Source organism: Rutidosis leptorrhynchoides, chromosome 1 (assembly GCF_046630445.1).
Source record: "Rutidosis leptorrhynchoides isolate AG116_Rl617_1_P2 chromosome 1, CSIRO_AGI_Rlap_v1, whole genome shotgun sequence".
Taxonomy (NCBI): domain Eukaryota; kingdom Viridiplantae; phylum Streptophyta; class Magnoliopsida; order Asterales; family Asteraceae; genus Rutidosis; species Rutidosis leptorrhynchoides.
This window is the reverse complement of record NC_092333.1, coordinates 169123051-169195139: the sequence shown is the minus strand read 5'-3', so window position 1 is coordinate 169195139 and position 72089 is coordinate 169123051.

Here is a 72089-nt window from a genome sequence, read left to right as displayed (position 1 = left end):
GAAGATGTCTCTAAAACCGCTTTCCGGACTCGTTATGGTAGTTATGAATTTCTTGTAATGCCATTTGGTCTCACTAACGCACCGGCGGTGTTCATGGATCTTATGAACCTCGTGTACAAACCGTATCTTGACAAATTCGTTATCGTGTTCATCGCTGATATTTTGGTTTATTCTAAAAGCGAAGAAGAACACGAGGAACACCTCCGTCTTGTGCTTGAACTTTTAAGACAATAACGACTCTATGCCAAATTCTCCAAGTGTGAATTTTGGTTGAAGGAAGTTCAATTTCTTGGTAATGTTATAAGTGATCAAGGTATTAAAGTCGATCCATCGAAAATCGAAGCCATTAGTAAATGGGAGACTCCTACTACTCCTACTCACATTCGTCAATTCTTGGGTCTCGTCGGATACTATCGTAGATTCATCAAAGATTTTTCTTTGGTTGCTCGTCCTCTAACCGCGTTAACTCACAAGGGAAGAAAATTCATTTGGGCAACCGAACATGAATCCGCATTTCAAATCTTGAAAACGAAGCTAACCACCGCTCGTATCTTGTCACTTCCCGAAGGCAATGACGATTTTGTTGTATATTGCGATGCCTCGAAACATGGTTTTGGGTGTGTATTGATGCAACGAAAGAAAGTCATTGCTTATGCTTCTCGACAACTCAAAATTCATGAACGAAACTACACGACACATGATCTCGAACTCGGAGCCGTTGTCTTCGCACTTAAAATGTGGAGACATTATCTTTATGGAACCAAAAGTACCATCTTCACCGACCACAAAAGCCTTCAACACATCTTCGATCAAAAGCAACTAAACATGAGACAACGACGGTGGATTGAAACTTTAAACGATTATGATTGTGAGCTTCGTTACCATCCCGGGAAGGCAAACGTAGTAGCCGATGCCTTAAGTGGAAAGGAGAGATCGGTGCCCCTTCGTGTCCGAGCTTTAAACATCACCATCCACACCAACCTTAATAGCCAAATTCGTGTAGCCCAAGATGAGGCTCGCAAGGATGAAAACGTTTCACACGAGCTCTTGAACATTCTCATCTCTCGATTCGAAGTTAGGGAGACCGGACTTCGATATTTCGCCGGAAAGATTTGGGTGCCTAGATATGGGGGCCTACGAAGCCTTATTTTAGATAAAGCCCATAAGTCACAATACTCGATTCACCCCGGTGCCAATAAGATGTACCACGACCTTAAAGAACAATATTGGTGGCCGAACATCAAAAGGGACGTAGCTACTTATGTTTCCAAGTGTTTGACATGTTCCAAAGTCAAAGCCGAACACCAAAGACCGTCCGGATTACTTCAACAACCCGAAATCCCGCAATGGAAGTGGGAAAGAATAACAATGGATTTTATCACCAAACTACCAAAAATGACGGGCGGTTATGATACCATTTGGGTTATTGTTGACCGCCTCACCAAATCCGCACACTTTCTCTCCATGAAGGAGACCGACAAAATGGAAAAACTTGCACAACTTTACATCAAGGAGATCGTAGCCCAACACGGTGTACCTTTATCGATTATCTCCGACCGAGATGGCTGTTTTGTTTCTAGAGTTTGGCGTACCTTGCAAGAAGCGTTGGGAACGCGTTTAGACCTGAGCACCGCATATCATCCCCAAACCGATGGGTAAAGCAAACGCACAATTCAAACCTTAGAGGACATGTTACGGGCTTGTGTTGTCAATTTTGGAAAAGCTTGGGACAAGCACTTACCCCTCGCCGAGTTCTCTCCTACAATAATAGTTATCACGCGAGTATTAACGCCGCACCATTCAAAGCTTTATATGGCCGAAAATGTCGTTCACCTCTTTGTTGGGCCGAAGTAGGCGACACGCAAATCACCTGACCCGAACTCATTCATGAAACAACCGAGAAAATCGTTCAAATTCGAGATAGGCTTCGGACGGCCCGGAGTCGTCAAAAGTGCTACACCGACAAAAGACGCAACAACCTCGAATTTCAAGTCGGTGACCGAGTAATGTTAAAAGTCGCACCTTGGAAAGGTGTAATCCATTTTGGGAAACGCGGGAAGCTAAATCCGCGGTATATTGGTCCTTTCGAAATCTTGGAGCGTATTGGAACCGTTGCTTATTGTTTAGATCTTCCGCCTCAATTGAACTCCGTTCATCCTACCTTCCATGTATCTAACTTGAAAAAGTGCTTTGCCGAACCCGATATCATCATTCCTCTCGAGGAGCTTACTATTGATGACAAACTTCATTTCGTGGAGGAACCGGTTGAAATTGTGGACACCTCCGTCAAGACATTGAAACAAAGCCGAATTCCAATTGTCAAGGTCCGTTGGAACGCCAAAAAGGGACCCAAGTTTACTTGGGAAAGACAAGATCAAATGCAATGGAAGTATCCTCATCTATTCGCAAATTCGGAAATGAAACATCTCGAGGAAGAAACAACGACTACTACGCCTACTTAAATTTCGGGACGAAATTTCTTTTAAGGAGTAGGTAATGTAACATCCTGCCTTTTTCCGTTTACTTTTCCGTTATACTATTTTAAACTCCGTTATATGTTTATAACATCTTCCGTTAATACACGTTTTAAATTATCTCGTTTAGTTAATTCACGCACCCGAATGAAACTAGAGGGACCATTGTTGCAAAGTGATCAAAGGTGTGACTAGGTCAACTAGTCAACACCCTTTCTCCACCATTCATTAATTTCCATTTTCATTTTCCCTTTTCTTTCAATACTTCTCAAATTCCTCTCAATCTCCATTACAAAGAACTCATCATCCACTCATGATCTAGCAAGTGTTTGACAAAACAAATTATATATTTGGAATCCTTGCAACTTCCTCTTCGATTCCATACCGATTTCATCAAGTTTGGGTAACTTTCTAAAATCACTAGATTTTGTGTTCTTGATGTTTTTAACTTATAAAGTTGTTAATTAGTGTCTATGGCTCAAGTCTAACATGAATATATGATTTATATGTTCGATTTTGTTATTTGAAGTAACTAGCATGAACATAAACTTTGGTGTGTTTGATTTGGTGATTTGGTGATTTGAATGATGTTAAATGTTATAAATGCATGTATTAAATGTGTCCCTAACATCACTAGCTTCAATTTGATGTGTAGGTTGCTTGAGAAAGCGCCATAAACTTGATTAGTGATTTTTGTGAATTTGGGTTAGGGTTTGATAAGCTTGAAATGAATATTTGATGCATTGAATGCCATGAATAATTGTTAGTAAGTAGTTAGTTGTATTGTATGCTTTATTATCTACAAAACAGCGTGTTTTATGTATGCATTAAATGCCCGAATCATAAATGTGCACTTGTAAAATTTGAAGCATTAAATGTGTGCATTGATTGATCATTTAACTTGGAAATTCGATTGTTGCAAATGATGTCTTTGGTTGGTGAAATGTATTTAGTTGTGTTCTTTGTCAAATTACCTTTCTAACGATATAAGATACGAGTTCTAAGTGTTAGCGGTTTGTGATTTATGCTTAAAAGAGTTTTGATTTGAGACTTGGACATTTGAGACTGACCAGGTACCAGCACACGTTATATGCCGCGGCGCGGCAGTCTTGGGTCGAGGCGCGACCTAAGGCGTGTTCAGCCTCTGACCTACTTGTCAATTATATGAAAAATGTTTGGCATGCTATGGACTTCCGATTCACATGAGACTTGTTCTAACATGCTTATATATGAATAACTAGCATAGAAAAATAGTTCGAGACCCGACCCGAACGCGTTGACTTTTTCGTTGACTTTGACCGACCAAAGTTTGACTTTTTGTCAAACTTAACCAAATGATTATGCAATATTTCTAACATGATTCTATACTTGTATCTTGCATGAAACTTGACAATTTGATTCACATGCTACATAATCGAGTCGTATTGAGCCATAGGACTAATTGAACATCTTTGACCAATCGTGACTATCGTTATTGATACAACCTATTTGTTTAGGTCGAGACTAGCAATGTTCTTGCACACGTTACTTGTTGGAGTAAATTTACATTCATACACTCAAGGTGAGATCATAGCCCCACTTTTCAAATACTTTTATACTTTTAAAATCGTGGGATGAGAAAACATATACATTACATACTTACATATACTTTTCACATGTATATATATACTTTTCATACTTTGATACTTTGAATACTATACGAAAGCAAAGATACATACGAGTCAGAACTAAAATCCTCAAGTCCAATTATCATTAGTTACACTAGTAGAGTGTAAGCGAGAAATTATGTTGTGTGGCCATGCGGGTTTGACGAACCCTCATTCAGATGAATGAAACGTACTTTTGATGTATAGTGTAGGTTCTAACACTATTATGCAGCGGTAAGATTCAGTTAAGCTTGATAATTGGGTGCTCGTGATACAAACACATCTTTTGAGATGTATACGCTTGATAAATGATTTATACTAAACCTTGCGATACAATTATACTTTATGCATACAACTATGATTTCATCAACGTTTTCGTTGACAGATTCTTTTATGTTTTCTCAGGTCCTTGAATGCTTAATGATACATGCTTCCGCTCATTCTTTTTGATACTTGCATTGGATGTCGAGTATACTTGCATACGTGGAGCGTCTTTTGACCACTTTCAAATTGTGTCGCATATGTTTCATTGTACTTTAAACTTTTTTATGTAACTAGTTGTCGAGCTACTTTATAAACCTTGAAACATCCATACTTATGAAATGAATGCGACATGTTTTCGGTCAAATGTTGTCTTAAAGACTTATGACCATGTAATGGGACCTACGTAGACGGCGCCGTCAAATGATGATTTTGTCGGGTCGCTACACATCTTTCGGATCATGCATATGTAAACAAACTTGTTGAACCGCGTAAGAAATATCCGGTCTCGTAAAAGTAAGATACTGTAATGCACCTGCTAAACTTCGATATTGAGTAATGTTGGCATACGGGCGACCATTCTTGGAACCTATTTTGCCGATGGTGTCAATTGGTGTGGAAACCGGATTGCACTTTGTAAGACCTGAACGAGTAATGATGGCATTAGCATACGCCTGTTGCGTTAAGAATAGACCTTGTGTGGTTCGAACCACCGAAATACCCAAGAAGGAATGTAAAGGCCCTAAATCTTTCATAGCAAATTCATGCGACAATAAACTCATAAGCTGCTTACGCAATTTATCACTAGACGTTGTGAGTACGATGTCGTCAACATATAATAACAAATAAGCGATGTCTTGGCCATGGTGATATATGAATAGGGAATGATCACATTTGCAATGAATGAACCCGATGGTTGATGCAAAATCCGCAAAACGTTGATACCACGCCCGAGTAGCTTGTTTTAAACCATATAATGATCGCTTCAAAAGGCAAACATGATCCGGATATCTCGTGTCTCTAAAACCCATAGGCTGGTACATGTACACAGTTTCGTTAAGATTGCCATGTAAAAATGCATTTTTCATGTCGAGCTGATGAATAGGCCATGGCTTGGAAACCGCAATACTAAGAACCATGCATATAGTAGATGGTTTAATAACGGGACTAAACATTTCGTGACAATCGATACCTAGATGTTGAGGCCTCCCGTCACCAACGAGACGAGCTTTGTATCTTTCAAATGTTCCATCCGACTTGGTTTTGTGCCTGAAAATCAACATAGATCTAATAATTTGCATTTTAGGTAAATACGGTACAAGAACCCATGTGTAGCGACCCGACAAAATCGTCATTGACGGCGCCATCTCCTTAGGTCCCGTTACCGGGTTATAAGTCTTTAAAATGACGTTTGACCAAAAATATGTCGCATTCATTTCAAATGTAAAGATGTTTCAAGTTTACAAAAGTAGTTCGACAACTAGTTACGTTACAATGTTTTAAGTACAAATGAAACCTATGCGACACAATTTAATGTAAAGCCAAAAGACGCTCCATGTATGCATGTATACTCGACATCCAAGCAAGTATCAAAATAGTGAGCGGAAGCATGTAACACATATCGTTCAAGGACCTGAGAAAAACATAGGAAATCTGTCAACGAAAATGTTAGTGAAATCATAGGTTTAGTAAGTGAGTACGTAAGTAAGTAAGTTGAACCACAAGATTTATAATGTTGAAATAATAGTAAACCATTCCAAAATTTGTTATCACGAGCACCCAATTATCAAGGCTTAACTAACGTTACCCCATACACATAGTGTTAGAACCTACACTTATTCTCGAAAATATATTTCATCCGCATAATGGTAGCGAACCGTCCGAATGAGGGTTTGTCAATTCCATATGGCCATACAACATAAGTTCTCACTTACGCCCGGCAAGTGTAACTAATGATAATCGAATTGAGGCATTTTTGTTCTAACTCGTACGTAGAATGTTTGTTTTCATACTTGTGTTCACTTTGTAAAACAAAACGTTTATGTTTTCTCATCCCAATGTAAGTATAAAAGAGTAAAAGTGGGACTATGATCTCACCTTGAGTGCACGAATGTAAATGTACTTCACAAAGTAAACGTGTGCAAGAAAGAAAGCTAGTCTCGACCTAAACAATAGGTTGTATCAATATCGGTAAGCATGAAGTTGGTCAAAGTGTTCAATTAGTCCTATGGCTCATTACGACTCGATTATATAGCATGTGAATCACGTTGTCAAGTTTCATGCAAGATACAAGTATAAAAGCAAGCTAGAATGATTGCATAAGTATTTGGTTAGGTTTGACTAAAAGTCAAAATTGGTCAAAGTCAAAGTCAACGTGGTCAGGTCGGGTATCCGACAATTTTTCCATGATGAGAAATTATATATGAGCATGTTAGCCAAATTTCATGTTAATCGGAGTTGCGGTTAAGCGGGAAAGAATTTGTGAAAAACAAAACACAAAGTAAAATTGGCCTAGGGGAAATGCGCGGTGCGCATTGGAGTGCGCGACGTGCATTATAGCGTGGAATCAGGTCAGGAAACATTACAGGGGCTAAACATCTGTGCCTTTACATTTGCGAGGCGCGCTAAAGATTGCGCGATGCGCTTTACTAGAAAAAGTGCTGTTTGCTGCATTTTTGTTAAGTCTCGAACCAAACTTCAATTTAACATAACTCATGAACCGAAAACATTCAAAACGCATGCCATACATCGTTAGAAAGGTAATTTAACGTGGAATACAACTAAATAAATTTCATCAACCAAAATCATTATTTACAATAATCAAATTCAAGTTGAAAGTTCATTAAATGTTCACCATAAATGCTTTCAAGTTCATAAATACACTTTGAAGATTCGGGAATTAAATACACACATATGATACGCCGTTTCGTAGGTAATTATGCATACAATACAACTAAACACTTACAAACAACATTTCAAAGTATTCAATGCATAAAATGTTCATTTTACTTATATCAAACCCTAACTCAAAATCACAAATTTAGCAATTAAGTTTATGGAGTCTTTCTAAGTCAACCTACACATCAAATTGAAGCTAGTGATGCTAGTAACACATTTAATACATGCACTTTTAACATCTAACAACATTTAAGCAACCAAATCTCAAGATCAAACACATCCATTTGTCAAGTTCATGCTAGTTACTCAAAACAACAAGATCGAGCATATAAATCACATATTCATGTTAGACTTGAGCCATAGACACTAATTAACACACTTTTAAGTTTTAAAGATTAAGAACAAGAAATTTAGTGTTTTTAGAAAGTTACCCAAACGAGATGAAGTTGGTATGGATTCGAAGAGGAAGATGCAAGGATTCTAAATATGTAATTTGTTTGAGTTGATGCTTGCTAGATCTTGAATAGATGATGAATCTTTGTTTGAGAGTTGAGAGGATTTGGAAGTATCAAAAGAAGAAATAGGAGATAAATGAGTGAGTGGAGGAGAAAGGGTTTGACTAGTAGACCTAGTCACTACTTTGACCCTTTGGCGACTTTAGTCCCTCGAGTTTAAAAGCGGGTGCGTGAATTACTTAAACGAAATATTTTAAAAACGCGTATTAACGGAAGATGTTATAATTATTTAACGGACTTTAAAATAATTAAACAGAAAGTAAACGGAAAAAGACGGGATGTTACACCATGTATTATTATTCATTAAAGCCATATATTCGTCGGTCATGGCACGTTTTCAATTAGGATCGGATAAGGCTTCTTTAGGATTGGAAGGTAGAGGTGAAAGAGATGTAGTGGTAGATAAGTTAAAGGGAACTTTAGGCTTCACAATACCTGACATACTACGTGCGTGGATAGTACGGATAGGAGTTGGAGGAGACATAATGGATTGTGGGGTTGATGTATTAGAAGTTGAAGTTGGAGAAGTAGAGGAGGAGCTAGAATTATTAGAATTATCAGAGGTGAGACTTGTAGGTGGTGGCACAACAGTAGGACTTGATAAAGGTGTATTATGGAAAGATGGACTAGGCTGATTCGAATTAGTAATTGTATGAGGAGTAGTTGGTGGGCTAGTGTGGGTGGAAGAGGAAGATGTGGTGTTTTGTGTAAGTGGGCTAGTGGCATTTGGGCCTGTGATCGATGGCCCTTCATTAGATGCAGGTGAAATATTTTGAGAGTGGATGTGAGGATTAAGAATGATAGGGTGTGTGTCATCAGTACAGAAGGTGTAAGTAGAATTCGTTGTGGGTTGTATATTTGAGAAAGGGAAGGTAGTTTCATCAAAAATGACATGCCTAGAAATAATTATTTTGTGTGTTGATAAGTCGTAACATTTGTATCCTCGATGATTAGAAGGATTGCCCAAAAAGACACACGGAGTGGATCGAGCTTCAAGTTTATTTATTTTTGTAGGCGGAAAAAGTGGATAGCATAAGCAACCAAAGACTCGTACGTGAGAGTATGAGGGAATACGATTGTATAATTTTTGAGTGGGGGATATGTTGTGAAGGATTTTTCTTGGAAGAATGTAAATGAGATAAGTGGCCATTTCAAGCGCATGATGCCAAAAATGTGGAGGAACGGAAGAATGAGATAGAAGAGTGCGCATTACATTATTAATAACACGAATTTTTCTTTCGGCTTTGTCGTTTTGAGAGGAGGTGTAGGGACAAGAAAAACGGAATGTCATACCATTTGTTTTACAAAAATTATGAAATAATGTATTATTATATTCTGTCTCATTATCACATTGAAGTTGTTTAATTTGAGCTCCAAATTGAGTTTTTATGTAAGAGTGAAATGTTTTAAAAATGGAAAAGACTTGCGACTTGTGTCCAATGGGGTATGTCCATAGGAAATTCGTATAATTATCATGAAAAAGAAGATAATATTGATGATCACTACTACTAACATTAGGAGAGGTCCATAAATCACTATGCACTATTTCAAAAGGAGAAAAAGTAGAAGAGTGTGATGCATAAAATGGTAATCGATTCTGCTTGCCAAAAATACATGATTGCCAAACTTTATTACTAGAGTTCAAAGCACAAGTGATTGAACATTTATTTCTAAGAGATTTCAAAATATCACCACCCAGATGACCTAGACGATGATGCCACAAATCTTGAGACAAAGCAATAAAAGTGGAGGGGGTGTTGAGTTGTTGCAGTATGGAAGAGTGGAGTGGACACAAATCTTGAACGTTTATATCATGTATGTTTTATTACTTTCGTTTGGCAGCAATTTTGTTACTCATGAATTTTTGGTTTTTTACAATTTATAGAAGATTGATATTCACACAAAACAGCTTCAATTCAGTGTTTGATTGTGTATTTGGATCGAAACAATGTTTATGATGATGAATATGAAAGTGTCCTATTGAATAATTGAAACTCGTACTATTGAATTTGTAATTGTACAATGAAAGCTTAATCCAATGGAATTAGTCAACAAGATTAATCCATGGCTTTCTTCAACTATTAACTCAATAGGATCAAGCTAATGTCATAAGGTAAGATCAAGTCTCTCAATAATGTGTTGAGAAAGTTTGGGATGAACACAATTTTTTATGTGTGTAATTTTTTAGTAATTAATTTAATATCTTAAATCATGAACTTGGGGTCCAAGTTGTATTTGGAGTCTGTGTTGGACTTCAAGACCAAGTTGTATCTTAGAGACTGTGCTTTGTCCATGAAGACCAAGTTAAACTTGGAGACCAAGTTGAAGTTAATTATAAAAGATGGTCAATCTTTCATTCCCAACTCGACACTCACAAACAATACGCTTTAAGATTTAGTGAGAGTCTTTATAATAGCGTATTGGATTTAACAGAGATTTGTTAGATAGTGATATATCTCATTGTAACAATTTGTGATATAGTTAGCTATTGGGTCTGTGTAACTGTAGAAATTTGTGTTATAGTGTATTTTCTCCCTTTGGAGGTCGTGGTTTTTATCCTGTTTTAGAGTTTTCACATTAAATCTTGTGTTGTGTATTGTTTTTATTTCTTTACTATTTATCATTGGGCTGGGTGGTAGGAATTGTTGATGTCGTAAGTTCCCAACAACTGGTATCAGAGCATCAGGTTTGGTGGAGGTCTCAATTATAGAAGTTGTTCTAACCCTAAGAAGAACCAAGAGCAGAGCTGTGCTGGGTTTGCGGTTGACATCACGGTTGTGCCTTGAATCGACCATAGTTAGTCCGCAAAAATTTGCGATCGACTCTACGCTTTTACCATACATCGACCACAGTTTTGTCTGATAGTGTGAAGAACCAACAACAATTTCAATTGATCTTACATAGTATTTTGTCTTAAGATACGGGTTTGATGTCGAATTTCAGTCTAATGAAGTCTGAGGTAAATAAATTTGATGGAAGAATCAATTTTGTCTTGTGGCAATTTCATGTCAAGGATATATTGATTCGGTTCGTTTACCCAACGCGTTGAAAGGTAAACCCTCCTTTCTGTGCGACATTGATTCTAGCGGAGCCAATAAGTTCGATCAGGAAGAATGGGATGATATGGATTTGAGGGCAGCGAGTGAGATTAGTTTTTCTCTTGCATAGAACGTACTTGATAATGTGCACAGGTTGCCAATCGCTAAGGAGCTTTGGATAAGATGGAGCAGTTGTACCAGGGTAAGAGCATCTCAAATCGGTTGTGTCTTAGAGAATAATTTCATACTTTGCGTATGGATGGAGGTTCGAAGATTTTAAATCATCGGAGCATTTTCAATGGCATCGCTTCGGAACTGGGGGCTATTGGAGTTAAAGTGGATGATGAAGATAATGCATTGGAGCTAATATTATCTTTGTCATTGTCCTCTGATCACATGAAACATATTTTGATGTATGAGAAATAAACTTTGACGTTTGAAGACGTTACTAGCAAGTTCTTGTATGAGGAGAAAAGACTCGGAGGTAACAGGTCTCGTCATCAAAAAGTAAAGCACTGTTGTGTTCAGATAGGCAGAAGAGCAACTCCAGGAAGAATCTGGTATGTTGGGGGTGTGGGAGGCCTGGACATGTAAGGGTTAATTGTCCAGGCAGAGCTAATCCGACAAAGGGCTCCAAAAGCGCTAACGATGCTTGCGTAACTGTTGTTACGGAGAATGACGAGTTCCTCTAAAGTCATGTCATCCTCATAGTGTGTCCGCGCCACCATCAAAAGGGATGTACGTTAGCAGTTTCATGAAACGACCCCAACCTGATATTAAAAATGATACACCATTTTATCACTTATATATATATATATATATAGTGGACACTCGTGACGCGACATCCCACTGTCGCGACGCGATTCCTAGCATAGTTTTAATGTCGAGCTGTTTAACCACAACTGGGCATCTGGTTCAGCATTCAGTCGCGATACGGTTGTACCAGTCGCGACGCGACCTCTACCTGATTCAGACTCCCAGACCACAAAAAATATCGTCGACATTACAAATTCACTATGAGTCGCGACACGATAATGATTGGTCGCAACACGATACCAGGCGGAAACACATTCTGATGTCTTGTGAAAATTTTGACATCCCAAGCTCGACACCGATAACAACTCAACCAAGGTTAACATGATCCAAACATTAAATAAACGGGTTGTAAATAACAAAACGAGTATTTCGTCCCTAGGGACTCCAATGACCCATTAACACAACAACATGACAATTTCGACCCATTGTAGTTTAGTTACACAAAAGACCGAGCATGGTGATTAAAAGACCGAGCATGCTGATTGGGATTGCACTACCCAATCCTAAGTCAAATCTACAAGTAATAACTTCTAAGCAACATGCAGTAGTCCTCTAGTCCCCGTACTTACCCTTGCCACCTCCACTTCGCGAATCTATAAAAGTGTAAACAACGAGAGGGTAAGCAATCCTTAGTGAATGTAAACGTACTATATACATACATATGCATAGAATGAATACGCATCATCAACAATATATAATAAACACATACCATGCCTAAGTATAACAAATCAATCTATAAGCAAAATGCCTCAATGGCAAGTCGACAAGAATAACTACAAACACATCAATATATATATATATATATATATATATATATATATATATATATATATATATATATATATATATATATATATATATATATATATATATATATATATATATACGCTTACACACAAACACCAAGGTTAACTCTTAACCTTAAACACACGAGGGATGGCCGAAAACTCACGCTCCCTAGTGAATCCGAAACTCATGCGATTCACTACCTCCATCATAACGACAATGGGGTTGGCCGAACACTCACGCGCCATAGTGAATCCGAATACTCACGCGATTCACCGCCCTAATCCAAGACAACCTCAGAGATGACCAAAAACTCACAAGTCATTGTGAATCAGAAAACTCACACGATTCACTCCCCCAAACCATCACAAAAACAACGGGGTCGGCCGAACATTAATGCCCCATAGTGAATCCGAATACTCACACGAATCACTACCCCAAGGGTGGTCACCGAAACACACACACACACACACACATGCAAAGTTAACACGAAACACATGAGGTTTACTCTACCACACCCGTACCTACCCTACGCATACATATGCATATAATACATTTACACTCACCTTAGCACCTTGAAGAGTGCAATTTACCAAATTCGCAACCCGTCAATGGAATGTACCTATTCCATTTATCACGCAATCAATTAACACAATTAAGGTGGATTATCACCAACCCAAATCGACATCTAGTGCAATTATGACCCAATTGCATTTTCGAGCACAACCTATGCCCAAACTCACCAATAATCACTAATACTAGTGATTATGGTTTTAAAACACCATCTAGGCCAAATTTTAAGCTCCAAGTACTTGTCTTATCCAAGACCACTCACAAACTCTAATTTTGACCCATTTCAAATTAAGCTTCCAACACACCCCCACACAAGTTCAAACACCAACATAATCACTAATACACTACATCCTGGTAATTATGCCCACTTTACAAGCCCTACATGGCCAAAACATTTTCTAACCCAAAATCCACCAATCATGGGTCAACAACTCCAATAACTAGCTTCAATCACCCATTTGTGAGCTAAATGAGTTTTCTCAAGAACATGCAAGCTCAAACATAACCACAATTGAATTTTGAAATTCAGAGTTAGGACTTTCCACCACTACCATATCGTAGCTAAGAGCAAGATGAACAAATTTGATACTTGGACGTTGTTGAGAATCAACCTCCTTTTTCAAGGTTCCAAGCTTTCTCTCTCTAGACCCTTCTCCTCTCTCTCTCTATCTCTCTATCTCTCTCTCTTTCAGTGAAAGTGTGTGAGAATGGAGAAAATGAGGATAAGGATGAGGTTGAATCAGTTTTGAGGACTAGAACCCGACACCTAAGTGAAAAGACCAATTTGCCCTCTTTAATTAAAAAGGATAACAAAACAGTATCAGACCGCCTACTGTGGTGTCGCGACATACCCTGGTCGCGTCGCAACCCTTCAGTGATAGAGAAATCGGGATGTTATATTCCACAATTGCACATGGGTATAGGTTTGGCTTTGGTGCAGGTTGTGTGGTGGAAACTGATGTTGTAGCTGATGATACTTCCAAGGAAAGCCAAACGGAAAGTTGCACCATAAAAGTTCAGCTGGTTATATATTTTTTTTTTAAAAGCAAGAAGATTTTATTAATCACGAATTATAAGTTCAGCTGGTTATATAACATGTGCCGAGGTGAAATTCTTAGAATGTGATATTTTAAATGCGATACTTTTTATGATGGAGTATGATAATTCTCTTAAGAAATATGCTTATATGTGATGACAATGATTGTCGGTCCGACAATGTTCGATGGGGTTGCAAGTTTTATCTCTTGGGAGATAATCTCAACAACATGGAGATGCGGATCTTGTAGTTGTCACCGAGGAAGCATCTACATCGGTGATTAAAGTTTAGGGATTTTGTAAATGGAGGATTTGTTAATTGTAATTCAATATTTTAATCATGAACTTAGGACCAAATTGTACTTGAAAACCGTGTTGGACTTGAGGATCAAGTTGTATCTTGGATACTGTGTTTTGTCCATGAAAACCAAGTTGTGCTTAGTGACCAGGTTAAACTTGGTGAACAAGTTGGAGTTGATAATAAAAGATGGTCATGCTTTCATTCTCAACTCGCCACATACAAACAAAACTCTTTAAAATTTAGTAAGAGTCTTTGTAATTGTGTATTGGTTTAAAGAGAGAATGGTTAGATAGTGATCTATGTCATTATAACAATTTGTGATATAGTTAACTATCGTGGCCGTGTCACTATACAAATTGTGATATAGTGTATTATCTCTCTTTGGAGGCCTATGGCTATTTTCATGTTTTGAAATTTTCACGTTAAATTTTGTGTTGTGATATTCTTATTTCTTTACTGTTTATCATTGAGCTGTGTGGTAGGAATTAATGAGGCCATAATTTCCCAACGTGTTGTAACTTGTGAGCTAAGTTGTGAAGGTTTATGAAAATTAAGGAGAATGATGGTATTTATACATTATACCATCATCCTTATAAATTTGCTTAGTTAGTAAATAAATTACTGCAAAAAGAGGAGTATGTAAGTAAGTCAACGAACGGCTTCCTAAACCACAGAAAGCATCAAAACGTAAATACTTTGAGTCATCCTTGGCTAGTAAGAAAAACGGCTCGTCTCTTCCCTTCATGTAAGACATCTTCTTATTTTATTTTTTTAGATTTCAATTCTTTAATCATACGTACACATTCAGTATAAGCCTATAATATATAGACAGTGGACAATGTTGGAAACTCAATTGCGAATCTGCTTCTCATAATCATTCTTTCCATCATTATTAATTTCTTATCCAAGTAGTGACATACATTATATATTTCCATATATGGAAAGAATTTTCATATATTCACTTTCTAGATTTGCAATTTTCAAGCATATTTAAAAGGTCCCAAAATAGTGTGTATATCAATATGTATCATCTATACCATTAATAAGGTCAATATGATTGAGATGGAATTAAGGGAGAAGGAGAATGTTTTTCAATTATAATGCATAAACATGAATATAATATTGACTCGGATTCTGCAACTTGTGGATTCTAACGAGCGAAGAGCTTTTCATTAGTTCATTTAGTTGTACCTAAATTTACATAAAAAGTAACTTTACAATCACCATTTTAGGCTTGAATTCATATAACTATTTTGTTTATCCACTTATGACCTCTCAGTTCTAATCGACATAATAGATTCATTTCAAATTGACGTAAGACCAATTTAAAAATGCTATGGTGCAGAATTATTCCCAAGTATTCCTATGCAAATACATGATCAAATGGCGTGATCTTAAAGTGCGCAAGAATCACAATGAATCGAAGCATAAAATCTGAAAAAGATTTGTGTCAAATGGGTACTGTAATATGTTAGAGATGCCAAATGAAGTCAAAATGTCACTTTTAAATGTTTTATAATTCTTTAATTATTGAGAATATAAGATTAGTTTTATGTTTGAATTGATACTATTAGGATAAGGAGATATATTTTGTATAAGAATTCAAAATTCTATAGATTGTAACAGGTTTCACAGATGGTAACAGGTTTCACAGTCGTAATTGATCAATAGCTCAACCCAACGTCGTTCCCTCATGTTGTGTTGCTTTTGGTTCAAGACGCGTTGTAGGTTCTTGTGGTTGGTGTATATTGTTCATTTCGTTCTATACATGTTTTCAGTGCAAATACAACAGCTCCAAATTCCAAATCATGAGTTGTGTAGTTTTGCTCATAAATCTCCAATTGGCGTGATGCGTAAGCAATGACCTTCTGTCGTTGCATCCAAACACAACTACGTCCTTGGCGTAAAACATCACAATACATGATGAAGTCATCATTCCTGTAACAACCCTCACTTTTCGACTTCTAAATTTACTGAATTAACCCTAGGGTTATCTGCCTGACTATATGTATTAAGGGTTGTTATATACAATTAAATATTGACCGAATAGTAATTTTTAGTCAACAATGTACGCTTAAATAAATAATATACTATTAATTTATATAATTTGACATAATTTAACTAAGTATATAAACTTTGTATCACTTTTATTATTTAGTTAATGTATTATATATTTAACTATATAATAAATCCAATTATATATAAATGTAATAATATTCACAAACTTACTAAAACTATAGTTTAATAATTAAAATCATAATTATTATTAAAAATACAAAATACCGAATTATTTATTATTTTTATGCAAAATTTGTATTTATTAATTAAATAAAAAAAATATTGACAAATATTCTTGGAAAAACACTAAATCAATTTGTTTATTTATATTAAAAAAATCCTTAAAATAAATGAATTTAAAAAAAAGATAAATAAATATATAAATAAAATACTTTTTAATTAAAAAAATTATAATGGAAAAACTACTTTTATTATTTTATTTTGTGCATTATCCCATGACCTAACATTTAATACTTTTGAATTTTAAAATCCCATTAAAAATTAAAATATTTCTTTTTCTTTTAATTATTTTATTCTTTTTACCTAATTTTTTCAAGTATAAATACCCCTCATTTCTCATTCAAACTCACACCAAAATTTCTCTCATTCTCTCTTTGAAGAATTACTACTAGTAAGTATTCTTTTCTTACTTTTTACTTTTTACTTTTTACTTTTTACTTCAGTTTATTATTTTATTTTTTTACCAAAACATGTAAATAATGTTATAAATTATATGCAATTACAAATAAAATAAATAACATGTTATAATTAGTAATATATGTTACTAAAAATTATAAAATTATTTTTATGAATTAATATATAGGAATTATAATTAAAATCGAATTAATGAATATATATGTATATACGCACCTAACGTGAAGGTTATAATTAAAGATAACGTACAAAGACTACAAACATCACCGCTACTTGTGGCCTAGGGTGATCCTTGTTACCATTATGGGACGCTTGTGGATCTCGAATGCCAAGACTTAGATTCTGGTCAAGAGATCCTGGGCCACTCGGTAACAATAGATCATTCGAGTGACTTGCATGTTAGCAACGAAGTTTGGGCGAGATTTTACAACATCTTTGTTAAAAATTATAACCCAAACATTTTTTAAACTAGAAACTTACTATAAGTGGAAGCTTTCCATAAATAGTAAGTTTCCAAAAATAGAAACTTTTGAGAAATAGGAACTTTTCTCGAAAACCGTCACTGTCAATATAGTTGCTATATTAATAAACATACTTTATGTTAGTTAGACATTAACTAATCAAACGTTATACCTTTAGGTTGATATCCAGATCACTTACTTGCTTTACTTTCCTTCTTGTGTGGAATACTTCAACTGCTATTTAAGGTGAATTCATAGCCCCTCTTTATTGCTAGCAAACTTACTTACTTTACTTGGGGTGAGACACATGCTGTTTTTACTTTTTACATTTTAGACACAAGTACCAAACTGTTAAACTATGCTATACCCGGCTATGTCCGACTAAGTCCCTACAGTGATATTTTTAATTGCTGCTGCATGCTTAATTATTGGGGGTAGGCCTATCGGGAGTAACGTTCCCGATACATTTGACTAAGTCTTTGTATTACTTGATAATGAAATTAAACCGACAAGGACAGACACAACTTGTCATGGGGCAAACTTGAACGTTTAGTCTAAATATCACGCTTTGGCATAACTTTTTGATTCTGCGGGAGATCAACTTTACAAACTAAATCTTGTGGTCTAAAACAACGGTCAAACTTTTGTTAAACCTATGAACTTCACTCAACTTTTTGGTTGACACTTTAGCATGTTTTGTCTCAGGTGCTGTTTGATTCAAGCTTACTTATCTACTGCTTATGTGATGCTACTTGGACATAGGATCAAGAGATTATCGCATTTATTACTATTGCATTTAAACATTTACTTTACTTCTTTGTAATGACATTTCATTTTCCGTTGCGTACTCCATAAATTTTAACTTTCTCATTTAGTATTGTTCTCGTTATTATAATATGTTGGTATATTTTGATATTAAGTCACATTTCGCCCAGGCCCTAACTGGGGGTGTGATAGATTGGTATCAGAGCTGGTTTAACTGCGTCCAAAGCAACGACCGGTTAACGTTCCCAACATTCGGGTTCGGTTAACGGCAACGACTTTGGGTGAGTTAGTCGTAGAGGGGGTTCTCACAGTGTTACCTGTGACGAAGCATTGGCTCTTACTCCTTGCGATCCTTTTATGGTTGACCAAATAACAGCGGTAACGCGGGCTGTAAAATCAGAGTCTGAGGTACGCTCAGTGGTCACCCTATTCGTAGGAACGGCACTGTTTGGGAATAAATCCCCAATCTGTCATGACAGATTAGTATCAGAGCATAACCAGGCTGTTATAGAGAACCAGGATTGCATTTTTGTGTGTGCCTTATGTGTTAGCTAGGGTGCCTTAGCAATCTAGGAAACTATAACCTTTCCTGCCTTAGACTTAAAGCACTTAGGATTACCTTATAATCTTAACAACCTTGCTTTGATAATCTTGGCTTAAAATGCTAATCAAAGTCTCTTTCCTAATGTTAGAATGTCTAATTTTCATCAAGCGAACAAAATGACTCTTTTCAAGCCGACCGAAGAAGATACTAAATAGTCTTCCACTAAAAGACCAGCCCAAAGTCCACCTTATGGCTTTGGTGGTCCTTGTTCACAAAACTTTAGTCCAGATACTTTACCTAGTTCTCCCGATCACTACCCGACCCCGAAAACTGAAGACAAGGGGAAACGTCCTGAGGAAACTGGTCCATCAAGGAAGAGAGCCCGGACTCCTTCTTATAATGATGCTGCTAAGTATGAGGGTTTGCTTCACCACATGGCAAGAGTGGAGGTCCGTATGGATGAGAAGGACCGCGAAATTTAGAAGTTGGTGGAGGAAAATGTTGAACTAAGAAAAGAATTAAGGCTCCTAAAATACGAGGAAGAACGCAACACTCGTTGGGGAAAGAAATCACTTGCTCATCTCCAGGAGGATGTTAACTTCCGAATGAAAATGGAGAGAAGCCGAGTCGACAAGCAACTTGCCCTAAGAGAATACGACATCAATGCCGTTAACAGTCGTGTTACCAACCTTTATGACAATCTCGAATATCTCTACGAAAAGCAAAAAGGGAAGAACGAGCGATATGATAAGTTTATCAAAGAGTGTCTCGACTCTCAAACTGAAAGGTTAGAGAAACTTGTGAAGAATAACATGGAAAAAGTGATGAAGCAGTTTGAGGACGAAAAGAAGAGATATGAAGATTATTTCAATCTTAATAATCTTTAGTTATCTTTCCTATTTTTTCATCTATGTAAAGGTTATGCCTTAAAACTATTTCTAATTCCGAATCTTGTATTAAGGCTTATTTAATGCCTAGTTCCTTAATAAAATAAAGTGTTTTATTTATATCATGTGTTACGATAAAACTGTTCATGTTCCATTAGAAAATGGAGAGACTCTCATCATCCAAGGTGAAAAGAGTGGTTCCAATCTCAACATCATCTGCTGTATTAAAACTCACAAATACCTTAAGAAAGGTTATCCAGCTATTCTAGCTCACGTTAAGATGATTGAATCGAAAGAGAATCGTATTGAAGATGTACCAGTGTTTAAAGACTTTCCCGATGGGTTTCCCAAAGATCTTCCTAGTCTTCAACCTCCTCGATAAGTTGAATTTCAAATTGATTTAACTCCTGGTGCTGCTCCTATTGCTAAAGCGCCATATCGTTTGGCACCCTCTGAGATGAAGGGACTTTCCAACCAGCTCCAAGAACTATTGGATAAAGGTTTCATTCGTCCAAGCTCGTCCCCATGGAGAGCTCCTATTCTATTTATTAAAAAGAAGGATGGTACGTTAAGGATGTGCATTGATTACCGCGAACTTAACAAGCTTACTATCAAAACCGTTATCCGTTGCCACGTATTGATGATCTATTTGACCAACTTCAAGGGTCAAGTGTTTATTTAAAGATTGATTTGAGGTCCGGATATCACCAACTTAGAGTCAAGAAATCCGATATTCCTAAGACTGCTTTTCGCACTCGTTATGGGCACTATGAATTCTGTGTCATGCCTTTTGGTTTGACCAATGCTCCTGCTGTGTTCATGGATCTTATGAACCGTGTTTTCAAACCCTATCTCGATAAATTCGTCATTGTATTCATTGATGACATCTTAATCTATTCCAAGAGTGAGAAAGAACATGAGCAACATTTGCGTATGATTCTTGAACTCTTACGACAGGAACAACTTTATGCTAAATTCTCTAAGTGCGAGTTTTGGCTCAAAACTGTACAATTCCTTGGACATGTTGTTGATAGAAGAGGAATACATGTTGATCCTGCTAAAATCACTGCTATTTAGAACTGGGAGATACCAAAGACTGCGAAGCATATTCGCCAATTTTTGGGACTTGCCGGTTACTATCGGAGATTTATAAAGGATTTTTCACTTCTTGCTAAACCTCTTACGAAGCTAACACAAAAAGGGAAGAAATTTGAGTGGTCCGAAGAATAGGAATCTGCTTTCAAGATTCTGAAGGAGAAATTGACCACAGCCCCGATTCTATCTTTACCTGAAGGTACTGACGATTTTGTTGTTTACTGAGATGCCTCAAAGCAAGGCTTTGGTTGGGTTTTAATGCAACGTGAAAAGGTTATTGCCTACGCATCTAGATATTTGAAGAAACACGAGGAGAACTATACCACACACGACCTTGAGTTAGGTGCCGTGGTATTTTCATTAAAGATATGGAGACATTATCTATATGGTACCCAGTTTACAGTGTACACTGACCATAAAAGTCTTCGACACATCTTTGATCAAAAAAAGCTGAATATGAGGCAAAGTCGATGGCTCGAGTTATTGAACGATTATGACTGTAAGATGGAATATCATCCTGGCAAGGCAAATGTAGTTACCGATGCCTTTAGTCGAAAAGAAGATGTTAAATGTATTCGTGCCTTAAACCTAAAAATCAAATCAAATCTTATATCACGAATTTGCGAACCTCAACTGGAAGCTATTAAACCAACACTTATCGAAGGTGAAGGACCTATCGGTTTCAAGAACCAACTCCAAGTGAAAGCTAATGATACACGGTACTTTGGCAACAGAATTTGGGTTCCTCGCTTCGGTAATCTCCGTGAACTAGTCTTGGATGAAGCGCATAAGACTAGGTATTCTATTCATCCGGGTTCCAGTAAGATGTACTACGATGTGAAGGAATTCTACTGGTGGCCTAACATGAAAACCGACATTGCTACTTATGTTAGTAAGTGTCTCACTTGTTTGAAAGTCAAGGCTGAACATCAAAAGCCTTCTGGTCTGTTGACACAACCTGATATTCCACAGTGGAAGTGAGAATGTATCGCTATGGACTTTATTACTAAATTGCCCAAGACTTCTAGTGGAAATGATACTATATGGGTCATAGTAGATCATTTCTTACCGATCAAGGAGACCGACAAGATGGAGGGATTGTCACAACTGTATATCAAAGAAATTGTCTCTCGTCATGGTGTTCCTATATCAATCATATCCGATCGCGACAGTAGATTCACTTCCAGATTCTGGAAATCCTTACAAACTGCTCTTGGAACTCAACTCGACATGAGTACTGCTTATCATCCACAAACCGATGGTCAAGGTGAACGAACCATTCAAACATTGGAAGATATGCTTCGCGCTTGTGTTATCGACTTCGGCAAAGGCTGGGATAGACATCTGCCTTTGGTTGAATTTTCTTATAACAACAGTTATCACTCTAGCATTAAAGTTGCATCTTTTGAAGCTCTATATGGATGGAAGTGTAGATCCCCTCTGTGTTGAGATGAACTTGAGGACAGACATTTAACTGGTCTTGAAATTATTCACGAAACTACCGAAAAGATCGTTCAAATCAAGCAACGTTTAGAAACTGCCCGTAGCCGACAGAAGAGTTATGCCGATAAGAAACGAAAGGACATCGAATACCAAGGTGGAGATAAAGTCATGTTGAAAGTATTCCCTTGGAAAGGTGTTGTCCGTTTCGGTAAACGAAGTAAACTCAGTCCACGATATGTTGGACCTTTCACAATCACTGAAAGAATTGGTCCCGTGGCATATCGATTAGAACTACCAACCGAACTCAGTCAAGTACATGATGTGTTTCATGTCTCAAATCTTAAACGGTGTATTGCTGATGACACTCTCGTTATTCCTTTGGATGACATTCGCATTGATGATAAAATGCACTTCATAGAGGAACCCGCAGAAGTCATGGACTTGTTAAACGCTTAAAACAAAGCACCATACCTATTGTTAAGATCCGTTGGAATTCACGACGTGGCCCCGAGTATACCTGGGAACGTGAAGACCAAATGAAACAGAAATATCCCCATCTCTTCTCAACCGCTGATGCATCCGAGAAGTCTACCTAAAACTTCGGGACGAAGTTTTTATTAACGGGGAGGTACTGTAACAACCCTCACTTTTCGACTTCTAAATTTACTGAATTAACCCTAGGGTTATCTGCCTGACTATATGTATTAAGGGTTGTTATATACAATTAAATATTGACCGAATAGTAATTTTTAGTCAACAATGTACGCTTAAATAAATAATATATTATTAATTTATATAATTTGACATAATTTAACTAAGTATATAAACTTTGTATCACTTTTATTATTTAGTTAACGTATTATATATTTAACTATATAATAAATCCAATTATATATAAATGTAATAATATTTACAAACTTACTAAAACTATAGTTTAATAATTAAAATCATAATTATTATTAAAAATACAAAATACAAAATTATTTATTATTTTTATGAAAATTTGTATTTATTAATTAAATAAAAAAATATTGACAAATATTCTTGGAAAAACACTAAATCAATTTGTTTATTTATATAAAAAAAATCCTTAAAATAAATGAATTTAAAAAATAATTAAATAAATAATTAAATAATAAAATAAAATACTTTTTAATTAAAAAATTATAAAGGAAAAACTACTTTTATTATTTTATTTTGAGCATTATCCCATGACCTAACATTTAATACTTTTGAATTTTAAAATCCCATTAAAAATTAAAATATTTCTTTTTCTTTTAATTATTTTATTCTTTTTACCTAATTTTTTCAAGTATAAATACCCCTCATTTCTCATTCAAACTCACACCAAAATTTCTCTCATTCTCTCTTTGAAGAATTACTACTAGTAAGTATTCTTTTCTTACTTTTTACTTTTTACTTTTTACTTTTTACTTTTTACTTCGGTTTATTATTTTATTTTTTATCAAAACATGTAAATAATGTTATAAATTATATGCAATTAAAAATAAAATAAATAACATGTTATAATTAGTAATATATGTTACTAAAAATTATAAAATTATTTTTATGAATTAATATATAGGAATTATAATTAAAATCGAATTAATTAATATATATGTATATACGCACTAACGTGAAGGTTATAATTAAAGATAGCGTACAAAGACTACAAACATCACCGCTACTTGTGGCCTAGGATGATCCTTGTTACCATTATGGGACGCTTGTGGATCTCGAATTCCAAGACTTAGATTCTGGTCAAGAGATCATGGGCCACTCGGTAACAATAGATCATTCGAGTGACTTGCATGTTAGCAACGAAGTTTGGGCGAGATTGTACAACATCTTTGTTAAAAATTATAACCCGAACATTTTTTAAACTAGAAACTTACTATAAGTGGAAGCTTTCCATAAATAGTAAGTTTCCAAAAATAGAAACTTTTGAGAAATAGGAACTTTTCTCGAAAACCGTCACTGTCAATATAATTGCTATATTAATAAACATACTTTATGTCAGTTAGACATTAACTAATCAAACGTTATACCTCTAGGTTGATATCCAGATCACTTACCTGCTTTACTTTCCTTCTTGTGTGGAATACTTCAACTGCTATTTAAGGTGAATTCATAGCCCTTCTTTATTGCTAGCAAACTTACTTACTTTACTTGGGGTGAGACACATGCTGTTTTTACTTTTTACAATTTAGACACAAGTACCAAACTGTTAAACTATGCTATACCCGGCTATGTCCGACTAAGACACTACAGTGATATTTTTAATTGCTGCTGCATGCTTAATTATTGGGGGTAGGCCTATCGGGAGTAACGTCCCCGATACATTTGACTAAGTCTTTGTATTACTTGATAATGAAATTAAACCGACAAGGATAGACACAACTTGTCATGGGGCAAACTTGAACGTTTAGTCTCAATATCACGCTTTGGCATAACTTTTTGATCCTGCGGGAGATCAACTTTACAAACTAAATCTTGTGGCCTAAAACAACGGTCAAACTTTTGTTAAACCTATGAACTTCACTCAACCTTTTGGTTGACACTTTAGCATGTTTTGTCTCAGGTGCTGTTTGATTCAAGCTTACTTATCTACTGCTTATGTGATGCTACTTGGACATAGGATCAAGAGATTATCGCATTTATTACTATTGCATTTAAACATTTACTTTACTCCTTTGTAACGACATTTCATTTTTCGCTGCGTACTCCATAAATTTTAACTTTCTCATTTAGTATTGTTCTCGTTATTATAATATGTTGGTATATTTTGATATTAAATCACATTTCTCCTAGGCCCTAACTGGAGGTGTGATAATTCCCTCGGGCAATGATAGGGTAGTTGCGAAGGTTAATTTTTGCTTCAATAGTTGATAAGCAGTTTCTTGCTCATTTGACCACACATACTTCTTGCCGTTGTGAGTTAGTGCAGTCAATGGCCGAGCAATTCTTGAGAAGTCTTCAATAAATCTTCTAAAATAACCAGCAAGTCATATGAATAGGCATACTTGCTTTGGTGTTTGGGCACTTCTCAATTCTTAACATCTTCAATCTTCGTCGGGTCTACTTGAATTCCTTAAATACTAACAACGTGACTAGGAAATTGCACTTTTGATATCCAAAACTCACACTTAGAGCTTTTAGCATACAATTTCTCTTTCTCCAATAACTCTAGTAGTAACCTCAAATGTTGTTCATGCTCTTCTCTCTTATTCGAGTACACCAAGATGTCATCTATGAATATGATAACAAACTTTTCTAGGTAGGGTTTGCATACTCGATTCACGAGATCCATGAACACATCAGGTGTATTTGTTAATCCGAATGGCATTATTAGAAACTCGTAATGACCTTAACGTGTTCTAAATGCAGTCTTTGAAAATATCTTCCTTTTTCACACTTAATTGATGATATCCGGACCTTAAGTCAATCTTCGAATACACCGATAATCCTTGCAGTTGATCGAATAGATCATCAATCCTCGGTAACGGGTATCCATTCTTGAGTGTCAACTTGTTCAGCTCTTTGTGGTTGGTTTGAAAATTCCTTTAGTTCCGACGGCGCTAATCTATAGGGTAGCTTAGCAATAGGTGCGACTCTAGATACCAAATCAATTTGAAATCCTACCGATCTATGAGGTGGTAGACCAGGTAGTTCTTCAGGGAAAACGTTCAAAAATTCCCTAATACTTGATATATCTTCTTTTCATCGAGGTCAATCTGATAGCATGATATCATTTCTTCAAGTACTTGCAGGTCTTCATGTACGAAATAATATTCATTTTTGCACTAATTCTATCTCTACAAACCACTAATGTTTCTTCGTCTTCAAATGGGCTTCTCACGATATTAATGTTATACTAGGGCAACCAGTCCATTACAATTACTGCTTCCTCTTCCAAGTTCTTATTGGTGTGAGGTCATCTTCAAATGACCTACCCGTTAACTTTAAGGTACAACCTCCAATCATCCATCTTCGTCGGTATGCCATTGGTTTTGTTTTATAGGATTTTTAACGTCTAGGGTGGTTGGTGGATTATTAATCACAACACCAAATTTCTTAGATATAAGGCTTCTACCATACTAGTATTAACAATTCCAATATCTTACATTTTACTATTTGAGCATTTGTTCCCTAAGTGCCTATGATGTCTGAATCTATAAAACTTCTTGGGTTTAACGAATCTGCAATCAAGTTCTTCCTGTTCAGTCCTTGGCTACATGGCCGTTCTTTTTCCAACTCTTGCAGACCACAATTTAAATACACAGGAGGTGCCTATTTCAATTTCTATGATTCACATTCTATTCCTCATGTAGCAATATTGGAATTTCTATATGAGTCATTGTAATATAATCACGTTGGCCAGACGCCATTATATTATGGTAATTCATACTTCCATTTCAACATCACTTCATAAGGTCAAGATATGGTGATCAACTTCAAGTATCTACTCAGTTTCATCTAACCGATACTCTATTCATGCTAAAGACTAAATGTCTCGGTGCATTTTTTTCTTTCAAAATTCCCGTGTCCGAGTGATGTTTCCATGCCCTTTTCCATAAGTACAATCAGGTTAAGTTGCGCGTATAACAAGAAGTTAAAATGGTATGTTTTGTGGTGGCTCCCAAATCATTGGGTGTACCCGAGCATCAATGGGAAGATACTCTAACCCCAAGGAATAGGATGCTCTCTCTAATGTCTTAAAGTGTTAGGGACCTAAGTCCAGCTACTTCATTGGATCATTAATGGGTGATGAAAGGTGAAGTTAAAAAGTGAATGTCAGTAAAGCATATAACTCCTCTTTCCAAGAGTTGCGGGTTTCGATGGATATACTTCCTCGGGTGCTTCTTCGGAAGACCAATATTCCTCCACATGGTATTCCTCATATGAGTCACTTTCATATTCCGAATGATTTCCCCCTTCAGAGAAACTCATGGGATGCTACACAGGTGAGTGAGCAGGACTTTCCTTCTTAGTGTTCGATATGATAATTGGGTTAAGTTTCATCATCCTTATCTAAGGAAAATATTTAAAGTTGAAAAATATAAGCAATAACAAATAGGTAGGCAATTTTCTAAGTACTTAGTTATAGATTAGGTTTTCTAATGCATCCTATAGGTAGACACACTAATGCAACCTAATTCCCTATAACTAGAGCTCTGATACCAACTGTAATACCCCGTCAAAATGAAGCTATGATGTGCTGTATTACCAGAGGTCAAAGTCCAGTCTTCGTACTCTATATGATTTAATCCTTAGTTTCCATGCTTGACCTCTAACATTTCTTTTATTGTGGAAGCGTAGCTAAAGTAGATTACCTGAGAATAACATGCTAAAAACGTCAACACAATGGTTGAGTGAATCATATGTTTAAGTAGTATGAAGTGTAGACCACAAGATTTGTTTGCATGCTCACAAGCATCGTTAAAAATATAAAAAGATTCTCTAAGTTTGAGCACCCGGTAACTAAGCTTAACGTTTGTTTAGTACCCCTGTTTTTAAATACACTTAACCAATGTGTACTACCTCCAATAGTATACGCCAGTTTTGTACTAGCCCGACTAGCCCGGACGGGGATGTCAAGCCCTATGGATCCATATACATCTATTCGCGCCCACCAGTTCATAAACTGGCAGTTACTAGTTACCAAAGCTAAGGGATTTTCGGTTATAACTCAGCATAGAATGTAAGTTTAGTGTTTATGTCTACGTTGTAAAACAGAAAAAGACATGTATTCTCACCCCAAAAATAGTTTATAAAACAATTAAAAAGTTGGGGCTATGACTCACCTTATGAGCATAGTAACAGTGTGATAACAAATAGCAGCGGTGGTCCAAAGTTGTCAACCTATCATAATTAGGTTTAAGTTAGTTGGATCATCATGGTCATCATCATCATTATAGTTATGTGTTTGATATATATGTTCATATATATTACCGGTGTTCCTTTTAAGAGTTTTCAATGTTAACTATTATCACAGTTTAGATGTTGCATAACGCAAACGATCCTCGTTGCTATCAAGTAAGTCAATGGACATCTAGATGTAACCGGGGGCCGGGACTCTTGATCCGACTTTAAGTCGTGACATTCAAGATCCACAACCATATCCCAAATTGATAACCTTGACAGCATCCATGACCGTAAGTAGCGGTGAGACTCGTGAAAGTCATACGTTATCCGTTTGTGATTATAGTTCATTATATACTTATATAATTCATATGTTTTAAATCTTTTAAATGTGTGTATAGGTGTACAACACGATATGCTATATTATAAGTATATAATATTATGATATTATCACCTCTTTAGTAATATTATATCATTAAGTAAGTTTTTATTCACTTTTAAGTTATTCAACTTTATCCTATCTCTAAATGATAATCCATTAATTTAAATTCATTATTATCATCATATAATACTTATCGTGTTACTTTCATTCTTTAAATGAGGTTTTATATTATCATAATCATAATCTTATCATCTTAGTATTCACTTGTTCATACTTATCACAAGATCATCTTCATTATTATGTTTATTAGAACAATCGTGTTTATCAAAATTTCATAATTATACACTTTATATTATTATCTATAATCATATTCGTTATCATGATGTAAGTATTATCATTAAAGTTTACCAAATTCAAAACAATATCATTATTTATCCATGATCTTTATTCATGTTCCTATTCATCATATTACTATTAACTTCATATATCCATTAATTCATATTCATAATCTTCATAATATTAATAATAATATGCATATTAATAATACTTTTAATAATATTAAATTTTATATATATATATATATATATATATATATATATATATATATATATATGTATATATATATATATATATGTATATATATATATATATATGTATATATATATATATATATATATATATATACATCACAACATGTTTATAAACATAACTTATATACTTATTTCTTCATATTAACAATCATATTCATTCTCATATTCAAGTGTTCATTCTCATACTTAACTCATATTAATATGCATTATTAATCATGATCATAAATATATAACTTAAAGAATTCAAACAAATAAAAAAGTACTAATAGTTTATGGCTTTAGGGATACCTTAAGAGGTTTTAAACAAGAAAAAGTGGCGTTTGTTGGGGATAGCAAAACCGAACAGCTGCAGTAGCAAAACAGGAGCAATTCGGGACCCAAAAGGTGGCGGTTTGGTGGTGTTTTTGCGGCGGACAGCAGCAGCAAAACAGGCGGCTGCATGTGGTGTTTTGTGGGCTATTTTGGGCGAGTTTGGTGGTCGAAAAATAGCAGCAAATAGCTGCAGATGGTGGCGGACAGGCTGCTCAAAAAGTAGCAGCAGATGGCGGTTTATAGGCTGCAGAAAAAAAAGCAAAATTAGCGGCAAAGGGTGGCGGTTGTGGGTGGCGGTCAACAGCAGCAAAAAGAGGCTGTTTTGGGGATGTTTTCCAGCTGCAAAACGCATCTACAAAGGTGGTGATGGTGGCGGTTTATGGCTGTCCTACAGCAGCCCAAACAGTGGCGGTTTATGGCTGTCCTACATCAGCCCAAACAGTGGCGGTTTAAGGTGGTAATACAAGGTGGTTATGGTTGTCGATGGTAGTGATTGTGAAGGCGGTGGTGGCTGCAGAAAATAAGAGGGTAAGAGGAGAGAATTGTGAGGTTTTGATGAATGAATTTGTGAAGGTTTAAGGGTCCTTTTATAGGCCAACTAGTTAGAGTTTGATCACAATCCAAATTATTCAAGGAATGGTCTAGAAATTTGATTTGGATTAGGATGAGATCAAATGTGATGGAGTAAGTTTAGGATATGATAGTGATAATGTTAGGATAAGTGTTTATCTAGGATTTAAATTCTTATCTTATCTTTTATTTTATTTATTATATTTTTTTAGCCGATTATTTATTTATTTATATATTATTATTATTTTTATTATATATATATATATATATATATATATATATATATATATATATATATATATATATTAATTTTTACTAATTTAATTAATGTGCAATTTAGTCCCTGAACATTTTTTTCTCGTTAGTCCTTCGTTAATTATTAATATATATTTCGATGATGATAACCCATGATAGTTTGTTCTGGTAACCTCGTTACCCACTTCGTTACTTTCAATAGTTTGGGTTTTCTAACCGAACATATTTGCGTTGGACCACCTAAGTTTCAAGTTCGTTTGTTAAGTATAAAGATGATCGAAAAAGTTGCGTTGTTATACCTAATACTACAAACATATTGTTAGACATATTAGTAAAGCCCAAGCCATATATTAGACTTGGGCTTTACTAATATGTCTAACAAGAAATGTTAGTAAAGCCCAAGTCCAATATGTGGCTTTGGGTTTACTAATATGTCTAATACATATAACATCGAATCAAATGAATTTATATACGACGAGAGGTTCATACATGAAGAGAAGAGTGTTCTTATTATGTAGCCAAGGATGAGTTGCCTAATGAAAACTGATAAAAATGTTTGAAACATAAATCAATCCTTGGCAAGTTCAGTTTATTAGGTAGACCATCTTTTGATTACTTAATTGCCTCTTCTGTTTCATGTTAGACCTTCTCATCATTTGATATGCTGCGTATTTATCTATCTCAAGTGCATATAATTTAAGATGCCGAAGATGTCTACTTGACATTCAAAATTAACCGTGTGCTGTTTTTAGACTACTTTAATTCTGTACGTGTTTTCTACATATTTTTAAATTATTTTACCTAGGGTTAAAACTAGGAGTTTTCCTCGATAAGCCTCAATAGCTTTTTAAAGGATCTCAGTCGGAACATGTATCTTCATATTTATTTATTTATACCATTTTAATAAGATATATCCAATCTTTTAAACATGGGGGTTGTGAAACACTCGCACTCTATTTAGGTAGGGAAGGGGACAAAAACCGTTTAGTACTCTAACATATCATATCCAAATTTTTGGTTGAGTCTTCTAACTATGTTAAGTTGCTGTATGTAAATGACCTTTAATTTGTAAACAATTTCGTATAATGTTGTTTTCTCTGAAGCGTGTGCGAAGCACTTTGAGTGCTTTGGTCCTATATTAAAACGTGTAATCAGACTTGTTTAATATAGATGTAAGCTGATTTATTAAGATATGCTTATATTTGATAGAAGATGTAGTGTTGGGTTGTATTTTTAAACCAACATCGATGCCCATAGCATTCAAGATTGTAGGATCCTTTTTACTAGTCCAATTAACCACCAAGTATCACAATCATATAAGCTAATGAGGTTTCACTCTAAAACCAATTGGTGATAGAGGGAGTAGCCCACTAACTTGTATATTGCCCTTGGAATTTATCTCCCTCCTATGTCGGATTGGGTTTGCACCACAACAATCCTCCCCTCAAACCGAAGACCACATCACCGAGCCTCCCTTCAACAATACTCCTGCCATCTTATATCGCCGGTCTCTTTTTCTTTCACTTTTCTTTCACTACCGGAACACGCCTCTTATACCGCCGATCTCTTTCTTTCACTTTTCTTTCATCATCGGGACACGCCGCCCTTCCACGCCTTGGGAAGGAAGACTATCGATATAAGGCACCATGGCTCCATTATCGTTGGCAAACTGAGGGACCAAAGATTTATCTTCCACATTATAATTGGGCTCACCATAGCTCTGATACCAGTTTGTAGGATCCTTTTACTAGCTCAATTAACCACCAAGTATCATAATCATATAAACTAATGAGGTTCCACTCTAAAACCAATTGATGATAGAGAGAGTAGCCGACTAACGTATATATTGCCCTTGGAATTTGTAACAACCCAACCCGTTATCCAACCGAAATACGCGAAACAAATTTTTTTTTATTACAGGTAGGGAGCGCGGCGCGCAGCCCCTTGTGTGCGCGGCGCACACAAAGTCTGGCAGCTCGCTGTCCAAAATATCTAATTTTCGTTAAATGATCACCCACTTCCCGACACTTTTAGACTAAACGCTTTTCACAACATTTTATAATATGTAAAACTAACACGTTTCAATAATAAAACAAGTTTTACGACACCAGGCCCACATCGGCCGTTTTACGACTTTCGTACAAAATACAAGTTTTCGACTACATGAGTTTAAGTTCCAAACACAACTACGAGCATGATGTTTGGAGATAAACTACCCAATCCTAAGTCGAAACCAAAAGTAATCCATGCAAGCATCAAAAGGGGAAATCATCTAAATCCCGAGCATACCCTTGCCAAATCCGCTTCCGTACCTAAAAATGTAAACATTGAGAGGGTAAGCTAACGCTTAGTGAATGCAATACTTATACATATACATATATAGTTTAACTACGCGCATCCACATACAAATACCAAGCAAACAAACGTATAAACGACCTAGCATCACCAGAAATACGACTAACAACAACATTGGTATATAAACCGCCACAATAATATACAAAACGTAAACAAGGCATAAACATACTAACCCTTCCCTCGCTTTGGTGCTACCGGCTTGTAGTCGACCAATAACTTCGAGTCTCACTCGTATGATGTCACCGACTTGTAACTCATCATAAGGTGTCACTGTGACGCCCCGTACTAAATCATCATGTACGGACCATCAACAACAGGATCATTACAAGGTCAAACACTATATGCGTTTTCAAAACAAGTTGCATTCATAACCAAAGGAGACATCATAACTAACGTCAATTGTTTTACATCAAAAGTATGCTTCAATGAACAGAAGCAAAGGTAATAGCACGTGACCCTTAGGTCGTTACAATTCTTAGTTCAAAAGTAATTAAGTTTGAATGCAAGATAAAGTAATTCATGCGGAGATAACTCTAGAGCAGCGGGTGTCTACAGCAAGACTAGTACACAGAGGAAGCTAACCTTAAGCACCTGAGAAAAACATGCTTAAAAATGTCAACACAAAGGTTGGTGAGCTATAGTTTAAGTATAACAGTAATGTAAGTAGGCCACGAGATTTCAGTGCTACAGAGAGCGTTTCAAATAGTAATCCAAATCAGTATGTTTAAGTATATGCTCAACCGTGAGCACTCGGTAACTAACTTAACGTTTAATAATATAATACCCCCTGAAAGTACACTTGGCAAGTGTGTATGTTTACGAAGTATTAAACACTCGTTGACTGCTAGCGCGACTAGCCCGAGTGGGGATGTCATACCCTATGGATCCATATCTAAGATTCGCGTTCACCGGTTCATAAACCAATGATTAAACGTTACCGAGCTAAAGGGAATATTTCTGCCGTTATATAACCCACACATATATAAAGTTTAAGTACTCGTGCCTAGTATGTAAAACATAAAATCCGCATGTATTCTCAGTTCTCAAAATAAGTTAAAGTAAAAAGGGAATGCTATAACTCACAATGATAAGTAGCGGTTAAGTTGAGTCGGGAAAGGTGTGCAAGTAATCGGTCCGAAAGTCCTCAACCTTAGTCAAATAGTACTAAGTCAGTAAATCGTCTCAAAAGGTTTATAAGTATATAAATAAGGTCTTAAAGGTCATCATCATTCATCATCAAACAAAAGGTAACAAATAAGTTTCGTTTATGAAAGTAGTTTAAAACAAAGGCTGACTTTGATCAGTCACCACGGCCTCTACACAAATCGAACAGAGGTGGGACCAGTGGCCATGGCTCCGTATATGAGTCATTTAAGTGTGGTAAATATTTCAGAAGCAAAATCGTCTTAGTTTGACCGTGGCGACGGTCTAAGTGCGAGTAGGTCAGAATTTTCTGCACAACGTTAATGGACATAGCGACGATCGGAGGGCCATAAATCCTAAACCGTAACTCGGATTAAGACGAGTCTTATATGAAAAATTATCTACACGAACTGAGCTATCTGAAAACCAAGGTTACAGTAGCCCAGGTATATTGGTCTGGTACAGAAACCAGAAAACAGAAACTGTAAACAGGAAACAGAAAAATAAATGGACATAGTGACGTTCGGAGGGCCATAGACTCTAAACCGTAACTCGGATTAAGACGAGTCTTATATGAAAAGTTATATACTTGAAAAGATCTATTTGAAAATCATAATCATAACAGCCCAGGTCTATTGATCTGTTACAGAAACAGCAAAACAGTAAGCAGGAGACAGAAAACAGGAAAATAATGGATTCCGGTGAGTTTGGTGCTTGATGTTCATCATGGTTCTCATCCTTGATGCCTATAGCTTCAAGTGTACAACTCATTGATGTGTTTACATCATCTTGACCATGGTTTGACCATCATAATCCAAGTGCAAGTCTAAGTAAAGTTATTAAGTTAAATCATAAGTACTAACACTTAAATCTTTACTTTAGTGAAACCATAAGTTACAAAACTTTGATTATCAACTAGTAAAGTGTATGTAAGCTTTAAAGCTCTTGTTTATGACAAAAATAAGAAGACCATAAGCTATATAACTTAGATCTTACAAAAGTATTTGAAGTTATAACTAGTAAGTTAAACTTCTATGTTGTTGAAACTTATAAAGTTAACCTTAAGTTCAAGAAGTATGAGATCAAGACTAACTTGTAGTACTTGACCATTTAACAACAAGCATGAATTTAAATGTACAAGAAATGAAGTAATAAACTAAATAAGTAAGTAACTAGTTCATTGTTGATCATACTTTAAAGATTCAAATCAAAGTTTGATCTTTAGAAAGTAAACTTTAGTTTACTCCATGAACTTCAAGTATGAGTTACAACTATGAACTTTAATCTTTTGATACATTAAGTGTAGAACATAAACTAGTAAGTTAAGTTCTTGAGGGTTCTTGTAAATACAAGATAAATGGAGAATGAAACTAATGAGTTTGATTCTTGTACATGAAAGTAAGTAACAATAACAACAACTAGTAATTATTTAAACACTAAACAAGATCAAGTGATGATGATGATGGGGTGTATTGTATTCGGTTTTATCAAAGAAAAGAAGGAGAAAATAAACTTGTAACTTACAAGGTTAGAGAGAAAAGAAAGATGAAAGATAGAGTGCAAGTTTGTGTGTGTGAAATGAATGAGGTTTACAAGTTGATATGGTAACAAAAGTTGAAGCAAAAAAAAAACACTTCCAAGGCCTTCTTGGCCGTTGGCATCAAATGGAAAAGGGGGGAAGAGAAAGTGCCATTAGTCACTAGCATGCAAAGCTTAAAAAGGTTGGTTAATATGGGTGCTTACATGGGGAAGGTGTGCAAGTATTGTGTAACAAGATTCCATATGTGTTAAACCACCTAGTTAGGTTGAAAGTAATACTTACACATTAAGATGGGCTAACTAATTCCTTTTAAGAAGTAGGGTGGGCTTATAAGCCCAAGTATGTATGTAAGTAACAAGTTAAATAAATAAGCCCAAGTCCAAATAAATAATAATCCAATAAAAGCCCAAGTAATTAACTAATAACCATAGTTAATCAAAATGATTAATAAAACTTAATCATGAATGCAAATAATATCTAAAAATATTATTCGTGAAAGTTTCGTGTGTCACAAAGACGTTCCGGGCACTTAAAAGTCATGTAAATGTAATACATACATTCGTTTAATCACGCGTATTAATAATAAACATTATTAATTAAGGATGGAAAAACCAGGGTCGTTACATTACCCACTTGTTAAAGAAAATTTCGTCCCAAAATTTTGAGGAGTGACCAACATTGGTACCGTATTCAAATAAGAAGGGGCGTATCAAAGTTCCGTGAGACCTGTGGGCTCAGAAGTAAGTTATTTACCTTGAAGGGTACTTTGGTGTATAAAAGTAAGAATGGGCATCTGCCGTTAATTGAGTCTCTTGTTCTAAGCGATCAACAAATTGATTTCGTTTTCGATTAACCTGTGTATGTCATCTGAATGTACATCCACTAAAGGAAAGATGGTGTGTTTAGCCTTACAGGCATCTTCGGTAAGTTGGATGCGTGAAATGCATCATGAACGATTCTAAGCTCCTCTAAAACATCGAGATCTTATGTCGTAAGACAAAGCTGACAGGTAGGATGGAAAACATGGTGATCACAACCATGCGATTTGATGTTTGGATAGTGTTAGTCACGGGTTTTACTAACCCCTTGATTTCGGAAGGAGATCATAGGCATAAGGAATCCGCTACTTAAGAACGTTTCATTTGAATAAGTGAATTGAAATTTTAGCTAAAAGTGACCAATCAGACTGGCAAGCCATAATTATTCATAGTGTCTTCAGAACGGTCTGAACGAACAATGAGGGATATCACCTAGTTTACCATACTGCAAGTGAACCTATCCATGGATGAAAACACAGTTCCGCAATGTAACTTCATCCTTTCAGTTACATGTTGAAGTTAGGGTTAACGTTAACTAGAGCAACATACAGTTGCAACCAATGGAGGAAGAAATATATAGAGTATCCACCTGAGTGTCGTAGATGTTTTAAGCAGTCTCTTCCCAAAAGGGATAACGAGATTCATAGGTTCTCAAAGTATCTTATATTACATTTCCAAAAGAAAGTCGCACGAAAGGCGTGAGAGTGAACTCCTCGAGTGGTTCGTTCTGAATTTATCTGTGTACTTAAGGGGGTGAGCAGATAAGAAGATACGTGAACTCTTGGTCCTAAAGAACAGTTTATTCCGAGTGAAAAGAATCTCCAAAGTGATTCTTGTATCTCAACATACTGATTCATAGAGATGATGTTTACGAGGGTGTTGCGATTAGCCGTGAAATTTTGAGAGTAGGAACTCACCTAGTGCCTGTCCTACGATGGGGTGACTACTGAGTGTACCCTGGAAAACTGATTTATCGGCCCGCGTTTTTGTCATGTCTAGCTTTAAAGAGAACGTTATATGGGTGCAAAGATTTTCTAACAATTTTATAAAACTGCCATCCCAAGTGGCTCAATAGTTTTTAACAAAGGTCTTAATTGTAAGTTTCATCTCTTAACAGAGGACGAGAAAAAAGTGTGATCCATACATGGTGTAGTCTAATACGAAAACCTTTAATAAAATCAACCAAGGGAGTGTTGAAAATCAAACCTTTGAACGCTTGTTGTGACAACGTAAACGGAATGAAGTTCCTAGTAAATTTAGAAGTAGGTACAACGTGTACCATTTTGCTCAAAACTATATGACTTAAGTTGAATAGCTCGGTAAAGGAGCGGTTTTTAAATAATTTGAAGATATAACTTAGTATCAAAATAAGTAAGTATAAATTTATACATATATGATTTTATAAATCATTTAAGTGACCGAAAAGTTTTTACTACCTTCATTGTCTGTAAATCTTGTGAGGACTGTACAAATAAACAACGTGTAAAAATTTTTGATAGTTTTTCGTATTTCAAAGGTTACGAGTTGAAAATATTTGAGTGAAAAAGCTTGGAATCCTTGGGTAACCAGTTACTAGGTAATGAAAACTAATGATATAAATGCAGTTTTGGTAATTATCAGGATACAAGTCTTTGGGCCAAAAATATTTACGTGCGAAGCTGTTGCTAAAAAGTGAGGTACGAAGGATAGAGCATGAGGATGAGAAGTTAATCGCTTCTTGAATTTGCAAAATGCCAAACAGGCCGTGACTAATAATGAAGTCAGAATACCGATGGTGTTAATGTTACTAAATGAGAGTTTCTTGGAATGAGTTAGGACTTAGAGTTATGTAAGGAAGTGCATTGTTCTAACTGGTGTGGTGAAATAAATCCATGGGGTAACGCAATAGTTTTGAATGGTTTATGTGGATGTCCGAAGGCCTTGCATGACGTGGTAGTCAGTGACTTTATCACATATACATGAATCTCTCGATTTCGACGGTTATAAAGCCTTTATGATGACTTGGATACGGATAAGCAACAAAAATTTTATATAATAAGCAACGAAGGTTTTATAAAATTCGTTTATGGTGACAATGTAAGAGAAGGAATGAAGTTCTTAGTAAATTAGGGTTATGTACAACACGTACCGTTCAAAGTATAATATCCTTTGAATAAAAGATTTGATTTGTAAAAGTGAAGGTGAAGTTTCATATGTACTTGTCAAAAATAAGTACTCATTTACTTTATTTTATATAACAGATACGATTTCAAAAAAAAAAAAATTTTGCATGAATGGCAAACAAAATAAATTTTTTTTTATAAAGCTTTGAGAGGATAGCACAGTAAAATAATGTGTGTAAAGTTTTGGCAAATAAAATTTCATATTTCGGAGGTTACAAGTTGGAAAAGATTGATGAGAATCGAGTAAAAGACTTTTGAAAATTTCGAGTGATATTTGAGGTAATAAAAACCATTGAATTTATATGTGTTTGACGACTATTAATAGGGCATAAGTCCTTTGACCAAAAATGCTCAAGTGTGAAGTTGTTGCTTATAAGTGAGATACGAATGAGAGGGTATGAGGATAAGAGTTAACCTCTCATTGATTTTAGGAAAATTTCAAACTGGTACGACTAATATCGAAGTAAGAAGGATGATGTTGTGGTTATCGTCGAATAAGAAGTTCCTCGTAATAAGTTAGGATTTAGAGTTGCGTAAGAATGAGTATCAAATGAGATTCTCGGGAAATCTTCAATATAGAATTTGAATTGTTGAAGTGACGGAATACAATTCCTTTAAGTATCGTTGTGCAAGTTTGTCCATTGTATCAGTTTCTTTCATGGCTAGAAGGTGAGCAGTTTTGGCGAGATGGTCAATAATAACCCAGATGATGTCCTAACCGCCTTACCGTCTCTGGTAGTTTAGTGATGAATTTCTTCCCATTTCCATTGTGGGATTTCGGGTCGTTGTCATGTAACTAATAAGGTTCAGTTTTCGGGCTACAACTCTTCCCATAATAGTTTCACCATTCTTGCGAGGTATACGAATAAAATTTCCTCATTATAAATAAATTCCGCTTTCATCCTTGAAGGTTAGTTCGTTCCAACTATTTCGTCAAGCTTCCTAACTTGATGAGTATTAAGTTAATCTTAAAGTTCATCCCAAATCAAATCTTACTGTACTACTGTGAAAAAATTCTATCAATCTTCTCAAATAACATATGCCTGTACGTAGGTAACTAACCCTTCTCAACTACTACATTAAAACTCCCAAGTTTGGTTAACAAGAGGTCATCTCCAAATGACCCACCTGTTAATCTTAAAGTACCACCTTAAATTATTCCTCTATCTCCGCCAGCTCACCATTTGCTGGTCCTATAGAATACCTAACTCTCATGGTTGTTGATGGCTTATTATTCATAACGCTAAGGTGCTTAGATATAAGGTTTCTATCATTCTAGTATTAAACAACTCCGAAACAATAAAACGTTTTGATGGAACATACCCTAACCAATATCAGGATCCATGCGAGTTTCTATAACTGAGATAACGATTGCTTTACCACAAGTTAGTACAAAGTTTTTCCTATTTGAGAACTTTTTCCTTAAATGTCCAGGGTGTCGATCTCTAATACAAATTTTCGGGTTATCAATTCTGCAAAAAAGGCCCTTCTTGTACAGTATCTGGGCTACGTGGTTATTCTTTCCCTACCTTTAACAGGCTACAATGTGTATGCTCCAATGATTCCTAACAAAATTTTCCCTGGATCACCCCATATTTCTCATGTAGTAACATTGGAACTTCTGCATGATTTACTTCAATATAATCACGCTGGCCTGGCGTCATTATATTGTAATAAATCGTACGTTCATTCCAATATCAATCCATATGGTCAATGTAACGTGATCACTTCCAATTATACACAATTTCATCTAACGGTGCTTTATCTGTGCCATCAAAATAGAATCGACATAACTAATCTCGCAGTTTCTCGATGTAGGTGCGTAGGTTCCGTAGACAATGTATTAATGCTTAAGTGTCCCGAAGTTTCTTCAAAGGTTCGGATTCAGGTAACGTTGTTAGGTTCCTTCTAAATATTCAATCCGGGTCTCGCGTCGGGTTGTACTTGTAGCAAGTAGTAATACGATGTGTTTGAGCATCAGTAGAAGGTACTATGACCTTGTGAAAGGAGATGTCCTCCTGACTTATTCAATGTCTAGGGGTGGTAGGGACTTAAGTGCAGAAGTGTCGTTAGATCGTTGAGCAGTCGTGAAGAATGAAAGAGTTAAGTGACGGTCATGAGAGCGTACAGTGTATGTGTCAACTGAACAATCTTCTAGATTGCGTGAAGTAATGTTTCGATCTCTGGAACGGTGGAACAGTAGTAACAGGTGGATGGCACTACTAGTTCTTAGGGTTAGACGAGTGGGAAAGTAGTTCAGGAAAACATCTGAACCGGGAAGGATAAGTTCTCCAAGTCGGTATAAGGGATAGTAGATAGGTAGCAAGAGCGTAATCTGGCATAACAACTACAGCGGCCTAGATCGCTTACAGCAGCACGTGGCATGGCAATAGTAACAGTATTATACCTAGGTAACATGCTAAAGGCAGATAGTAGCATGTAGTAATATAACACAGTAGCATGCAATCGAAAGCGAATAATAGCATGCAGTAGTGAAATCACATAGTAGCATACGGCATATAGCAGTAAAAGTAAGCAGCAGCATGCAGTAAGTTCAGCGGAAACAAGAAAACTAGCAAGTTGTAGATTAGTCCTATTAGTGAATCCTACTCGGGTCGGTCTTATACTCACTAATGCAACCTAATTCCCTACAACCAATGCTCTGATACCAAATGTGACGCCCCGTACTAAATCATCATGTACGGACCATCAACAACAGGATCATTACAAGGTCAAACACTATATGCGTTTTCAAAACAAGTTGCATTCATAACAAAAGGAGACGTCATAACTAACGTCAATTGTTTTACATCAAAAGTATGCTTCAATGAACAAAAGCAAAGGTAATAGCACGTGACCCTTAGGTCGTTACAATTCTTAGTTCAAAAGTAATTAAGTTTGAATGCAAGATAAAGTAATTCATGCGGAGATAACTCTAGAGCAGCGGGTGTCTACAGCAAGACTAGTACACAGCGGAAGCTAACCTTAAACACCTGAGAAAAACATGCTTAAAAATGTCAACACAAAGGTTGGTGAACTATAGTTTAAGTATAACAGTAATGTAAGTAGGCCATGAGATTTCAGTGCTACAGAGAGCGTTTCAAATAGTAATCCAAATCAGTATGTTTATGTATATGCTCAACCGTGGGCACTCGGTAACTAACTTAACGTTTAGTAATATAATACCCCCTGAAAGTACACTTGGCAAGTGCGTATGTTTACGAAGTATTAAACACTCGTTGACTGCTAGCGCGACTAGCCCGAGTGGGGATGTCAAACCCTATGGATCCATATCTAAGATTCGTGTTCACCGGTTCATAAACCAATGATTAAACGTTACCGAGCTAAAGGGAATCTTTCTGCCGTTATATAACCCACACATATATAAAGTTTAAGTACTCGTGCCTAGTATGTAAAACATAAAATCCGCATGTATTCTCAGTTCCCAAAATAAGTTAAAGTAAAAAGGGAATGCTATAACTCACAATGATAAGTAGCGGTTAAGTTGAGTCGGGAAAGGTGTGCAAGTAATCGGTCCGAAAGTCCTCAACCTAAGTCAAATAGTACTAAGTCAGTAAATCATCTCAAAAGGTTTTTAAGTATGTAAATAAGGTCTTAAAGTTCATCATCATTCATCATCAAACAAATGGTAACAAATAAGTTTCATTTATGAAAGTAGTTTAAAACAATGGCTGATTTGATCAGTCACCACGGCCTCTACACAAACCTAACAGAGGTGAGACCAGTGGCCATGGCTCCGTATATGAGTCATTTAAGTGTGGTAAAAATTTCAGAAGTAAACTCGTCTTATTTTGACCGTGGCGACGGTCTAAGTGCGAGTAGGTCAGAATTTTCTGCACAACGTTAATGGACATAGTGACGATCGGAGGGCCATAAATCCTAAACCGTAACTCGGATTAAGACGAGTCTTATATGAAAAATTATCTACACGAATTGAGATATCTGAAAACCAAGGTTACAGTAGCCCATGTGTACGGGTCTGGTACAGAAACCAGAAAACAGAAACTGTAAACAGGAAACAGAAAAATAAATGGACATAGTGACGTTCGGAGGGCCATAGACTCTAAACCGTAACTCGGATTAAGACGAGTCTTATATGAAAAGTTATCTACTCGAAAAGATATATTTGAAAATAATAATCATAACAGTCCAGGTCTACTGGTCTGTTACAGAAACAGCAAAACAGTAAGCAGGAGAAAGAAAAAGGAAAATAATGGATTCCGGTGAGTTTGGTGCTTGATGTTCATCATGGTTCTCATCCTTGATGCCTATAGCTTCAAGTGTACAACTCATTGATGTGTTTACATCATCTTGAACATGGTTTGACCATCATAACCCAAGTGCAAGTCTAAGTAAAGTTATTAAGTTAAATCATAAGTACTAACACTTGAATCTTTACTTTAGTGAAACCATAAGTTACAAAACTTTGATTATCAACTAGTAAAGTGTATGTAAGCTTTAAAGCTCTTGTTTATGACAAAAATAAGAAGACCATAAGCTATATAACTTAGATCTTACAAAAGTATTTGAAGTTATAACTAGTAAGTTAAACTTCTATGTTCTTGAAAGTTATAAAGTTAACCTTAAGTTCAAGAAGTATGAGGTCAAGACTAACTTGTAGTACTTGACCATTTAACAACAAGCATGAATTTAAATGTACAAGAAATGAAGTAATAAACTAAATAAGTAAGTAACTAGTTCATTGTTGATCATACTTTAAAGATTCAAACCAAAGTTTGGTCTTTAGAAAGTAAACTTTAGTTTACTCCATGAACTTCAAGTATGAGTTACAACTATGAACTTTAATCTTTTGATACATTAAGTGTAGAACATAAACTAGTAAGTTAAGTTCTTGAGGGTTCTTGTAAATACAAGATAAATGGAGAATGAAACTAATGAGTTTGATTCTTGTACATGTAAGTAAGTAACAATAACAACAACTAGTAATTATTTAAACACTAAACAAGATCAAGTGATGATGATGATGGGGTGTATTGTATTCGGTTTTATCAAAGAAAAGAAGGAGAAAATAAACTTGTAACTTACAAGGTTAGAGAGAAAAGAAAGATGAAAGATAGAGTGCAAGTTTGTGTGTGTGAAATGAATGAGGTTTACAAGTTGATATGGTAACAAAAGTTGAAGAAAAAAAAAACACTTCCAAGGCCTTCTTGACCGTTGGCATCAAAGGGAAAGGGGGGAAGAGAAAGAGCCATTAGTCACTAGCATGCAAAGCTTAAAAAGGTTGGTTAATATGGGTGATTACAAGGGGAAGGTGTGCAAGTATTGTGTAACAAGATTCCATATGTGTTAAACCATCTAGTTAGGTTGAAAGTAATACTTACACATTAAGATGGGCTAACTAATTCATTTTAAGAAGTAGGGTGGGCTTATAAGCCCAAGTATGTATGTAAGTAACAAGTTAAATAAATAAGTCCAAGTTCAAATAAATAATAATCCAATAAAAGCCCAAGTAATTAACTAATAACCATAGTTAATCAAAATGATTAATAAAACTTAATCATGAATGCAAATAATATCTAAAAATATTATTCGTGAAAGTTTCGTGTGTCACAAAGACATTCCGGGCACTTAAAAGTCATGTAAATGTAATACATACATTCGTTTAATCACGCGTATTAATAATAAACATTATTAATTAAGGATGGAAAAACCAGGGTCGTTACAGTCACCGACTTGTGAATCACCAAAGGGTGTCACCGACTTGCGAACCACCCACTAATACGTATGGGTCACCGACTTGTGAACGCCATGTGGCATCACCGACTCGTGAAGCACCACCTAGTGTCCCCGACTTGTGAGCACTAAGAAATGTCACCGACTCGTGAATCATTCCTCCGACTTATGGTATCACCGACTTGTGAATCACCATCTAGTGTCACCGACTCGTGAACACTATGAGGTGTCACCGACTTGTGAATCACTTCCCCGACTTATGGTATCACCGACTTGTGACTCACCAATCAACTACTAAGGGGTCACCACCTCGTGAACTACCATGAGGTGTCACCGACATGTGAGGCACCTAACAAGACACTACCGACCCGTAGTTCTCTTCACCCATAACCTCAATAAGTCACCATCTTGTGACATAACGCCCAACACTCACGATGTGGCACCGAAGGCCCACATCGCGTACGAGTAAATAAACTACATACATACATGTATAAATATTTCACTCACCTTGATTACAAGAAAGGCAACTCCAGCTTGAGCTCCTAATCGTCCAAATGTGAATCACCTAGATAATTCACAAACAAGTAAGCTAAACACTCTAGCTTATGCCCAAAACACCATAAGTGCAATTTCGACCCTTTTGCACTTACTTCCACTTTGACTAAGTCAAATCTCGCCCAAAACAACCATAATCACAATTAACTAATGATTATGTTCCAACAACTCATTTTAATCAAGGTTTCATCATCAAAACACATTACTTGCATCATTTGACACAAACCCCATTTTGACCTAATCTCAAGTCAAAACACCCATTTGCAAGCTTACACCTTTAATCACTTATAACCTTAATTAACTAGCGATTTTAACACACGAACATGATTATCAACTAATCAATTTCACTAACCAACCCAAACCAACCAACAATTGTCATTAACACCATTTACTAGCTCAATCACCCAATTATCAACTAGTGGGTTTACTCAAGAACACCCAAATCAAAACCCCAACTATGAACACTAATCATACTATGAAAAATCGGAGTTAGAGCTTACCAATACTACCACAACGTAGCCGTGAACGAGATGAACAACTTTAACACTTGCAACTTCGATTGATTCAAACTTCTTCTTCTCCAAATGAAGCTTTCTCTCTCTAAACTCTATTTTTCATTCTAGGGTTTGAAAGTGTGTGGAAGAGATGAAGAATGAGTTCCAAATGAGATTGGATCAGGTTTTGTGGCCTCAAACCGTCCAATAAGGGAAAAGACCAAACTACCCTTCATTTAACTTAATTAGAAAAAAGCAGAATTCTGTCGCAGGAACAGTGCGCGGTGTAGTGACCCGAACTTTTCCATGTTTATATATATATTAAATGAAATTTTTATTTACATGATTAAGTGTTTCTAACATGTTAAACAACCAAACTTGTTAAGACTTGATTAATTGAAATAGGTTTCATATAGACAATTGACCACCCAAGTTGATCGGTGATTCACGAACGTTAAAACTTGTAAAAACTATACGATGACATATATATGGTTATATATATAGTTAACATGATTTTATTATAAGTATGTATCTCATTAGGTATTTTAACAATGAGTTATATACATAAAAATGAGACTATTAATTTAAGAAACTCGAAAACGATATATATAATGATTATCGTTATAACAACGTCTTACTAGGTACATATGAATCATATTAAGATATTGATACACTTGGTTAATTATGTTAAATTATAAGTAAATATATTATTAAGTGTATTAACAATGAAATACATATGTAAAAAAAAGACTACTAACTTAATGATTTCGAAACGAGACATATATGTAACGATTATCGTTGTAACGACATTTAACTGTATATATATCATACTAAGATATATTATATATCACAATATCATGATAATATAACAATTTAACATCTCATTTTTTATAATAAACAATGGGTTAACAACATTCAACAAGATCGTTAACCTAAAGGTTTCAAAACAACATTTACATGTAACGACTAACGATGACTTAACGACTCAGTTAAAATGTATATACATGCAGTGTTTTAATATGTATTCATACACTTTTGAAAGACTTCAAGACACTTATAAAAATACTTCTACTTAACAAAAATGCTTACAATTACATCCTCGTTCAGTTTCATCAACAATTCTACTCGTATGCACCCGTATTCGTACTCGTACAATACATAGCTTTTAGATGTATGTACTATTGGTATATACACTCCAATGATCAGCTTTTAGCAGCCCATGTGAGTCACCTAACACATGTGGGAACCATCATTTGGCAACTAGCATGAAATATCTCATAAAATTACTAAAATATGAGTAATCATTCATGACTTATTTACATGAAAACAAAATTACATATCCTTTATATCTAATCCATACACCAACGACCAAAAACACTTACAAACACTTTCATTCTTCAATTTTCTTCATCTAATTGATCTCTCTCAAGTTCTATCTTCAATTTCTAAGTGTTCTTCATAAATTCCAAAAGTTCTAGTTTCATAAAATCAAGAATACTTCCAAGATTGCAAGTTTACTTCCAAGTTTTCTAAATCCATTCCAAGTAAGCATCCAAGATCAAGAAACCTTTGTTACTTAAAGTAGGTTATCTTTCTAATACAAGGTAATAATCATATTCAAACTTTAATTCAATTTCTATAACTATAACAATCTTATTTCGAGTGGAAATCTTACTTGAAATTGTTTTCGTGTCATGATTCTGCTTCAAGAACTTTCAAGCCATCCAAAGATCCTTTGAAGCTAGATCTATTTTTCTCATTTCCAGTAGGTTTATCCAAGGAACTTGAGGTAGTAATGATGTTCATAACATCATTCGATTCATACATATAAAGCTATCTTATTCGAAGGTTTAAACTTGTAATCACTAGAACATAGTTTAGTTAATTCTAAACTTGTTCGCAAATAAAAGTTAATCCTTCTAACTTGACTTTTAAAATCAACTAAACACATGTTCTATATCTATATGATATGCTAACTTAATGATTTAAAACCTGGAAACACGAAAAACAACGTAAAACCGGATTTACGCCGTCGTAGTAACACCGCGGGCTGTTTTGGGTTAGTTAATTAAAAACTATGATAAACTTTGATTTAAAAGTTGTTACTCTGGGAAAATGATTTTTATTATGAACATGAAACTATATCCAAAAATTATGGTTAAACTCAAAGTGGAAGTATGTTTTCTAAAATGGTCATCTAGACGTCGTTCGTTCGACTGAAATGACTACCTTTACAAAAATGACTTGTAACTTATTTTTCCGACTATAAACCTATACTTATTCTGTTTAGATTCATAAAATATAATTCAATATGAAACCATAGCAATTTGATTCACTCAAAACGGATTTAAAATGAAGAAGTTATGGGTAAAACAAGATTGGATAATTTTTCTCATTTTAGCTACGTGAAAATTGGTAACAAATCTATTCCAACCATAACTTAATCAAATTGTATTGTATATTATGTAATCTTGAGATACCATAGACACGTATACAATGTTTTGACCTATCATGTCGACACATCTATATATATTTTGGAACAACCATAGACACTCTATATATGAATGTTGGAGTTAGCTATACAGGGTTGAGGTTGATTCCAAAATATATATAGTTTGAGTTGTGATCAATACTGAGATACGTATACACTGGGTCGTGGATTGATTCAAGATAATATTTATCGATTTATTTCTGTACATCTAACTGTGGACAACTAGTTGTAGGTTACTAACGAGGACAGCTGACTTAATAAACTTAAAACATCAAAATATATTAAAAGTGTTGTAAATATATTTTGAACATACTTTGATATATATGTATATATTGTTATAGGTTCGTGAATCAACCAGTGGCCAAGTCTTACTTCCCGACGAAGTAAAAATATGTGAAAGTGAGTTATAGTCCCACTTTTAAAATCTAATATTTTTGGGATGAGAATACATGCAGGTTTTATAAATGATTTACAAAATAGACACAAGTACGTGAAACTACATTCTATGGTTGAATTATCGAAATTGAATATGCCCCTTTTTATTAAGTCTGGTAATCTAAGAATTAGGGAACAGACACCCTAATTGACGCGAATCCTAAAGATAGATCTATTGCGCCTAACAAACCCCATCCAAAGTACCGGATGCTTTAGTACTTCGAAATTTATATCATATCCGAAGGGTGTCCCGAAATGATGGGGATATTCTTATATATGCATCTTGTTAATGTCGGTTACCAGGTGTTCACCATATGAATGATTTTTATCTCTATGTATGGGATGTGTATTGAAATATGAAATCTTGTGGTCTATTGTTACAATTTGATATATATAGGTTAAACCTATAACTCACCAACATTTTTATTGACGTTTAAAGCATGTTTATTCTTAGGTGAATACTAAGAGCTTCCGCTGTTGCATACTAAAATAAGGACAAGATTTGGAGTCCATGTTTGTATGATATTGTGTAAAAACTGCATTCAAGAAACTCATTTCGATGTAACATATTTGTATTGTAAACCATTATGTAATGGTCGTGTGTAAACAGGATATTTTAGATTATCATTATTTGATAATCTACGTAAAGCTTTTTAAACCTTTATTTATGAAATAAAGGTTATGGTTTGTTTTAAAAATGAATGCAGTCTTTGAAAAACGTCTCATTTAGAGGTCAAAACCTCGCAACGAAATCAATTAATATGGAACGTTTTTAATCAATAAGAACGGGACATTTCAGTTGGTATCCGAGCGTTGGTCTTAGAGAACCAGAAAATTTGAATTAGTGTGTCTTATCGAGTTTGTTAGGATGCATTAGTGAGTCTGGACTTCGACCGTGTTTTCTTTAAAAATGATTGCTTAACATTTTTGTTGGAAACTATATATTATTAACATGTATATATTATGTGATATATTAATCTCTTAACATGTTTGATATTGTGTGATAGATGTCTACCTCTAGCACAAATCCCATTGACTCACCTAATAATAACGAAGAGTCGAATATATATTGGACTGATTCACAAGTTCCCGAAGAGGAACTGGAAGAAGAATCAGAACCGGAAGAAGAATCAGAACCGGAAGAGGAGGAACCGGAGGAAGAAATAGAACCGGTGGGGGAAATAATAAAACGGTTAAGTAAAAGAAAATCCTCAACCAATCGACCAAGGTTAATTATGGTCAATGGTGTTTCCGCCAAGGAAGCAAAATATTGGGAGGATTACCAATTCTCCGATGAATCGGATTCCGACGAGAATTCCGATGATGTTATAGAAATTACCCCAACTGAATTTAAAAAGGCAAAAGAAAATAATAAGTGAAAGGGCATAAAAATAGAGAAATCTAGTTCCAACCCCGATGAACTATATATGTATCGTCAACCCCCGAAGTCCTTAAGTTGTAACAATGACCTGGGAACCTCTAAACCACCAGGTTTTTCTAAACCGTTGTGGAAAACGACAGCTAGTATTAGGGGAACATCATATATCCCTAGAAACTTGGTAAAACGAACCAAAACCAAAGAAGAAGAAACGAGCGAGTCGGAATAAGATAGTTGTATTCGTGTGGTGTAATATATGTAATATAGTGTGTTTATGCTTTATGATATATGAAAAAAATTTGCTTGTATTAATAAGTATTTTTTTTTTATGAATGTAACTCTTGTCTATTTTACAGTATAAAAACACAAAATGGATAGACAACCTAATATTTTAAGAGACCTACCCTGAGACATGATTGATGAAATCTTGTCTAGAGTCGGTCAGAATTCTTCGGCACAACTATTTACGGCGAAATCAGTTTGTAAGACATTCGAAGAACGTTCCAAGAATGTCTTGGTTTATAAGAGACTTTCATTTGAAAGATGGGGGATATCACATTGGGAAACCCATAAGTTACGATGTGTTTACTTTGACGCATATATTGCGGGGAACCCAAATGCTATTTTACGCAACGGGTTAAGAAATTATTTTGACTCAATGTATCCGAATATAGGACTTCATGATTTAGAAAAAGCGGCTAACATGCAACATAAAGAAGCATGCTATGCTTACGGGTTAGTAATGTTCGCTTCTCACCAAAGTGAGAAAAAGAACATCGGGCTACAACTATTAAACAAAACGTTCCCACAAGTGACGAAGTCAGTAATTGGGGTAAGAAATGAGGTTTTTAGGTTATTACGAGACTGTTGGTTATTACGTAACCCTCGTCCCTTTGACGACGTTACAACACGCTGTCTTATCAACGGCCATAACGGTTATGTTCCACAAGACCAAGGATGGGAAGTAGTCCTAGTAAAACCAGAATGCATGACTTGTTTCTGGACGTATGAATTACGTGTCTTTATTGCCTTTGCTGAACGCCTTATTTATTAACTAGAATTATCATTGCAACTACTTTGTATCAAAGTTTTATGTGCTATATTTCATGCTTTATGTAAAATAAGCGGTATTGTAAGTTTGTAAAATATTGTATAAAAGTTTGAACGCGAAATATTATTATAATCAGTTTTTCATATAGAATTGTAGTAGTTGAAATGGTATGTTAGCTACTAAGTATGAACTTAACGGGTAGGTACTACCCGAATTAAAGAGTATAAAATGCTAATATGAAGCAAAAGCTTTTATAAATGAGTTCATATTATGCTACGAAATACTATTAAGTACTCTTAATATTCTATATGATTAACTTGTTCCATTTGACTATTTTGAAGGAAATGGCACCGACTACTCGACACACCGTGAATATGAATGAAGAGGAATTCCGTACTTTTATAGCTTCAAACATAGCCGCAGTATAGGCTGCGCTACATACCAACAATAACCTTGGATCTAGCAGTACAGGAAATCGTGTAGGATGCACCTACAAAGAATTCACTGCCTGCAAACCTTTGGAATTTGATGGAACCGAAGGACCGATCGGATTGAAACGGTGGACCGAGAAGGTCGAATCAGTGTTTGCCATAAGTAAGTGTACTGAAGAGGACAAAGTGAAGTATGCTACACATACCTTCACAGGTTCTGCGTTAACATGGTGGAATACCTATCTAGAGCAAGTGGGACAAGATGATGCGTACGCACTACCGTGGTCAGCATTCAAGCACTTGATGAATGAGAAGTACCGTCCCAGAACCGAGGTCAATAAGCTCAAGACAGAACTTAGAGGGTTACGAACCCAAGGATTTGATATTACCACGTACGAAAGACGATTCACAGAATTGTGCCTATTATGTCCGGGAGCGTTCGAAGATGAGGAAGAGAAGATCGACGCGTTTGTGAAAGGATTACCGGAAAGAATCCAAGAAGATATAAGTTCACACGAGCCCGCCTCCATACAACAGGCATGTAGAATGGCTCACAAACTAGTGAACTAGATTGAGGAAAGAATTAAAGAACAGACGGCTGAAGAGGCCAATGTGAAGCAAGTCAAAAGAAAGTGGGAGGAAAACGGTGATAAGAGTCACCAATACAACAACAACAGCAATTACAACAATAATCGCAACAATTATCCCAACAATCGCAACATCAATCGCAACTACAACAAACGGCCCAACAACAACAACAACAACAACAACAACCACAACAACAGCAACTACAACAATCATCCCAACAACAATAACAACCGCAACAACAACAACAATCAGAAGCAGCTATGCTAAAGGTGTGAAAAGTATCACTCGGGGTTCTGCACCAAATTTTGCAACAAGTGTAAAAGAAATGGTCATAGCGCGGTGAAGTGTGAGGTCTATGGACCAGGGGTTAACAGAACGAAAGGAACAAATGGTGTCGGAACAAGTAATGGTGGAGCAAGTAGTTTCGGAGCAAGTTATGCCAATGTAGTTTGTTATAAATGTAGAAAATCAGGCCACATTATTAAAAATTGCCCGAACCAGGAGAACACGAATGAACAAGGCCGCGGAAGAGTTTTCAATATTAATGCGGCAGAGGCACAGGAAGACACGGAGCTTGTTACGGGTACGTTTCTTATTGACAATAAATCTGCTTACGTTTTATTTGATTCGGGTGCGGATAGAAGCTATATGAGTAGAGATTTTTGTGCTTAATTAAGTTGTCCATTGATGCCGTTGGATAGTAAATTTTTACTCGAATTAGCAAACGGTAAATTAATTTCAGAAGATAATATATGCCGGAATCGAGAAATTAAACTGGGTAGTGAAATATTTAAGATTGATTTGATACCAGTAGAGTTAGGGAGTTTTGATGTAATAGTTGGCATGGACTGGCTGAAGAAGATGAAAGCAGAGATTGTATGTTACGAAAATGCAATTCGCATTGTACGAGAAGAAGGAGAACCCTTAATGGTGTACGAAGAAAAGGGCAACATGAAGCTACATCTTATTAGTAATTTGAAGGCACAAAAACTAATAAGAAAAGGTTGCTATGCTGTTCTAGCACACGTCGAGAAAGTACAAACTGAAGAAAAGAGCATCAATGATGTTCCCGTCACAAAAGAATTTCCCGATGTATTTCCGAAAGAATTATCGGGACTACCTCCACATCGATCTGTTGAATTTCAAATAGATCTTGTACCAGGAGCTGCACCAATAGCTCATGCTCCTTATAGACTCGCACCCAGCAAGATGAAAGAACTGCAAAGCCAACTGCAAGAACTATTAGAACGTGGTTTCATTCGACCAAGCACATCACCATGGGGAACTCCTGTTTTGTTTGTCAAGAAGAAGGATGGTACATTTAGGTTGTGTATTGACTACAGAGAGTTGAACAAACTTACCATCAAAAACCGTTATCCACTGCTGAGAATTGACGACTTATTTGATCAACTACAAGGCTCGTCAGTTTATTCGAAGATTGACTTACGTTCCGGGTATCATCAAATGCGGGTGAAAGAAGATGATATTCCAAAGACTGCTTTCAGAACACGTTACGGTCATTACGAGTTTATGGTCTTGCCGTTTGGTTTAACTAATGCACCAGCTGTGTTCATGGACCTTATGAACCAAGTGTGTGGACCATACCTTGACAAGTTTGTCATTGTTTTCATTGATGACATACTTATTTACTCAAAGAATGACCAAGAACACGGTGAACATTTGAGAAAGGTGTTAGAAGTATTGAGGAAGGAAGAATTGTACGCTAAGTTTTCAAAGTGTGCATTTTGGTTGGAAGAAGTTCAATTCCTCGGTCACATAGTGAACAAAGAAGGTATTAAGGTGGATCCGGCAAAGATAGAAACTGTTGAAAAGTGGGAAACCCCGAAAACTCCGAAACACATACGCCAGTTTTTAGGACTAGCTGGTTACTACAGAAGGTTCATCCAAGACTTTTCCAGAATAGCAAAACCCTTGACTGCATTAACGCATAAAGGGAAGAAATTTGAATGGAAGGATGAACAAGAGAAAGCGTTCCAGTTATTGAAGAAAAAGCTAACTACGGCACCTATATTGTCATTGCCTGAAGGGAATGATGATTTTGTGATATATTGTGACGCCTCAAAGCAAGGTCTCGATTGTGTATTAATGCAACGAACGAAGGTAATTGCTTATGCGTCTAGACAATTGAAGATTCACGAGCAAAATTATACGACGCATGATTTGGAATTAGGTGCGGTTATTTTTGCATTAAAGACTTGGAGGCACTACTTATATGGGGTCAAAAGTATTATATATACCAACCACAAAAGTCTTCAACACATATTTAATCAAAAACAACTGAATATGAGGCAGCGTAGGTGGATTGAATTGTTGAATGATTACGACTTTGAGATTCGTTACCACCAGGGGAAGGCAAATGTGGTAGCCGACGCCTTGAGCAGGAAGGACAGAGAACCCATTCGAGTAAAATCTATGAATATAATGATTCACAATAACCTTACTACTCAAATAAAGGAGGCGCAACAAGGAGTTTTAAAAGAGGGAAATTTAAAGGATGAAATACCCAAAGGATAGGAGAAGCATCTTAATATTCGGGAAGACGGAACCCGGTATAGGGCTGAAAGGATTTGGGTACCAAAATTTGGAGATATGAGAGAAATGGTACTTAGAGAAGCTCATAAAACCAGATACTCAATACATCCTGGAACGGGGAAGATGTACAAGGATCTCAAGAAACATTTTTGGTGGCCGAGTATGAAAGCCAATGTTGCTAAATACGTAGGAGAATATTTGACGTGTTCTAAGGTCAAAGCTGAGCATCAGAAACCATCAGGTCTACTTCAACAACCCAAAATCCCGGAATGGAAATGGGAAAACATTACCATGGATTTCATCACTAAATTGCCAAGGACTGCAAGTGGTTTTGATACTATTTGGGTAATAGTTGATCGTCTCACCAAATCAGCACACTTCCTGCCAATAAGAGAAGATGACAAGATGGAGAAGTTAGCACGACTGTATTTGAAGGAAGTCGTCTCCAGACATGGAACACCAATCTCTATTATCTCTGATAGGGATGGCAGATTTATTTCAAGATTCTGGCAGACATTACAGCAAGCATTGGGAACTCGTCTAGACATGAGTACTGCTTATCATCCACAAACCGATGGGCAGAGCAAAAGGACGATACAAATGCTTGAAGACATGCTACGAGCTTGTGTTATTGATTTCGGAAACAGTTGGGATCGACATCTACCGTTAGCAGAATTTTCCTACAACAACAGCTACCATTCAAGCATTAAGATGGCGCCGTTTGAAGCACTTTATGGTAGAAAGTGCAGGTCTCCGATTTGTTGGAGTGAAGTGGGGGATAGACAGATTACGGGTCCGGAGATAATACAAGAAACTACCGAGAAAATCATCCAAATTCAACAAAGATTGAAAACCGCCCAGAGTCGACAAAAGAGCTACGCGGACAGTAAAAGAAAAGATATAGAGTTTGAAATTGGAGAAATGGTCATGCTTAAGGTTTCACCTTGGAAAGGCGTTGTTCGATTTGGTAAACGAGGGAAACTAAATCCAAGGTACATTGGACCATTCAAGATTATAGATCGTGTCAGACCAGTAGCTTACCAACTGGAGCTACCTCAACAACTCGCAGCTGTACATAACACTTTCCACGTCTCAAATTTGAAGAAATGTTTTGCTAAAGAAGATCTCACTATTCCGTTGGACGAAATCCAAATCAATGAAAAACTTCAATTCATTGAAGAACCCGTCGAAATAATGGATCGTGAGGTTAAGAGACTTAAACAAAACAAGATACCGATTGTTAAGGTTCGATGGAATGCTCGTAGAGGACCCGAGTTCACCTGGGAGCGTGAAGATCAGATGAAGAAGAAATACCCGCATTTATTTCCAGAAGATACGTCAACACCTCCAACTGCTTAAAATTTCGGGACGAAATTTATTTAACGGGTAGGTACTGTAGTGACCCGAACTTTTCCATGTTTATATATATATTAAATGAAATTGTTATTTACATGATTAAGTGTTTCCAACATGTTAAGCAATCAAACTTGTTAAGACTTGATTAATTGAAATAGGTTTCATATAGACAATTGACCACCCAAGTTGATCGGTGATTCACGAACGTTAAAACTTGTAAAAACTATACGATGACATATATATGGTTATATATATAGTTAACATGATTTTATTATAAGTATGTATCTCATTAGGTATTTTAACAATGAGTTATATACATAAAAATGAGACTATTAATTTAAGAAACTCGAAAACGATATATATAACGATTATCGTTATAACAACGTCTTAATAGGTACATATGAATCATATTAAGATATTGATACACTTGGTTAATTATGTTAAATTATAAGTAAATATATTATTAAGTGTATTAACAATGAAATACATATGTAAAAATAAGACTACTAACTTAATGATTTCGAAACGAGACATATATGTAACGATTATCGTTGTAACGACATTTAACTGTGTATATATCATACTAAGATATATTATATATCATAATATCATGATAATATAACAATTTAACATCTCATTTGTTATAATAAACAATGGGTTAACAACATTCAACAAGATCGTTAACCTAAAGGTTTCAAAACAACATTTACATGTAACGACTAACGATGACTTAACGACTCAGTTAAAATGTATATACATGTAGTGTTTTAATATGTATTCATACACTTTTGAAAGACTTCAAGACACTTATCAAAATACTTCTACTTAACAAAAATGCTTACAATTACATCCTCGTTCAGTTTCATCAACAATTCTACTCGTATGCACCCGTATTCGTACTCGTACAATACACAGCTTTTAGATGTATGTACTATTGGTATATACACTCCAATGATCAGATTTTAGCAGCCCATGTGAGTCACCTAACACATGTGGGAACCATCATTTGGCAACTAGCATGAAATATCTCATAAAATTACAAAAATATGAGTAATCATTCATGACTTATTTACATGAAAACAAAATTACATATCCTTTATATCTAATCCATACACCAACGACCAAAAACACCTACAAACACTTTCATTCTTCAATTTTTTTCATCTAATTGATCTCTCTCAAGTTCTATCTTCAATTTCTAAGTGTTCTTCATAAATTCCAAAAGTTCTATTTTCATAAAATCAAGAATACTTCCAAGATTGCAAGTTTACTTCCAAGTTTTCTAAATCCATTCCAAGTAATCATCCAAGATCAAGAAACCTTTGTTAATTAAAGTAGGTTATCTTTCTAATACAAGGTAATAATCATATTCAAACTTTAATTCAATTTCTATAACTATAACAATCTTATTTCGAGTGGAAATCTTACTTGAAATTGTTTTCGTGTCATGATTCTGCTTCAAGAACTTTCAAGCCATCCAAGGATCCTTTGAAGCTAGATCTATTTTTCTCATTTCCAGTAGGTTTATCCAAGGAACTTGAGGTAGTAATGATGTTCATAACATCATTCAATTCATACATATAAAGCTATCTTATTCGATGGTTTAAACTTGTAATCACTAGAACATAGTTTAGTTAATTCTAAACTTGTTCGCAAATAAAAGTTAATCCTTCTAACTTGACTTTTAAAATCAACTAAACACATGTTCTATATCTATATGATATTCTAACTTAATGATTTAAAACCTGGAAACACGAAAAACAACGTAAAACCGGATTTACGCCGTCGTAGTAACATCGCGGGCTGTTTTGGGTTAGTTAATTAAAAACTATGATAAAATTTGATTTAAAAGTTGTTACTCTGGGAAAATGATTTTTATTATGAACATGAAACTATATCCAAAAATTATGGTTAAACTCAAAGTGGAAGTATGTTTTCTAAAATGGTCATCTAGACGTCGTTCTTTCGACTGAAATGACTACCTTTACAAAAACGACTTGTAACTTATTTTTCCGACTATAAACCTATACTTATTCTGTTTAGATTCATAAAATAGAGTTCAATATGAAACCATAGCAATTTGATTCACTCAAAACGGATTTAAAATGAAGAAGTTATGGGTAAAACAAGATTGGATAATTTTTCTCATTTTAGCTACGTGAAAATTGGTAACAAATCTATTCCAACCATAACTTAATCAACTTGTATTGTATATTATGTAATCTTGAGATACCATAGACACGTATACAATGTTTCGACCTATCATGTCGACACATCTATATATATTTTGGAACAACCATAGACACTCTATATATGAATGTTGGAGTTAGCTATACAGGGTTGAGGTTGATTCCAAAATATATATAGTTTGAGTTGTGATCAATACTGAGATACGTATACACTGGGTCGTGGATTGATTCAAGATAATATTTATCGATTTATTTCTGTACATCTAACTGTGGACAACTAGTTGTAGGTTACTAACGAGGACAGCTGACTTAATAAACTTAAAACATCAAAATATATTAAAAGTGTTGTAAATATATTTTGAACATACTTTGATATATATGTATATATTGTTATAGGTTCGTGAATCAACCAGTGGCCAAGTCTTACTTCCCGACGAAGTAAAAATATGTGAAAGTGAGTTATAGTCCCACTTTTAAAATCTAATATTTTTGGGATGAGAATACATGCAAGTTTTATAAATGATTTACAAAATAGACACAAGTACGTGAAACTACATTCTATGGTTGAATTATCGAAATTGAATATGCCCCTTTTTATTAAGTCTGGTAATCTAAGAATTAGGGAACAGACACCCTAATTGACGCGAATCCTAAAGATAGATCTATTGGGCCTAACAAACCCCATCCAAAGTACCGGATGCTTTAGTACTTCGAAATTTATATCATATCCGAAGGGTGTCCCGGAATGATGGGGATATTCTTATATATGCATCTTGTTAATGTCGGTTACCAGGTGTTCACCATATGAATGATTTTTATCTCTATGTATGGGATGTGTATTGAAATATGAAATCTTGTGGTCTATTGTTACGATTTGATATATATAGGTTAAACCTATAACTCACCAACATTTTTGTTGACGTTTAAAGCATGTTTATTCTCAGGTGAATACTAAGAGCTTCCGCTATTGCATACTAAAATAAGGACAAGATTTGGAGTCCATGTTTGTATGATATTGTGTAAAAACTGCATTCAAGAAACTGATTTCGATGTAACATATTTGTATTGTAAACCATTATGTAATGGTCGTGTGTAAACAGGATATTTTAGATTATCATTATTTGATAATCTTCGTAAAGCTTTTTAAACCTTTATTTATGAAATAAAGGTTATGGTTTGTTTTAAAAATGAATGCAGTCTTTGAAAAACGTCTCATATAGAGGTCAAAACCTCGCAACGAAATCAATTAATATGGAACTTTTTTAATCAATAAGAACGGGAAATTTCACGCGGAGCGCACCCCTGAATGTGCGCGGCGCGTACACACCCAAAATCAGCCTGTGAGGCTCTGTTTAATACAGTTTGATTATACAACGTTCATGTACATATGTACACTTGGGTTTAGGGTCTTACAACTCTCCCCCACTTAAATTGGATCTCGTCCTCGCGATCTAACCCTCATCGCGAACAAGGACAACACACTTTCCTCAAGTTTTCGAGTTCTCACACAAACTCGGATCCTTTGATGCCTCCATTGCATCCTATAAATCCCACTTCTTTGGAACGTGATGTCCTATCCACACAATAATCCTCCATGATCCCTTGGCATACTCTAATCTATAACTCAGAGTATCCTTGCCAACCGTCAACTAGTTTGGGTCATCCGCACCACGCACACGGTGATGGAATTTCTCGCAACTATTCGGTAACTCTAACCGACACGCAACCCCAAAATTCCCAAAACTCGTCCATTATTACATGGTGAACATCATTTTTATTGCCCATTAAAGATGATCTTGCCACTTCTAGCGCATACAAGTCCTCAATACTCTCTAGAACTCGCTTTCGTACGCGCACTACACTAGTATATCTCTACACGAGACAGTCCAAACTAACACTCTACGTCTCTAGTTGGCTCTCAAAACGAGACGACTTCCGACAAATAGCTCAAACTCGCCTACCAAACTGAGGAACCACCGTACCCTCCTGGTACATACTCCGCCACTTAAGGTTTTAACCCCACGCTATCACCGTCGAGATGATAATATCTTATGGAATTTCAACATACCACAACACACATGACCGGTATCAACGTTGGTCACACTCAAAAATCTTCCGCGGACTTACTACAAGGCACTCGAACCTCGTCCTTTCGGATCGGTTAAACGTCAACGCACACTAATCGTCACAATAAACCATTATCGTACCTTTGGGTTTTCTCATCGGTACCCAAGTACAAAGTAATCACACCACCAGAGTGAAGCATTCCACTAGCAGGTATACGGAGGCACCTGACGCAGTGTTATGCAACTCCCAATACTACCAACGAGCCTCAATAGCTCGACCCTTTCGGGGTCCATCCTCGGAGTCATACGTTAATTGACTACTCGAAGTCACACAATTCCAACGAACATTACGGCTCAACGCCCACAACTTTCTAGTGACACCCACTAGTCACTATCTACTTAGGCCACACAATTGACATATTTTCCTTTTACCTCATCCCTAAGGAGACGCTTGGAACACCAAGTCTTACACCCTACTCGCAAACGTTAACACGGTTACTCACATACAATCAAAGATAGTCAACAACCGTGACTCTACTCGCAAACGTACATGGTCAACGTAGAACGCCTTCTCGATCGGCATACCTTTTCTACGCTAATACTTAAAGGAGAGCAATACAAGTAACTCTCTAATCATATCACAGTTACACCCGACTTGGTTAAGCCTCCAACACCAAAACGATTAACCCGACCTGGTTAATCAAACGAACCTAACAACAATTGATTAACCCGACTTGGTTAAGTCAAACTTACTTGGTCAACCCGACTTGGTCAAACCCCTAACGACAATTGATTAACCCAACTTGCTTAGTCAAACTCCCTAACGAAAATTGATTAACCCAACTTGGTTTGTCAAATGCCCTTGGTCACCCCGACTCGGTCAACACCTAACGTCCAATTGATTAACCCGTCCCGATTAGTCAAATGACCCTAACAACAAATGATTAGCCTGACTTGGTTATGTCACTCACTTGGTTAACCCGACTCAGTCAACACCTACCATTTAGTTGATTAACCGGACCCGGTTAGTCAAATTCACCCGGTTAACCTGCCTCGGTCAACACCTAGCATCTAATTGATTAACCCGACCCGGTTAGTCATGGACTAACTCAACTAGCTAGTCACTACATCACATGGAAAAACTAAATGGTTACCCAAAAGTCACTCGCAAAAAGATAGTACTAAAATCAGATAGTACCTGAATCAAGTGTCGTTAGACCTTCGCGCTCCGTCACTTTTCCACTCGGGACATTCAGACTTCTGGTGTCCCTCCCTCTGGCACTTATAGCATGTAACCTTACCCGACGGACAATCACGAGACTTATGTCTCGTTTGCCCACAATTATAACACGCGAATTTAGAACCACCCGCGTCACTCATCTTTACGCTTCTGACACCTTCGGTAGCACTTTTACTTTTCTTGTTCAAAGACATCGTCGCTTCGAACTTCCGCTTACTAACATCGGAAACACTTGTCTTCGAGACAAACGCCTCAAAACCTTTCGCCATGTCAAACAACTCGTCAAAAGTTTTCACCGAGTTCCTACTAATCTTTTCTTGGTAATGATCACTCAAGGTTCGGTAAAAGTCTTCCTTCAACATGTGGTCATTCCCGACATACTCCCTGAAAAATTGAGTCTTCGATAAGAAAACGGATTTGAGAGTGTTCAAATCCATTGACCCTTGCCTCAAGGCACGCAACTCGTCCTTAAGCTTAGAAAGATCGGTCGAAGTTTAGTATTCCTTGAAAAATTCCGCTTTGAACTCGTCCCATGTGAACTCCATACATTGTTCCTCACCATAGAGTTGAATTTTCGCATCCCACCACAACTTGGCGTCACCCCTTAACATACTACTACCATACCTCGTCTTCTTATCGAGAGGGAACTCACTAGTACGAAAGGCCCCCTCCATATCGAAGATCCATCGAGCACTCTTGAGTGGGTCTCGTTCGCCCTCAAAAGTGGGAGGTTGAGCATCCTTGAAGTTTTTGTAGTAGAAGTCTCTCCTTCCCATATTATCTTCGTGAATTACAATCTTAACTTGTTCCTTAACTAGACCGACTACTTCCTCGTTAATCGAATCTAGGAACATCTTCCTATCGTCCTATAGAAAGGCCGCACGTTGCCTTTGTATAATGGCCTCAACCTTGGCCGTGAACTCGGAGTCATCGCCTTGATCTTCGTTATCATGTCCGTTCCTCGTCTTCATTCTAAGAAATGAACCCGGTTAGGAACGCAACTCAAGTAAATTATATACACTACCACGATCAATATTCACAATCATAATAATATGCCAACGTTCGTACATCCCATCTAGTCTAATACTTGTTGTACATCACTTGCATGACTTGGTTTGCAACCGTAATAATGGTCGCGAAGCACTATTACGCTCACACGCCATGCCGAGCTCATGAATACAACAACCATCTCGCTAGAGATTCAACGCAAACAACTTGATAAATAACAACATAATCAATACATAGCTAGTTCACCTACAATCTAAGGCACTAGCTAAAACCCGAGTCGACCCGTAATCCTACAAGTCCCGCAACAAATAAGCACATACAAAAAGTCTAAGTCTAGGCGCCTATCTCAAGTCACCTAAATCCCTTAGACCATGCTCTGATACCACTTGTAACAACCCAACCCGTTATCCAACCGAAATACGCGAAACAAAATTTTTTTTATTACAGGTAGGGTGCACGGCGCGCAGCCCCTTGTGTGCGCGGCGCGCACAAGGTCTGGCAGCCCGCTGTCCAAAATATCCAATTTTCGTTAAATGATCACCCACTTCCCGAAACTTTTAGACTAAATGCTTTTCACAACATTTTATAATATGTAAAACTAACACGTTTCAATAATAAAACAAGTTTTACGATACCGGGCCCACATCGGCCGTTTTACGACTTTCGTACAAAATACAAGTTTTCGACTACATGAGTTTAAGTTCCAAACACAACTACGAGCATGATGTTTGGGGATAAACTACCCAATCCTAAGTCGAAACCAAAAGTAATCCATTCAAGCATCAAAAGGGGAAATCATCTAAATCCCGAGCATACCCTTGCCAAATCCGCTTTCGTACCTAAAAATGTAAACAACGAGAGGGTAAGCTAATGCTTAGTGAATGCAATACTTATACATATACATATATAGTTTACCTACGTGCATCCACATACAAATACTAAGCAAACAAACGTATAAACGAGCTAGCATCACCAAAAATACGACTAACAACAACATTAGTATATAAACATTCACAATAATATACAAAACGTAAACAAGGCATAAACATGCTAACCCATCCCTCGCTTTGGTACTACCGGCTTGTAGTCGACCAATAACGTCGAGTCTCACACGTATGATGTCACCGACTTGTGACTCATCATAAGGTGTCACCGACTTGTGAATCACCAAAAGGTGTCACCGACTTGCGAACCACCCACTAATATGCATAGGTCACCGACTTGTGAATGCCATGTGGCATCACCGACTCGTGAAGCAATACCTAGTTTCTCCGACTTGTGAGCACTAAGAAATGTCACCGACTCGTGAATCATTCCTCCTACTTATGGTATCACCGACTTGTGAATCACCATCTAGTGTCACCGACTCGTGAACACTATGAAGTGTCACCGACTTGTGAATCACTTCCCCGACTTATGGTATCACCGACTTGTGACTCACCAACCAACTACTAAGGGGTCACCGCCTCGTGAACCACCATGAGGTGTCACTGACATGTGAGGCACCTAACGAGACACTACCGACCCATAGTTCTCTTCACCCATAACCTCAATAAGTCACCATCTTGTGACATAACGCCCAACACTCACGATGTGGCACCTAAGGCCCACATCGCGTACGAGTAAATAAACTACATACATACATGTATAAATATTCCACTCACCTTGATTACAAGAAAGGCAACTCCCGCTTGAGCTCCTAATCGTCCAAATGGGAATCACCTAGATAATTCACAAACAAGTAAGCTAAACACTATAGCTTATGCCCAAAATACCATAAGTGCAATTTCGACCCTTTTGCACTTACTTCCACTTTGACTAAGTCAAATCTCGCCCAAGACAACCATAATCACAATTAACTAATGATTATGTTCCAACAACTCATTTTAATCAAGGTTTCATCATCAAAACACATTACTTGCATCATTTGACACAAACCCCATTTTGACCTAATCTCAAGTCAAAACACCCATTTGCAAGCTTACACCTTTAATCACTTATAACCTTAATTAACTAGTGATTTTAACACCCGAACATGATTATCAACTAATCAATTTCACTAACCAACCCAAACCAACCAACAATGGTCATTAACACCATTTACTAGCTCAATCACCCAATTATCAACTAGTGGGTTTACTCAAGAACACCCAAATCAAAACCCCAACTATGAACACTAATCATACTATAAAAACTCGGAGTTAGAGCTTACCAATACTACCACAATGTAGTCGTGAACGAGATGAACAACTTTAACACTTGCAACTTCGATTGATTCAAGCTTCTTTTTCTCCAAATGAAGCTTTCTCTCTCTAAACTCTATTTTTCACTCTAGGGTTTGAAAGTTTGTGGAAGAGATGAAGAATGAGATCCAAATGAGATTGGATCAGGTTTTGTGGCCTCAAACCGTCCAACAAGTGAAAAGACTAAACTACCCTTCATTTAACTTAATTAGAAAAAAGCAGAATTCTGTCGCAGGAACAGTGCGCGGAGCGCACCCCTGAATGTGCGCGGCGCCCACACACTCAAAATCGGCCTGAGAGTTTCTATTTAATACAGTTTGATTATACAATGTTCATGTACACATGTACACTTGGGTTTAGGGTCTTACTGAATTTATCTCCCTCCCATGTGAGATTGGTTTGCACCCCAACAAAGATAACTAATTTTGAACTTGAAACTTGTTTTGATTTATATAAACAAATTGTTGCAGAACGGTTGGTATCTTGACATCCACAATTGGTTAGATTGGATACATCTGAATTAAATTCCCATTCTCCATGTTTGATTTGAATAGAAAATTCTCATCCGTTTATATATCCAGATGAAAGAAAATCTATATAAGGAGCATATAAAAAACAAATTAAGTGCATTGGTTGTGTTAGGAATTTAGAGACCCAACCAAGACAAGCGATTGATCTCAATCACTAACCCACGAACGACAAACGAATTAAAACCGGAGATTTTCTTATATTATTGTGCACACATTACAATGAGTCTAGGGGTTACAATTTATAGGAAGAGTTAAACTTGTCCACCAAGTTAAACTTGTTCTTCAAGCAAAAGACATTCCATAAATATCTATTACTTGTTCCATACTCCATTCCTACTAGAAGATTTAATTAAGGCAACAGAATCTATACGACTTGTTCATCAAGTCAAGCTCCCTACAACTTGTTCATCAAGTCAAGCTTCCTACGACTTGTTCACCAAGTCAAGCTCCCTACGACTTGTTCACCAAGTCACGCTCTTTTTGAGTTGTTCCTTTGTTCAAATTCTTCACACCTTCAACAATCTCCCACTTGAAGATTATGAGCAAACTCTTCACTACTCAACAATCTCTCACTTGAAGATTTTGAACAAACCCGAACATCAATGTCCATTCCATCCAAGAAAGTCAAACCACCATTATACTGCCAAACTCCATTTGGAACACGCACACTCATCACATACGTCGAATGAGTAGACTTTCGATACAAGGTCTTCAACACTACTTGTCAGAACTAGAAACCAATAACCGCCTCAACTGTCAATGTTGTTCAAACACCCATAGTAACTCCCGATCTCCTCTCAGCTACGACTTTTGATACAACCGGAATCAAACATCCGACTCACGCCGCTCTTCCACACCAGAAGGAAGGAAGTCTTTCGACATCAAAACCGCTAAGCTTCAACCCGATCTCCAGTTACTAACTTGGGCCATCTCGGTTTATTGCACCACCATCTTCTTACACAAGAAGATCAATTGAAGTATGAGAAACTTCAATAACAGGATTCTTTCATGAGATAACACCGCCTCACTGATCACTCTAGACATGTCCAATCCCGAACCCACATGTCAATGATCACCCTCGTACATAATTTGTCATCTATCTTTGATTTCCTTTTATCAGTAATTAGAAAATCCAACAGATGCCTTTGTAGACTATTCATCAAGGCTCCAGTGAGAACAACCTCGAAATCTACCACATTTTCAACTTTTCGCTTTCTCGCTAGTACACTGACCTCCTCATAGCTATGAATTTCACAAATCCTATCTTCTCATCCCAAGCACGCTCCCACTGTACGAGTAAGAAATAAAACTGCGGCTATCCGAGAACAATCTGGTTTGTTCCACCGGTTAGTTACAAATTTCTTTGCCATTTGAGGGTATATTGCAGCATCCAAGTACCCTAGTGTCATACGCACTATCTTGTGAGTACCAGAGACCCACGTTGCATAAACGTCTCCATAACTCCCATTAGTCATCAAACTCCCACTAGCTCGGTATTTTCGCCGGTTACCAAACTCCCATCGAATTCCTGACACCCTCTAGAAAGCTCAAGTTCCAGGACGTAAAATATAATCCACTTCTACCATCACCTAAAGATTCCTAATTGGTAACCCCGAAGAAAATCTCCCGCTTTGTTGAACAAACCATCAACCAAACCCGAGCCACAGTAGAACGCGTCCTTTCCGACAATTTCAAACAAATTTCTTTAGCGAGAGAAGATCTAACCCTACCCACATACTCCAAAATACTATGGAATATTCGACCAAGTACATTGGTCAACCCGTTCAATAATCTAATGTTGGACTTTGGTTTACACCATAACAAACCTCCCCTCAAACCCAAGTTCAAATCGGCATCCCTCCAATGATAGTCAATATCCAATCTTCTTTAGTACCTGCCGCAACCTCGGAACACAACTTGAATGAGACCACATCAAGTCTACTTACAGTACAAGGCTCCAAGATCAACTCATCAGCTGAGGGTGCACAACCGCGTGTGCCAACCAAGGGGTTAAGCCAACCGTTGACATGCTGCAAATGTCACGTTGCGCTATCTACACATCCAGACTACAACCTGCGAGTATCTAACCTTTTCGATAACTCCTACTTTCGATTTGTCCCACGGTTTGCTACCTTACCACCAAAACTAGAGAGAAACCACCTTTTAAGCACACATTTGTTTCTACCCCATATTCGATGTATGACTATTTTTTGCACTATAACAAACCTCCCCTCAAACCCAAATCCATATGGGCCTCCCTTCCAACGATAGTTCGGACCCAACCTTTACCCCCGCCAAACGGAACTCTCAAACTGTATGTGTGCGGACCAGTGAGATTTCGATACAAGACTTCAGGATCAACTCAACGTTGCCAAGGGAACGCACGCACGCTGAGAGGTGCGCCCACAGCACCGTCCATCACATTCGGAATATATTTTAGCTCCCGTAACAAAGCTACATCTCTGAAAAATCACAGCCTTTAACGCCCGAAGTTTCACAAAACAAATCGTCTCGCCACTCGCAACATCAATGTGACGACCCCGTCAAAACACTTAACGGATCCGTCAGTTGGTCCCACAGCTTGATCGGACTTAAATGAATTAAATAAACAAAGTTGCATTCTTTTATTTCAAAATGTTGCCCAAAAAGGAAACAAACCCAAATAAGTAGTTTAAATCAACCAACCATAGTAATGAACCAAAAGTTGACACAAAACATTGCCAACAAACCCACAATTTAAATTATTCAAAATAGAATGCAAACTTAAGTTTCATAAATAGTTTCATAAAATCTGCCCAAATGCATGCAGACTCTTCTAACGACAGCGGAAGCATCAAATAACTCAAGTACCTGTGAAAACATGCAAGTAAACTGTCAACACAAAGGTTGAGTGAATTATAGGTTTAAATAAATAAGTAAACTTTAGACCACAAGATTTAAAAAATGTTAGAAAACATTAAACATTATTCCATTATCAATGAGCCACCTGGTAACCACTTAACCCTTTATTTACCCTTGCCAAACACAATAAAAATATACACTTGGACAGTGTATCAACAACAAATTACGAAGTACTAAACATTCCGATTATAAATTGCTAGCGCGACTAGCTCGAAATGGGGTTGTCAAACCCGATAGATCTATCTGTAGGATTCGCGTTCACCGGTAGAAACCAATGATTACAGTTACCAGACTAGGGAATATTTTTGTCCAACTCACAATGAATAATTAAATTTAACTGTTACTTGTGTCTAAACGTAAATAAAAATCTGCATGTAATCACATCCCAAAAATATACTTTGAAAAGTATGTAAAAACGGGACTATAACTCACCTTAAATAGCAACTGAAGAAATCTCACAAACAAGCGAACAGCAAGTAAAGTAATGTGATCAAGAAAGATCACAACGCCGACCTATAAATAAAGCAGGTCGAAATAAATAACTAACTTTGGCCAAGTCTTAGTATGATAGCTATTGTACATGTTGCAAGTAGGCATAGAACATTACTCAGCAAGCATCGGTTTGATTGGAACAGCATAAGGACACACACTTTCTATTTTTAGAAAGTTTCTATTTTTAGCAGGTTTCCATTTTTGGAAAGTTTTCTATTTTAGGAAAGTTTCTATTTTTGGAAAGTTTCTATTTTTGGAAAGTTTCTATTTTTGGAAAGTTTCTATTTTTGGAAAGTTTCCAAATTTAGAAAGTTCTATTTTTAGAAAGTTTTGAAGTTAGGAAAGTTTCCTTATTTAGAAAGTCAACAGAAGTCAACTGAAAGTCAAAGTCAACCGAAAGTCAACTCAAAAGTCAACCTTGGTCAAACATAGTCAACATTAATTTTAAAAGTGTAAGTTATAATAATAACATAGGTTATAATGTTATTTAAAGTCAAAAGTGTATAATAATGTCTTAACATAAGTTTAATTAAATAAAATGAATTATTAAAGTTAATATAAGTTGAAATGTTATAATTAGCATAACATAAGTATTTAATTAATTAATTAAATATTAATCATAATATAAATATTATTAATTTATAATAAATTTTAAATCATATCATAAGTATTATTAATTAATAATGAATTATTAATCATATCATAAGTTTCTAATTAAAATTATTAAATCATAAGTATTTAATAATTAAATCATAATTAAATAATAATTAAGTCTTATAATAATTAAATAATTATTTAATATTTATTATAAGTCTTTTAATAATTTCTCAAAAACAAAATTAATACTTATCATAAGTATTTTCCTTTAATAATAAAAGTATTACTAATCATAAGTTTAATTAAAATGTTAATTAAATTATAATTAATAATTAAATGATATAATAAATATTTATATCACAAGTTTTAAATAATAATAATTACTTCTTTTATCATAAGTAATTGATTAATAATGAAATCCATTAATTTTAACATAAGTTTAATCATGAACCATAAGTTTTAAGTTTAAAAGTTCGCCGGGTCGTATCTTGAGCCCCGGGTGTCGGTTTCGGGCAAGCCACATATGCAACTTCACCTTCTCAAATCACCCGACACAAATATGAACTCAAGAACACTCCAAGAACAGTTCCTAGGTCGTGGATATCAGCCATGACAACATTTGGGAAATCAATTTACTCAAAACAGTAATTCGGGCACAACGGGTGAACCGTGGCTCGGATTTAGGTGACCCGAACATAAAAATTCGTCCCACCATCAGTCCTAACCAAATAACACACCCTAAAGACACCAAGGATGGTCACAAAGTCGGACCCAACCTTGTTCATGCCAAGAACACCTTTCAATCTTTAACAAAAACCAAATTAAGCATATCTAGGGCTCCGGGAATCGAAACGACATGAATCCGGAGTCTAAAATTAATGTCTTGATGAGAGGAACTCATTTATGTACTTTATTTTAACATTCATATCAGTTATCAAGTCAGAATATACGAATCAAACTGCTGTCCAAAATTTACAAACCGAAATCATATGCAAACGAGTAATTCTACGCATCCAAACAACATTACAACAACTAATATACATCATACCAATAATATAAACTCAAAATACAGAAATATAAATAAATATGAAAAGTTCTAGGGTTAGGGTTTATACCCTAATCGAGAATCAAAGAATATGATCGCGTAGAGAACGAAGAGAGGAACACGTTTATGCTATTCAATCCTTGATCCAAGCTTGAAAAATGATGAAGATGATGATTATGGTGGTGGTTGGCGACGGCTAGGGCAAGGGGAGGAAGAGAGAAAAATTGCAATTTAGGTTTTAGATGAAAATAAAAGTGGAAGTGCACAAAAGGAAAAACAAGGGCCAATACTCCCTCCCCTTGGGAGTATTCGGCCGAATTGGGTAGGGGGTGGGCCCCTTAGTGGGCCAACTTGTCCATTATTGAAAAACGTGCAATTCCTGATGGCCCGAGAGTCCGAACGAATCCCGAAACGCGAAAACACGCTTACGCGATTAAAAATCCGGAAAGATAACGAACGCGCGACGAAAAATAAATATAAATACACCTACTAATAATATGATCATAAAATATCATATTTAAAATATTTAGGATTTAAAAATCCCGAAAGCTCGACCGTTGGTTTAAAAACCGAAAAGATTCGCCGGATGGAAATCCGCGGAACGTAGAAACGTATAAATTAAAATATGAATACATATATTCACATAACACATAATAATTATTATATATATATTATTACAAAAATAATAATATAGGTTATAGAAATGACGTGGCACTCTAACAGTTAACGGTCGTTAAATAATTAACGGAAAAAGATAACGGAAAAAGTAGGGTCGTGACAGTACCTCCCCGTTACGGAAATTTCGTCCCGAAATTTAAGCAGGCGCAGGGGTTGACTCGGCATCTGAGAACAAATGCGGATACTTCTGCTTCATTTGGTCTTCACACTCCCAAGTGAACTCGGGACCGCGTCTAGTGTTCCATCGGACCCGAACAATAGGAATTCTGCTCTGTTTAAGAGTCTTAACCTCTCGGTCCATGATCTCAACTGGCTCCTCAATAAAATGCAATTGCTTGTCAACTTGAAGTTCCTCCAAAGGAATAGTCTGATCAAATTCAGCCAAACACTTCTTTAAGTTCGAAATATGGAAAACATCGTGAACAGCACTGAGTTCTTGTGGCAACTTCAAACGATAAGCCACCGGTCCAACTCTTTCAATGATCTCAAACGGTCCCACGAAACGAGGACTTAACTTCCCTCTTTTACCAAAACGAATAACACCCTTCCAAGGCGAAACTTTTAACATAACACGATCACCAACTTGAAATTCAACATCTTTCCTTCCTTTGTCGGCATAACTCTTTTGCCGACTTCTAGCAGTTCTCAACCTTTCTTTAATTTGAACAATCTTCTCAGTAGTCTCGTGGATAATCTATGGACCTGTAAGTTGAGCATCCCCAACCTCATTCCAACAAATAGGAGATCTACATTTCCCACCGTACAAAGCTTCAAACGGTGCGGCTTTAATACTTGCGTGATAACTGTTGTTATAAGAAAACTCAGCTAACGGCAAATACTTATCCCACCCATTCCCAAAATCAATCACACAAGCTCGTAACATATCTTCTAATGTCTGAATGGTCCTCTCACTTTGACCATCCGTTTGAGGATGATAAGCGGTGCTCATATCCAATCTAGTGCCTAAGGCTTCTTGCAACGATTGCCAAAATCTAGATACAAATCGACTATCTCTGTCGGAAATTATAGAAACGGGAACACCATGCCTCGAAACAATCTCTTTCAAATACAAACGGGTGAGTTTCTCCATGGAATCGGTTTCCCTAATCGGCAAAAAGTGAGCCGACTTAGTGAGTCGATCTACAATCACCCAAATCGCATCGTAGCCACCCGAAACTCTTGGTAACTTAGTGATAAAATCCATAGTGATACCTTCCCACTTCCACTCGGGAATTTCTGGTTGTACCAACAATCCGGACGGTTTTTGATGTTCAGCTTTGACCTTAGAACAGGTCAAACACTTAGCCACATACGTAGCCACATCACCTTTCAAATTTGGCCACCAATACAGCTCCTTAAGATCATGATACATCTTTCCTGAACCAGGATGAATAGAGTACCTAGACTTATGAGCCTCATCCAAAACAAGTTGTCGCAGTTCACCAAACTTCGGAACCCAAAGACGTCCTACAAAGTACCTAGTACCATCTGCTCGAATCTCAAATTTCTTAGCCATACCTCTTACGTTCTCTTTCACAAAATTCTCTTCCTTTAAGGCTTCTTGTTGTGCCTCAAGAATCTGCCTTGCGAGGTTTGATCTAACTGTCATATTCAAGGCCCTAACCCTGCGAGGTTCAGTCCTTTCTTTACGACTCAATGCATCAGCCACAACATTGGCCTTACCCGGGTGATACAAAAGGTCACAATCGTAATCATTCAACGTCTCAATCCATCTTCGTTGTCTCATGTTCAACTGTTTCTGATCGAGGATGTGACGCCCCGTACTAAATCATCATGTACGGACCATCATCAAC